At 44.3% G+C, this 63169-nt stretch overlaps 1 protein-coding gene across 1 annotated transcript; it reads left to right on the forward strand.

Moving 5' to 3' along the window:
* Window positions 1–43087: 43087 nt before the first annotated feature.
* LOC309385937 (alpha-1-antitrypsin-like) lies at window positions 43088–60307 on the forward strand (the record flags this gene model as incomplete). Its single annotated transcript, XM_081940768.1, has 5 exons — window positions 43088–43370; window positions 54050–54616; window positions 56796–57066; window positions 58557–58704; window positions 59971–60307. 5 exons carry the CDS (start codon window positions 43088–43090, stop codon window positions 60160–60162), a joined length of 1461 nt encoding a protein of 486 aa, XP_081796894.1. The 3' UTR covers window positions 60163–60307.
* Window positions 60308–63169: the final 2862 nt, after the last annotated feature.

Below are 63169 nucleotides of genomic sequence, written 5' to 3' on the forward strand. Positions count from 1 at the left end.
GTGTATAAACATGATTTTGGATACATGAAATGGATACGAATAAAAAGAAACATTAGGACAGGGACAATAGGCATGTTGGTGTACTTATGCACACCCCTTACAGACCTCTTAGGAATGGGGTGAGGTCTAAGTAGACAGTCTAAGGTTAAAGTTGTGGGGGTTGAGTCAGGGAAAGCATTCCAGGCATTGACCACTCTGTTGCAGAAGTCATATTTTCTGCAGTCGAGTTTGGAGCAGTTTACCTTAGGTTTGTGTCTATTGTGTGCTCGTATATTGGTGTGGTTGAAGTTGAAGTAGTCATTGACAGGTAGAACATTGTAGCGGATAATTTTATTATTGTCTTTGTCGCTGTCCTTGTCACTTACTTCCCCTAATTTATGGAACTCTGCTGGGAAACCACAACTGTACCTCCGATATCTTCCTGCTTTCATTTATATATTTCTTCTCACAGAAAAACAGAGATAAAAAGAAACTGGGACATTTTCTTTACTTTTTCTTTCCTTCATTTATTTTCTATCACACTTTTCTTCCAGTGTATCAAGTTTATTGTCCTACTTTATTCTCACTCAAAAAAATCAGTGAAAGTATGAACAAGTAGCCGTAAGTCATACCGTCACTGTGCGTGAAAGACCCAAAGCTATCTAGTGAACTTTACAGTTTAATGGAGATTTGAATCCAAATCTACCCCTTGGATGTTTTCTACTGTTAAAGCATAGCAGAGTTTATAATACTTTACATGGGGAAAGTTGTTGAAAGTTGGCAACAGAACGTATGTGGAGGGAAACATAATCAATGTGTTCCACTTACAAAGTTTCCTTATAGCAAAGGAAGATTACCATGGGACCTGACCAGCTTTGAATTGGCAAACTTTAGTTTTAAACTGAAACTAGAGGTTGAAATAGCTCCTAATTTATACTTATAACAGTAGAATAGAATAATAGAATTGGAAGAGCCCTTGGAGGTCTTCTAGTCCAACCCCCTGCTCAGGAAGGAAACCCTATACCCTGATGGCGAACCTATGGCACGCGTACCACAGGTGGCACACGGAGCCATATTGGGTGGCACACCAGCCGTCAGCTCCGACGCTCATGCGCGTGCTGGCCAGCTGATTTTTCACATTTCTGGAGGGCCAGGGGAGGCCATTTTTACCCCCGAACTGGTTACCAGGTCACCACTCACTTGCCCTGCCCCACCCAGTCTCTACTCTGCAGCTTGCCTGCCTGAAGCGTTGCGCCCCTGATCTGTCTGCTAGGTAAGACTGTGAGTCATGGCTTAGCTAGCTGCCCCTTCCCCACGGCCCTGCCATGTTTCCCTGCCTTCCACATGGCCTTTCCGATCTCCCCATGGCCAGCTTGTGAAAGCAGGCAAGCAGAAGGCCGCGTAGAGGCAGGGAAGCATGGCAGGGCCACGCGGAAGGGAGCAAGCAGCCTACCCCTTCCCCGTGGCCTTGCCATGCTTCCTTGTCTTCCATGTGTCCTTACCGGCAGATCCCAATGCCTGCTTGAGATCAGCATCCAGCCTGGCCTGGCCAGTGGGCGGCCCTTGGTGGAAACGCAGACGCTGTGCTGGAGCTGAGAGAGGCAGCAGCTGCAATGTTGTGGGAGGGCAAGCAGACATTCTGGGGCTGCTGCACAAGCACCGGTTCCCTTTCTGCAAAGCTGGAGCCCCGGCCCTGCTGCAGGAGGAGGATGCCTTCCACCCAGACCCACATGCCTCTCATGCCAGCTCTGTGGGGCTTCAGGCTCTAAAGCAGCCCACTGGCTTCCCACCCAGCCACCTGCCTGCTCCTCGGCCGGAAGTGGGCTGCAGCCGAGTCTCCTTCCCCCTGGAACTCCAGACTCCACAGGCTGAGTTCCTGGAGTAGCTCCAGCAGTCGGTCCTTCTCTTTGAGAGCCGCCTTGCAAAATGTCAGAAAATTTCCCATTTTGCAAGGCGGCTCTCAAATAGAAGGAAACGGTCGAGGAGGAGCCGAGGCTGGAAGGGGGGTTGAACACGACTTGCCTAGGCCCCCCTCCTCACCGGCCAATGTCTCCCGAAGCTGCCGCCATTGCAGTTGCGAGGGGCACAGGGGCAGCCTGCTAAGCTGGGTGCCCAAAAAGCGCCCGGAGCAGCCCATGTGTGCCTAAGCTGGAGCTGGAGGCAATGGTAGTTTCGAAGCCTCGTGGATTCCAGGCAGCCCATGTGTGCAGGGCGGTTGGCTGGCTCTGGTTGCACCCGAGCTGGAAGAGACGACGGTTGCCTCAGGAATTCCAGGTGGCCGATGTGCGCACGGCGCTGGGATGGCTTCGGTTGTGCCCGAGCTGGAGGAGAAGATGGTTGCCTCGGGGATTCTGGGCGTCCCATGTGCACAGGGCGCTGGGATGGCTTCAGTTGCAAAATGTCAGAAAATTCCCCATTTTGCAAGGCGGCTCTCAAAGAGAAGGAATCGGGTGTGGGTGCTTTTTCCAACAGCCGAGGCCCCGGCTCTTCTTTCTTCCTCTGAAGCAGGTGCTGTGCCTGCTTCATTCTCTTTGAGAGCCACCTTGCTTGCCGTGGCGAGAGGCGAGCGCTGCTGGGGAGGAGCTTGGCTTTCTCCTCCCTCTCCCACTGATTTCTCTCTGGCAGTGCTCACCTTGCGCCGTGGCAAGCAAGGTGGCTCTCAAAGAGAATGAAGCGGGTACAGCGCTCTTCCAACAGCCGAGGGAGGAAGAGAAGCCAGGGCCTCGGCTGTTGGAAGAAGTGCCTGTACCCACTACATTCTCTTTGAGAGCCCCTTGCAAAATGGGGAATTTTCTGACATTTTGCAACCAGAGCCAGCCCAGTGCCCTGTGCATATGGGATGGCTGACAGTCCTGGGGCTCACAACCACTGTTTCCTGAAGCAAAACCGGCCTCCCCCAGCCTCCCGGAGGCCCTCCAGAAGCCAGAAATGGCTTCAGGAAAGCCTCCGGAGGCTGGAGAGGGCAAAAAATGCCCCCAACGGGCCAACCGAAAGTTCGGAAACGATCTGTTTCTGACTTCTAGAGGGCCTCTAGGGGGCAGGGGAGGCCGTTTTTGCCCTCCTCAGGCTTCAGGAAAGCCTCTGGAGCCTGGAGAGGGGCTGCATGCACATGCGCGGAGGGGTAACGTGCACATGTGCAGTTGGGCGGAAAATTAAGGGCACTTGGTTGCACATGGTAATGCGTGTGCGCAATTCTGGCACGCCATAAAAAAAGTTTCACCGTCACTGCCCTATACCATTTCAGACAAATGGTTGTCCAATCTCTTCTTAAAAACTTCCGTGTTGGAGCATGCACAACTTCTGGAGGCAAGTCGTTCCACTGATTAATTGTTCTCACTATCAGAAAAATTCTTCTTAGTTCTAGGTTGCTTCTCTCCTTAATTAGTTTCCATCCACTGCTCTTGTCTTGTCTTCAGGTGCTTTGGAGAATAGCTGGACCCCCCCCCTTCTTTGTCACAACCCTTGAGATACCAGAATACTTCTATCATGTCTCCCCTAGTCCTTCTTTCATTAAACTAGACATACCCAATTCCACCAACTGTTTTTTATAAGTTTTAGCCTCCAGTCCCCTAATCATCTTTGTTCCTCCTCTCATCGTGGCAACCAAAACTGAATGCAATATTCCAAGTGTGGCTTTACCAAGGCATTATAAAGTGGTATTAACACTTCATGTGATCTTGGTTTTATCCCTTTCTTATATTTTGATCCAACTGGGCATTATGTAAATTCACTAGTGCAATATACTGACCCTTTTTAGTGACTAATTAGCAACCCTTCAATTGTGGTTTCTCACTTAATTGCTGCTTTCCACATGTCTGGCAGAAGATCAAAAAGATTTGCCAAGCCAACTAGTCCAGGACTCCATGATGTGCAAGTAGGTTTGTCTGTGCTTTTTTCTTTATTGAAGTCAACCAAATCATTTGAGCCAACTTTGTAAAACCTGGGTCCTTGTCTTACAATAACTTTTCTATCCATGCAAAATAGTGGTGGGTTCCGGTACGGTGCAACAGGGCCCAGCATCCACCACATGAATGCGTGCAGCATGCATGCACACATGCGCAACACATGCATGCATATTTACCACCTGTGACACTCCGCGATACTCCAGCTGCTTGGCGGAGCATCGCGCAGGCGCCATGCGCTTTGTGCACGTGTGTAGAAGCTCCAAAGAGCTCAAATACAGGTACGGATGGCGGGCAGGTGGGCCCTCCGGATCACCGTACCAGAATGGTAGCCAGTGCTCCCGCTAGGCACCGGTACACTCGTACTGGGGAATACTCGTCATAACCCACCACTGATGCAAAAGGAAAAATCCTCTGAATTAAATGTGCCATACAATTTGCACAAGTTACAGAAAATTAGGTCTTTTTCATGTCCAGCTCAGTTTCTAACGACTTCATGGAGACACCCATGCTGTTTTTTAGTGACATGAAATAGTTTACCACTGCCTTCTTCTAAAAGAAGTCAATGAACAAATTCTAAGGCTGATAATGAAAGGGATTTTTTACTACATGTATAGATTTCTGGGCAAGGCAAAGTCAAGAGATCATACACCATGGAGACAACCCAGGAGCAAAATACAGCGCATAGAGTCTTAGACATTTAACAGTGGTTTATATACAACATATACAGAAATATATGTGATAGCAAATACCTAACAAGTAATCAATCTTCTTCTTAACTCTTCACGGAGAACTTAACAATGGATACCGGACACAAGGAGAGAGAAATACGCCCTCTCCTGCCTGCCTTATGAAAACACCTCCTAAAGTGATAAATACTTTTGTGGACCCCTTCATGGTCTTCAACTGGCTATACCAAGACTGATTCATCTTCATGGCATCAGCCTTACGTTTCATCAACTTTACAGTTGCATCAGCTTTACAGCTCTCAAATCTCAATATCTTAACAACCATTTATTGCAATATTGTAATAGTAATCAGCATTATTTAAAACCTATTAGGTGTCTATCTACACAGATACTCATCCCTAATCATTGATGCTGCCAAAATGAATACATGTGCAGTTTGACCTTACAACACAAACAATGGCCTTCTGTACTTGTGTCGTAATTTCAATCACAACTACATAAAGAGACAGACTGCCGTACAATATTGCAATGCATATTTCATCACTGGCCCTCCCAGCAGACATTCATGCATGCCGTACAGGAAGTGCCTAGGTCTTGCCCACAGTTCCTTATTCTGGTAAATTCTTCAGAACAAACCATATGGTAAACTTCCCAGGCAGTCATGTTACTTGTGTTCTTGCCATGGCCAATGTTCCTACAGGGACAATCAGTAGTTGTGCTTCCTTCTGGATAGAAAACATTAATGGTGACAGTGGCAGATGGTATTGGAGAAATACTTTTTGAGGTGACAAAGATTACAATTGAGCATGGTTCATTGACTCTCCTGTAGTATCTCATGAGGGCATCACCCTTACGTCCTATTTCTGGATTCATGACTTGGGCTAATGCTCCAAGACCTTCAGTGGTTATCTGCCATGCTTATGAAGAAACAGTAAGAACATAACTTCAAACGCCTGAGAGTTGATTTGGCGGACCCATGCAGCTGTGAAGAATGTAAATTTCTCTCATGTTAATGTCAGAGTGTGTGTGATAATATTTCCCTTTGCTGTCTATGTGCCCATAATTTTAATCCCCACACAAAACATATCAGTTTATTCTATCTTTTCACATACTGAAACATACTTCAGATATGAGCTATCCTCCACGTATACACCTAATTGCCCCATTTCTACCAAAACAGCTTAATAGTAAATTCATATGCAGTGAGAATAAAAATGAAAAATAGTGTTTTGCTATTAAGCAAAATAAAGACCACTTTTGTTTGAAGGAGCCTTATTTTTGCTTGTTCTTGACCAAGATATACTTGGGTATAAATACACTTAAAGTTTAAAAAAACCCAATAAAATATTTATCAAATTTCCATGGTTGCCAGTCTCACACAAATTGGCTCTAATTGGTGGATTAGTGATAAATACGACATTTGTATACCTGAAAAGCTTCATTGAACCAGTTTTCTAATTGTAGAATTATCTATATTCTATGAAAGAAATTTAGCTACAAAATGAATAGTTATTGTAATGTCCACGAGGGAAGGGGAAGAGAGAAGAGGAGAGGAGAGAAGATAATGTTAACATATAATTAGCAAAGCTTTTGCTAAAACTGCTGCCTTGACATAAATTACACAAGGTCACAACTTTACATCTCTAACAAGAAATTTGATAATGCTGAGTTGTGCACACATTAAAAAAACCAATTCAAAATTATCAGTGAGCTAAATCTGGATTATTAAAGATGGAAAAAATGCCACATAATGGTCACAGATTAAAGATACCAGAGTGGTTGGAGGTGATTTATATGAAAGGATAGAGAACATCAGAAGCAAATCTAATGAACGATTTTACCCAGAATGGTATAATTTGTTTGCCACATATTTCCAAGCAACATGTAATTTTGACCTCAGCAAAGCAAGTGATGTGGCATAAGAAGCCTCAATCCCGAAGACTTAAATATATCTTCTAAAGTATTACACGAAGAATGCTTAGTAAAATGAACAGAAAACCAAAACTGGTTAGGGAAATGAAAAACAGAATTCCAAGATCACTGAGGACACTTTAAAGCCTTTTTTTGCCATAATCTACATTTCTATGCATCTCTGTCATAATCTTCCAGCAGTTTGGCGGTTCTAATCCCTCGTATAGGTCTCCTGCGTGAGCAGGGGGTGGACTAGATGACCTCCAAGGTACCTTTCAACTCTGTTACTGTTACCTTACTGTAGCCATTTCTTGGTGCCATTGCACACATCTTTACATAGAAAGAAGCAGCATGAGAAACAGTAATGTTGAATATGTACACATGCATATAATATATTCTTACAAGATTTTTCCCATTTCCATAGCAATAATTAAGCAAACAATTCATTAAAAAGGTAGCTCTTACATTGGCCATAACTATAAAAATGTTGCCTATGAAAAAGTAGACTCCAGTGAACTCAATGGAGGTGCTGAATTATTTTGCATTGACTGTATGCTAGATTTTGTTACTATTATAATTATTATTAACGTATGGTATTGTTACAGTAGCCAGGAGATCACAAGGGAATTGCAGAGTAATAGTTTTAACTTATTATCTTGTTGTAGCTTCCCAAGTGCACCACAGGAGGGCAAGCTGGCTTTGCACCAGAGAGAAAGATGGCCTTTCCCAGAACTGTTGCACAAATGGGCACTGCAACCAGGAAAGTTCAGAGCTATCAGGAATGTGACTGCCTGCACAGAGCACAAACTTGTCCACCCACCAAAGTAGTATCTATCTATCTACTTGCATAGAACATGCTTTAGAACTGTTGGGTGTGTGGGGGGGGGGGGAGAAGATGAGATGAGTGACAGGAGCTCACCCCACCAAAGAGTGCTGGGACCTGAACTGCCGCAGCAGAGACCATCTCTTCATTAAGCCAACGAGGCACCACATCTCTGGCTAGTTTTAGTGGATACTCAAAACTGGCCTCTTCCCATTCCCATCCTTACATCTGAGAAAACAGAAGGAAGGAAGGAAGGAAGGAAGGAAGGAAGGAAGGAAGGAAGGAAGGAAGGAAGGAAGGAAGGAAGGAAGGAAGGAAGGAAGGAAGGAAGGAAGGAAGGTCCACCCTAGGTTTTTTTTGCATAGAATGTGAGTAGCAAGATCTTGGGATACTGGGAGGAGAATGACTTATCCATTTCTGATTGAACTTTAACTGATGTGAGGTGGCTTTTTTGCAGAAGAATACTGAACATTCTGTAAACTATGTTTCAGAAGTGGCAGCCTTTTATTATTAGAAAGGACCCATTAGACATGAAGTATTCCTGCTGTAATAATTTGAAATCTAAGTGCTCTTTAAATGTCATCAATAACTTATTCCAAGACAGAGGTTAATTTGGATCTCAAAAAGATAGTTCTACAAGCCAAAACATATTTTAGTATTAATATTTAACTAAAATATTTTCATTTTTACTGAAAGTAAGCACTTAGCTATGAATACAAATATTTCTTTTTTGCAATATTGTGTAATATTGAAGCTATTTTATTTCTCTCTCTCTCTCTCTCTCTCTCACACACACACACACACACACACACACACACACACACAGACTTAGAGTTAGGACAGAAGATGGTTATAAGAAAGGTTTCACTGGAGGTGTTTCCGTGTGATGCTGCAGTGTTTTTCAAACTTAGCAATTCTAAGATATGTGGATTTCAACTCCCAGTATTCCCAATATGCACACTGGAGAATTCTGGGGATTGAAATCCACACCTCTTAAAGTTGCCAAATTTGAAAAACAGGGTGATACAACTGGAAGTGGCAATTGAGAAAGTTCAATTAAAAACAAAAACTGAGATTGTAAAGATAGTGCATTCTAAGCCAATCCTTGTCCTGTATGTATACACCAGTGACGTGCGGTGAGGTTTATGGCTGGTGAGGCTGGTGACGTCATCAGGAAGGCGGGGAATGGGACCACGTGTGCTGGAGGCTCAGGCTGCCTCAGCCTCCAGCACACGTGATCCCATTCCCCGCCTTCCTGAGCGTGCTCCGCCGGCTCACACTCCGTAGTCCTCAAAAGCGACTGGGGAACGATGAGAACCTTCCTGCCTCTGCTGGACTTTGCGCGCTCCTCACGACTGCATATTGTAGTCGCGAGGAGCGCGCGAAATCCAGCAGAGGCAGGAAGGTTCTCGTCATTCCCCAGTCACTTTCGTGCCTTCGTCATCCGGGAGTGCCGACAACATTTCTGCCTCCGCCCTCCGGAGCTCCCGGGCGCGCCCGGATGGAGGTAGCCAGAATGGCGCCGAGGCAGTCCGGTGGGCAAGCGACCGAGGATCAGGCTGCCTCGCTCGCTCTTTCGTCCGCCCGGACCGCCTAGGTGTCGCTGTGGCTACATCCGGCCGGCCGGGCCCAGGAGCTGCGGAGGGTGGCGGCAGAAATGTTGTCAGCTGCCGCCGCCCTCCACAGCTCCCGGGGGTGGCCGGACGGATGTGTATAATATTATAATATTATATATATATATAGTATATAATATTATATACGATTATTTCATGAAGAGAGGTGAAGCTCTGCCTCCCCTGCCTCCCCTGACCGCACATCCCTGGCATACACAGAGAGGCCCATGTTAAATAGAATTACTATATGCATATCCCCAAATTTTATAAGCCACCCAGAATCCACCACAATAGTCTGATATATTAAATTTAAACAAATAAACAAGTTGTAGTTATTGCAGCCACAAAAGAAGCAAATGTACTTCTTTCCTTGATTGTGTATGGTGCTGATTTCTTCTGCCTCTTCTTTAAATACTTAAAATAAATTGTTAGACAAAGAGTTCTGGGTTTGAGTCCAAGCCAGGTGACGAATGAGCCCACTGGGTAACTGCTTGAAGTGGAGGATAGTTTGTTTGACAGTGTAACGTATGACACAGCTCTCGAAGATGGCCAAAAGCAAAAAGGCTAAGAGCAGTAATATTTATTCTAAAGTTGTCCTGATGTTTGAAAAGTGTGTGGATGTATTGATTGGGGTGTTCGTTCCAGGAGATGTATGAAGTCTGGCAGGGAGTCAATATCATTTCCACTCCTAGCAGGGTATGATAATACTTATGTCTTTATCTAGTTGTTTGGTTTGTTTGAAATACCAATGTTTTAATCATAAGAAAGCAACACCTGTTGTGATCTGCCAGTGGCCAGAATAGCTAGTGGCAGACTTAGACAGTGAGGAGGTTGGGGAGGAACATGGGCCAGTCCTGGAGTGGGGGGAAAGTTCTGATGAGTGCTCTGTGTTGGAGGCAGAGCTGGGGCCAGGGCCCGTCTCTGTCCAACAGTTATCAGCTGCCTTCAGAGTTGGAGATCAGTGGGGCAGAAGAACAGCTGGAGCCTGTTCCCGATGTGCGCATGTGAAGAGCTGCCAGGAGAAGGGAACAGTTAAGGAACAAGGGCCAACTCGGGAGTAAAGGCACAGGTGGACAGTGAATGGCCCCTCCAATGGGGAATACAGAGGAGCAAAAGGGGAGTGGAGTTTGTAGGAGACAATTTGTTTGTTTAATTTTTATGAAGATTTGTTCGTGACTCTCAGAAACTCCTTGCCACATATTTCCTTGTACCATGTTGCATTTGGAAGCTATCGACCTGGCAACTATCCAAGGACTGATAAGGTCTGTGTTTGCAATTCACCCTTGAAAGACTGTTTGCCGGGACTTTGCTGGATGTGAATGCTACGAATTCACATTAGCCAAATAAGAAGGTTTTTTTTTTTCAGGACAAGGATTCTGTTTCATGATTTGGTGAAGCCTAGGTCAGAGCAATGCCCCTCAAGAAGTTAAAATCTCTTAGAATATACAAAACAGCTTCCTTCTCAACAGCAGAAAACTGTTTACCATAGTAAACCCTTAGACCATCTCTCCTCCACCCAGTCCACCATTTTGTCATCTAAGAACTCTTCCCCCCCTTTTTTTTTCTATGACTGACCATTTACCATCTATAACATTTTGACCCCATCGTGTTTTTAAGATTCTGTAGATTATTTATTCGAGGTTTGACCTGCTCCGCCTGCGGGAGACCCCCCTCTCGCAGGCATGGCCCTTGACGCTTGCAAGGGCCCGCCTTGATGACGGGTTTATAGACCCCGAGAGGTGGAAGAAACGGAAGCTCAGGGGGTTTTTAGTTAAATGTTTTTTAAAAACTTGTAGGGGTTCTGGGGTTGGGAGGTGGGTGGGTCAGGTCAGGAGCGATGACAGAGCCAGGTCACCAGGTGTGGTCGCGAGCAGAAGGAGCGGAAGGGAGGAGGAGGGGGAGGATATCGTTCCAACACAGGGCTCTTTGATTCCAACGGTCGTAGGGAGGGGCAGATACGAAGACAGATTAAGATCTCGCAGTCGGTTGGGAGACCGTGGGTGCTGGTTACACCCGGTCGCTTGTACCAACCCCCGCGTTCTAGGTGGTCAGGAGCTGCAGACCCAGGGCCTGAGGCTGTTGCTATGCAACGCGAGGTCCGTTGTTAATAAGGCCCCCCTCATTTACGATCTAATCTTGGAGGGGGAGCCGGACCTCGCGGGAATTACGGAGACCTGGTTGGGCCACGAGGGAGGCTTACCCCTTGTGGAAATGTGCCCACCAGGTTACCAAGCATTTCACCAGCCCCGGGCCCAGGGAAGGGCGGTGGGGTAGCAGCGATTATTCGGGAGGATTTAGAGCCGAGGGAGTCCACTGTGCCACAGACGTCCAGGTGTGAATCCCTTGTCGTGAAATGGGGCCCTGGGAGACAGTTGGGCCTGCTGATAGTATACCTGGCTCCTCGCTATACATCAGCGGCCCTGCCTGAACTCCTCGAGCTGATCGCATCGGTGGCGGTTGAGACCCCCAAACTCTTAGTGATGGGGGATTTTAACCTGCCATCGGTGGGAGAAGCATCTGAGGGGGTTCGGGAGTTCATGGCTTCCATGACAGCCATGGACCTGACTCAATTGATTCAGGGCCCGACACATGAGGGAGGTCACACCTTGGACCTTGTTTTTGTCTCTGGCCAGTGGTTGAGTGATCTGGGAGGAGGGGATTTAACCATCACTCCCCTGTCGTGGTCGGATCACTCACTCCTCTGACTTGACTTCCCTGGTGCTACCCCCCACTGCGGGGAGGCGGAACCGGAAAACACTAGATGGTTCCACCCCAGGCGCCTAATGGAACCAGAGAGGTTCCAGAAGGAGCTTGGGCCACCTTCTGTAGCCCTGACCCGCCCTCGGGTAGAGGACCTGGTGGTCGCGTGGAACAATGCGACTACCGGGGCCTTGAACCGGGTGGCGCCTTTGCGGCCTCTCCGGCGGCAACGATCCACCCTGGCCCCTTGGTTTACCGAGGAGCTAAGGGTGATGAAGCGCCGCAAGAGATGCCTAGAGAGTCGTTGGAGATCCTCCCGTTCCGAATTTGACCGAACACAGGTACGAGCCCATTTAAGGACGTACCTTGTGGCATTGAGAGCGGCCAAACGTCAATATTGTGCCGCTCTCATTGCATCCGCAGAAAACCGCCCTGCTGCCCTGTTTCGGGTGTCCCGCTCCCTCCTGTTTCAGAGGCCGCGGGAGGCCCCTTTACAGGGTAGGGCAGAGGAATTCGGGAAATACCTGCAGGATAAAATCACTCAAATCCGGAAGGATTGGGTCCCTTTCAGTGGCCCAGTGGAGACGTCTGTGGTGAGTCTTGAGAGATCAATCTGGGAGGAGTTTGACTTGGTTGCCATCGAGGATTTGGACAGAATGTGTGGACGACAGCGACCTACCACATGTTTACTGGACCCGTGCCCCTCCTGGCTTGTACTGGCATCCTGGGAGGTTACACGTGACTGGCTCCTGGGCCTAGTGAACGCTTCGTTGAGTGAGGGGTCTCTTCCGGCCGCCTTGAAAGAGGCGGTGGTGAGGCCCTTGCTCAAGGAGCCTTCCCTGGACCCTACGGAGCTGGCCAATTATCGTCCTGTCTCCAACCTTCCCTTTTTGGCGAAGGTTGTAGAGAGTGTGGTGGCTTATCAGTTTCCACGACATCTGGAGGAAAATGATTATCTAGACCCGCGCCAGTCCGGCTTCCGCCCCGGGCACAGCATGGAGACGGCCTTGGTCGCGTTGGTGGATGATCTCTGGAGGGCCAGAGATAGGGGTTGTTCCTCTATCCTGGTCCTATTAGACCTCTCGGCGGCTTTTGATACCATCGACCATGGTATCCTGTTGCACCGTCTGGAGGGGTTGGGGGTTCGGGGCACCGTTTTGCGGTGGTTCGGCTCCTACCTTTCCGGCCGGACGCAACGTGTGTTGGCAGGGGAGCAGAGGTCGACCCTAACCCCCCTTACTTGTGGGGTGCCACAGGGGTCGGTCCTCTCGCCACTCCTGTTCAACACATACATGAAGCCACTGGGTGAGATCATCCGTGGGTTCGGGGTGGGATACCATCTGTACGCTGATGATACTCAGCTGTACATTTCCACCCCGAACCACCTCAACGAGGCCGTCGAAGTGATGTCCTGGTGTGTGGAAGCCGTACGGGTCTGGATGGATGACAACCGACTCAAGCTCAACTCCTCCAAGACGGAGTGGCTGTGGGTTCCGGCCCCCCGGTTCAACCAGCTAATCCCATCCCTGGCCATCAGGGGCATACAACTTGCCCCCGTGGAGCGGGCGCGCAATTTGGGCGTCCTCCTGGATGCCCGGTTGTCCATGGATGACCATGTGACAGCCGTGGCAAGGGGGGCATTCCACCAGGTTCGTCTGGTGCGCCAATTGCGCCCCCTACTAGACCGGGACACCTTGCGCACAGTCACTCATGCACTGGTGACGTCTCGCCTGGACTACTGTAACGCTCTCTACATGGGGCTTCCCTTGAAATGCACTCGGAGACTGCAGTTGGTCCAGAATGCGGCCACGCGGGTAATTATGGGGAGTACAAGGTACTCCCATGTGACACCTCTCCTGCGCAAGCTGCACTGGCTTCCTGTGGTCTATGGGGTGCGTTTCAAGGTCTTGATAACGATCTTTAAAGCGCTCCATGGCTCAGGACCTAGATACCTGCGGGATCGTATTCTGCCCCATACATCCCTGCGACCAATTCGCTCACACAGAGAGGGACTTCTCCAGGTGCCGTCCACCAGACAGTGCCGGGGGATGGCGCCTAGAGCAGAGCCTTCTCTGTGGTGGGCCCAGCCCTGTGGAATGACCTCCCCCCGGATATTAGGATTACCTCTGACCTCCGTGCCTTCCGTGTAAAGCTCAAGGCCCACCTATTCCAAGTAGCTGGCCTGGCTCAACCATAGTTTGATGATATCGCTTCGGACGGGTTTTTTCATTTTGTGATTTTATTTAGGGGATTTTAAACTGTGATTTTAATTGTTTCCATCCATCTGTCTACCTCCTCCATGTATATGTCCATTTTGTGTATGTATTGTCCATATTTGTATTTTATATGTTTTTTATTGTACGCCGCCCCGAGTCCTTCGGGAGAGGGTGCGGCTAACAAATAAATTTTATTATTATTATTATTATTATTTATTATTATTTACCAATTGGTAAGGAAAAGGCTCTTTGTCAGTTTCAGCCTCCATGCCAAAGGTTTAACCAATGTCCTTTTGCAACATCGTGTTTCCTCTGTAACATTTTTTGGTGGATTCGCTGGACGAGAGCAGGGGAGATTACTTAAGTGTGGAAAGGATGGTGAGGGATGGCCTGGATGGCATTTTCCTCTTTTTTTTCTGCTCTATATTCCTACAAAATATATTGCATTTTTAATGTTTAGCAAATTCATTGGCATGATTCTAATAGGCCTCCCATGGTAAGCCTTTTTCTTGCCTTTGATTATCATATTTTGCTATATAAGAACAAGGAGGTCACTGGTTTGGCTAAGAAAATGGATAAATAAGGATCACTGGAGTAAAAATAACTTCAGAAAAAATCTTGGGTGAAATTAGTTATTTATCAGTACTGGAGATTTCCTAAGTAAAGGGACTTGTCACAGATTGCAATAATATCTCCAGAGAATTTCCATGACAACAATTTTGCTTCCTAAGCAAGCAACCTTGGCAAGATTCCAACATGCAGCATGGATAACAAGGCCTATACAAAATTATACTGATTGTTAGCATGTATTTACAGATACATATAGTTCTGATATAGCTCAGAATATCATCTGTGCTGAGCTAGTTTGGAACAGAGCAGCACAGAAATACCAATAGTAATAAAATGAATACTGTGGTTCAATTATTGCCAGGAACAATGGAATGAAGGAAGAATGAAGCTAAACATATCCAATGTTTGATCTTTATGTTGTACATCTTAAATTTTGCCAGCAGGTGGCAATGTTTTCTAGTCATAGGGCTAACAGTTTTTAATGTCCATGCATCTCCTTCAGAATAGCCTCCCCTAATAAATAGAATTATAAACCTTATTTTATCAAATATTTTACTTGTTAAATTGTTTAACTGTTTTATCTAATTCCACCTTTTTTTATTATACTTGAAACTTTCTATTTGGGTCTTTGGACTCTTCGAAGAAATGTCCATCTGGGTTCAGTTCCAGTTGGGGAGAAAGACCCTGGAAACATGGAGGCTGTTTGGAAAGATGGTTTTTAATGGTGGACAGGTTCTTTTTGGTTCCTGGGCAAATGAGCACATGGAAGAGAGAGGGGGAGGGAGGGAGGGAGGGGGGGAGGGAGGGAGGGAGGGAGGGAGGAGAGAGAGAGAGAGAGAGAGAGAGAGAGAGAGAGAGAGAGAGAGAGAGAGAGAGAGAGAGAGAGATTGATACCCACTCTTAGGCCCCACCTTGGAGCTTCCTGTTCCTGTGTTCTGATTGGTTGTCAGACTCCCATGAGGCCATGCAGGGATAACTTTGTAGGTTGTCTTGAGTCCCAGGCTTGGTTGAATCTTGCTGGGTGATGATGTAATGAAGAGGGTTGTGTTCTGAAAGGGTGTTGGGCAATTCCTATTATGGCTTAATGGCTTTGTCCTAGTTTGGATCTTGAGTGACAGCTAATCCTATCATGTCCTGAGGGTGAAGGTCTTTTGTTTTGTAGATAGACTGGCCCCATCTTTTGTCTTGTACATAAGTTGGCACCAGTCTTTCTGGGGCTATTAACAAAGGTGGTGGCTGCCTTCCAAGAGCACGTTTCTCCTTTTCTCATCCAGGGAGGTATAATATTCCACCTTTTTAATATTTCCTAGAATATTTCATTCTTCTAGGAGAGGAGTGGGTGCTAACTTTCTACAGGACCATAATAGATTGAATTGACCCATAAACCAGAGTGAATACTCTACTTAAAAAATATATTTTAAGCATATTATTCAAAAAGCTTAGTATTCAAAAAGCTTAGTATTCAGAATTGATATTTTATCCCCCCCCCCCCAGCACAATTCAATGTTAGATTTTTATTCCCTGCCTTTTCTTCCAGAATTCGAAGTGATTTACTTGAAGGCCTCCCTTAATTTAATAACAATCTTATGAAGTAGGCTGGGCAGTCAGGCAACCCAATCAGTTTTCATAGGGGTGATTTGTCCCTGATTCTCTCCAATTCTACTCATAAATTATAATTTATGTTGCTGATCTTGATTAGTTTTGTTTTACAATGATTATTGATGTGTTTTATATATGTGTATCAGTGACGTGCGGTCATTGGAGGCAGGGGAGGCGGAGCCTCACCACTCTCATCATGAAAATAAAAAAGAATTACTCCAGGAAGCCGTGAAAGTGGCTGGGAGAGGCGCGCGGCTTGGTTTAGCCTCCCTGGACATCTCAGCAGCAGCCCCAAGTATGCCGATCTCGCCATTTTTTACATCGGGCGAGCCCAGGCAGGATCCTTGCAAGGGGAATGGGACATGTGCAGGAGGCTCCTCGGCTCCAGCCTCAATCAGCGCAGCCGCGGTCCCCTTCATCTTGCCTCAGGAAGGAGGGGAATGGGACCACGTGTGCAGGGGAAGGGGATCGCGGCTCTGCTAATCTGAGGCTGTGCGCTGAGGAGCCGCCTGCACACGTGGTCCCATTCCGCTTGCAAGGATCCCGGGCTCGCCCGATGTAAAAAATGCCTAGGTACTGTGTTTCCCCGAAAATACAACCTGTCCCGCGCTCACTGACCTAGCGTTATCCTGAAAGCGCCAAGTTACAGGAGCCGGGGGTGGGGGGAGCGCTCACGTTGCTTGCCGCCTTTGGTATACCGCTAGGTTGGGAAGTGGCGTTCTGTCCGGCCAGAGGGGAGAGTTGCCGGGCGGCTGCTCTCTTGTGAACTGGCTCCCGAAGAGCCGGACACAGCCTCAGGGGCGAAGCAGCCATGAGGTAACCATGCTCACGAGCAGCCGCCCGGCAAATCCCCTCTCCAGCCAGGAAAAGCGCCATTCACCAAGCCCTTGCGCAGTTCTCCCAGGCCACCGCCGCCCGCCACCGCCCGCTGCCCGCTGCCTGCTGCCAGCTGCCAGCTGCTGGCCGGCCGCCGCCGCCGCCCGCTGCCGGCTGCCGGCCGCCCGCTGCCGGCTGCCGGCCGCCCGCTGCCGGCTGCCAGCCACCCGCCGCCGCCCCCCGCTGCCCGCCGCCGCCCCCCGCTGCCCGCCGCCCGCCGCCACCCGCCACCACCCACCGCCGCCCGCTGCCACCCGCCGCCGCCCCCCCCTGCCCGCTGCCCGCTGCCCGCCACCCACTGCCCGCCGCCCACTGCCCGCCGCCCGCCGCCATCACCTGCTGCCTGCCGCCGCCACCCGCTGCCGCCCCACTCCGCTCCGCGCATAACTTCCAAACTCCAAAACTTACAGCATCGCCCGCTCTAGGAGTGCTCTCTATGGTGGGCCGGCTGCTGGAAGACTCTGTCCGGAAAACTCTCTGTCCGGCAGCCGGCCCACCATAGAGAGCACTCCTAGAGCGGGCGATGCTGGAAGTTTTGGAGTTTGGAAGTTATGCGCGGAGCGGAGCGGGGCGGCGGCGCGTGGTGGCGGCGGGCGGCAGGCAGCGGGCGGCGGGCAGCGGGCAGCGGGCGGTAGGTGGCGGGCGGCGGGCAGCGGGCGGCGGGCAGCGGGCAGCGGGCAGCGGGCAGCGGGCAGCGGGCAGCGGGCGGCGGGCGGCGGCGGTGGCCAGTGGCGGCGGCTGGCGGGCAGCGGGCGGCGGCGGCAGGCAGCGGGTGGCGGCAGGCAGCGGGCGGCGGCGGCAGGCAGCGGGCGGCTACGGCAGGCAGCGGGCGGCGGCGGAAGGCAGCGGGCAGCGGGCGGCGGGCGGCGGCGGCGGCCAGTGGCGGCGGCTGGCGGGCAGCGGGCGGCGGCGGCAGGCAGCGGGCGGCGGCAGGCAGTGGGCGACGGCGGCAGGCAGCGGGTGGCGGCGGCAGGCAGCAGGCGGCGGCGGCAGGCAGCGGGCGGCGGCGGCAGGCAGCGGGCGGCAGCGGGCGGCGGTGGCCTGGGAGAACTGCGCAAGGGCTTGGTGAATGGCGCTTTTCCCGGCTGGAGAGGGGATTTGCCGGGCGGCTGCTCGTGAGCATGGTTACCTCATGGCTGCTTCGCCCCTGAGGCTGTGCCCGGCTCTTCGGGAGCCAGTTCACAAGAGAGCAGCCGCCCAGCAACTCTCCCCTCTGGCCGGACAGAACACCACTCCCCAACCTAGCGGTATACCGAAGGTGGCAAGCAACGTGAGTGCTCTCCCCACCCCCGGCTCCTGTAACTTGGCGCTTTCAGGATAACGCTAGGTCAGTGAGCGCGGGACAGGTTGTATTTTTGGGGAAACACGGTACCTAGGCATTTTTTACATCGGGCGAGCCCGGGATCCTTGCAAGGGGAATGGGACCACGTGTGCAGGCGGCTCCTCAGCGCACAGCCTCAGATTAGCAGAGCCGCGATCCCCTTCCCCTGCACACGTGGTCCCATTCCCCTCCTTCCTGAGGCAAGATGAAGGGGACCGCGGCTGCGCTGATTGAGGCTGGAGCTGAAGAAACTTCTCCGTTTGGGCTGCGCCCCTGCGATCAGAGCAACCACGTGGTTTGATGACGTCACCAGCCTCACCAGTCATAAACGTCACCGCACGTCACTGATGTGTATATTGAGATTTTTAATGTGCTTTTTTATTGGGCTGTTGTTTGCATGTGTTGTGAGTCTTCCAGGGTGACTTAGATGATATGGTAGCCAGAGGTGGTATTCAGCAGGTTCTGCCCAGTTCTGGAGAACCGGTAGCGGAAATTTTGAGTAGTTCAGAGAACCAGTAAATACCACTGTTGTGTACTCGAGTTACGACCAGCCAGTGTCAATCAAGCTAGATGGTGGTTTCTATTGGCTCACGTGTGGAGGTGTTCTGATGGAAGAATGGCAACGTTCTAATTGGTTAATGGTTTGACAGCTACCATATAAATAGCTGTCAAACCAAAGGGTTCCATTCTGTTGTGTTAATGTTCTGAGTTAATAAAGACAGTTGAATGCAGAATCGCCTCAGTCGTTCCTCACTACTACAGAGAATTTAATACTGGCGACAAGGAGCAGAAACGAACCCACACAGTTCTTAAGACAGTGTCTTAAGACTTCTCCAATCGCAACAATGTCTACCATTCCGAATTTCGCTCCTTTCAGCGCAGAGAATCATGGGAAGCGTTCTTAGAACGCTTTTGAATGCCTTCTCATTGCCCATGATCTAGCTGAAGTAAATACTGATTGGAAAAAAGGCTTTTTTTAAAGCGCTTGTGGCCCTGAAATGTTTAGTATGGCCCGGGCACTTATGGCCCCAACTCCTATTACTTCTATTATTTTAGAATCCATCAATCATGCACAGTGGGAGACTCTAATCGTCACCTCTGTGAAGGCCGACGGGTCAATCAGGATTTGCATGGATTACCACTAAATAATTAATAAGACGTTACAAGCTAACCCGTACCCCGTACCAGTAGTACAACATCTGTTGCACTCTTTGGGACACGGCAAATTTTTTGCCAAGTTGGACATGGTACAGGCGTATCAACAGTTGCCTGTTGGTGATGTCTCTGCCAATGCTCAAACTATTGCAATGCACAAAGGGGTTTTTTGTTGCAAAAGACTGCAATTTGGGGTTTGTGTTGCCCCTGGGCTATTCCAAAGTCTTATGGAACAGCTGCTCCAAGGACTTGACAGGGTGGTCCCGTATTTTGATGCCATATTGATCACTGATACTTGCAAATCTGATCATCTCATCAAAGTATGGGCCGTCCTGCTTTGTTTCAGACAAACAGGGCTGAGGTTCAAGAGAAGCAAGTGTCATCTAGGGGTTCCCTCTGTGGAATTCCTAGGATTTCTAATTGATGGACGAGGAATTCACCCCACCCCGGCTAAGGTAGAGGCCATCCATAGAGCACCCACTCCTACTTATAAAGGTGAGTTGGATTTTTATGCAGTTTTTTTACCGCATAAGGCCATAATAGTGGAGCGATTGCACAGGCTTCTGGACAGTGTGGCTGTCTGGCAGTGGGGGACATGGAAGGTGCAAGCCTTCACTGCTGTCAAACGTTTATTGACATCATCAGCTGTCCTCATTCAGTATGACAAGTGGCTGCCATTGACCCTCACCTGTGATGCCTCTCCATACGGTAGGGGCTGTACTGGCTTACTTATTACCCTCAGGTCAAGAAGCCACTATAGCTTATTTTTCGAGAACGTTATCAACCACTGAAAGAAATTGCAGTCAGGTTGATAAGGAGGCACTGGCGGCCATTGCAGGAGTAAAGAGGTTTCATGACTACCTCTATGGCCGCCACTTCCTCCTAATCACAGATCACAAGCCCCTTCTAGGAATTCTTGCAAGAGATCAGCTGACACCCCCCCCATACTGTCACCCCGCATGCTCCGGTGGTCTGAATTCCTAGCGGGTTATTCCTATCAATTGGAATATCGGCCTGGGACAGGTAGGGCATGCGGATGCTGTAAGTTGATGCCCGCTGCCCTTGCAGGTACAGGACCCAGTGCCTACTTCCCTTGTGCTAGTGGTAGAGGACCTGGAACTGCCATTCACTGCCATGGATATAGCAACATCTACTCACAGTGATAAGGTACTTTCCCGAGTTTTAGAATGGACCCTTAGGGGGTGGCCAGTGGACCCTCTAACTGAAGATGTTGTGCCCTATAGCCGGAGGAGAATGGAGTTATCTGCCTTAAGGGTGTGTGTGCTGTGGGGCAGCCGAGTTGTAATCCCTACAGCACTCCCTTCTCAGGTATTACAAAGGTGCACAAGGGCCATTCGGGCATATGCCACATGAAGGCCCTAGGATGCAGCTGCGTATGGTGGCCAGGGTTGGATGATGACATCAAACAGTGGGTGGGACAATGTGTAGCTTGTCAATCTTCTAGACTCCCTCCCCCCATTGCATTACTGAGAGAATGGGAGCAGCCTTCCACCCCTTGTTCATGACTGCATCTCGATTTTGCAGGCCCTATACAAGGGACTTACATTATGATCGTAGTAGACACATTTTCTAAATGGATTGAAATTATACCCATGGCATCAACCACTGTTGAAGCCTCTCTAAGAATCCTACAGAAATTGTTCGCTTGTCATGGGTTGCCTGATGTTGTAATTTTGGACAGCTGACTGGAGCGGCCATTTTCCAAGCATTCCTGGCTTCTCTGGGTATCCGCCAGGCTCTAACGGCCCCTTTCCACCCTGCGAGTAACAGCCAAGCAGAACGGGCCATCTGATCTGCAAAGGAGGCCTTAGGGAGAATGGGGTCAGGGACATTGCAAAATTACCAGGTATTTGCTGTTCCAATGTTCTACCCCCTGCCCAATAACTAACCCGGAGCCCCGCTGAGTTATTGATGAGAAGGAAGCTCCAGACCACATTTGACAGGCTCCACCCGAATTATGGTATTCCAAAAACCCATTAAGACCTTTCCTAGCTAGGATGTTTGAAAAGGGGGGACTGTGTTTTTGCACAAAACTTCGCTGGAGCACCTAAATGGGTTCCAGGTACAATAACTGAAATAACAGGGCCCTGTTCTTACAGGGGCCTTCTGAGTGACGGTCGTCTGTGGTGGTGCCACGTTGACCATCTGCACCACCGCTGTGCATCCGGAGACCAGGGAGAGGAAGAGGACTGGCCTGACAATGAAAGAACCGACACCGCCTGCCAGCCAAGCCATCCGGCAATGTCAAACCCCTCCCAAGCACCGCCTGTCGAACTCTCGTCGGCTGACTTACCTGTGGACCCACGTCTGCAGTCTGGGGCGGAGTCTCTGAGGCCATCCGAGGACTCTCATACTACTGCTGGGGAGGAGGGTACGGTCCTTCTGGCTCTGGAACTGCAATGTTCTGGAAGGGTCAGACGCTGACTCGCCTATCTTTCCGACTATGCTTGCACGAACTTGGGGGAAAGAAGTGTTGTGTACTCGAGTTATGACCAGCCAGTGTCAATCAAGCACGATGGTGGTTTCTATTGGCTCATGCATGGAGGCGTTCCGGCGGAAAATGGTAACGTTCTAATTGGTTAATGTTTGACAGCTACCATATAAATAGCTGTCAAACCATAAAGTTCCATTCTGTTGTGTTAATGTTCTGAGTTGATAAAGACAGTTGAATGCAGAATCACCTCAGTCGTTCCTCACTACTACAGAGAATGTAATAACCACCTCTGACTGGCCTTGCCCCCATCTATTATCTGCCTCCTGAGTCCCAGCTGATCAGGAGGGAATGGGGATTTTGCAGTATCTTTCCCCTGCCACGCCTACCAAGCCACACCCACAGAACCAGTAGTAAAGAATTTTGAATCCCACCACTGATGGTAGCCATACAAATCAAATTAATAATAACAACCACAGTAACTATACCTCAACCACTGTGTTTTACTGTTTTATGGCCTTTTAGAATCATAGAACCAAGTTAAGGTAAATTAGTGAACAACTTGCCTTCAGAAGTCGTGAATGCTCCAACACTGGAAGATTTTAAGAAGATGTTGGATACCCATTTGTCTGAAGTGGTGTAGGGCTTCTTGCCTAAGCAGGGGGCTGGACTAGAAGATCTCCAATGCCCCTTCCAACTCTGTTATTCTATATTCTAACTGCCTTGCACAATTTAGAAAAATACAGGTTTTAGAGTGCAGTTTCATTGCAGTTTTTAGGTGGTTCAGAAAGTCCCTATAAATGAGGTAAATGTGTATTAAAATGAGACTCAATCAATCAAAGCTATCTCTGATTATCTTCAAACAGCTGGTCAAAGAATTTGCTCCTGAAAAGAATCCTGACGCTTGTGTTTTTGCTTTCCACTCCCAAGGATTATGAATTAGGCCACATTATAACCCGGCATAGATTTCAATTACTGATTACCTCCCTTTCATTCTTAATAATTCCAGCACATGTGTTTCTCATTATTTGGTCCTAATGTTTTGGTCAACATCAGGAAAAACAATAAAACCTTTTTTTAAAAAAAAGTACCTCCCTGTGGAGAATATATATTTTAAAAGAGCGCAAGCAACAAAATGGAGGAAATCTCTTCTACAGAAATCAGAATCTTTCCTCAGGGTTACATAGCTGCATTGCATTTGATGTTTTCAAATTGCATAATCCTTTTTGGCATCCCCCCTCTTAAAGGATTAAAATTAGCACCTACCCTCCTCTGGTGGTATTGCCCAAAAGGTTCCCTTGTTATATTAATCTCAAAATGCAGCCAGAAGCTCGGTGATTGATTTACATGGGGAAATTTAAAAATACAAAATAAGCTAATTCAATCAATATCTCAACATATACAATACAATACAATACAATAGCAGAGTTGGAAGGGACCTTGGAGGTCTTCTAGTCCAACCCCCTGCCTAGGCAAGAAACCCTATATACTGTTTCAGACAAATGGCTATCCAACATCTTCTTAAAGACTTCCAGTGGTGGGGCATTCACAACTTCTGGGGGCAAGCTGTTCCACTGATTAATTGTTCTAACTGTCAGGAAATTTCTCCTCAGTTGTAGGTTGCTTCTCTCCTTGATTAGTTTCCATCCATTGCTTCTTATTCTACCCTCAGGTGCCTTGGAAAATAGTTTGACTCCCTCTTCTTTGTGGCAGCCCCTGAGATATTGGAACACTGCTATCATGTCTCCCCTAGTCCTTCTTTCTATTCAACTAGACGTACCCAGTTCCTGCAACCGTTCTTCATATGTTTTAGTCTCCAGTCCCCTAATCATCTTTGTTGCTCTTCTCTGCACTCTTTCTAGAGTCTCCACATCTTTTCTACATCGTGGTGACCAAAACTGAATGCAGTATTCCAAGTGTGGCCTTACCAAGGCATTATAAAATGGTATTAACACTTCACGTGATCTTGATTCTATCCCTCTGTTTATGTAGCCTAGAACTGTGTTGGCTTTTTTGGCAGCTGCTGCACACTGCGGCCCATATTTAAATGCTTGTCCACTAGGACTCAAAGATCCCTTTCACAGTTACTACTGTTGAGCAAGGTACCACCTATACCCATGATGGCGAACCTATGGCACGCGTGCCACAAGTGAGCTGAGTTCCTTTTTAAAAGCTATTTTTCTCCTTCCCCAGGCTCCAGAGGCTTTATAGGAGCCTGGGGAGGGCGAAAAGAGCCTCCCCCGCCCCCCCGGAGGCTTCAGGGACCGTCACTTCCGGTTTGCTTGGAGGGTGGTTTTAAGCGCTCCGAAGGCTTCAGGGACCGTCCGAGGCTTCCCTGATGCCTTCGGAGCGCTTAAAACGACCCTCCGAGCAACCCGGAAGTCACTTCCAGTTTGCTCGGAGAGTGGTTTTAAGGGCTCCAAAGGCTTCAGGGAAGCCTCTGGACAGTCCCTGAAGCCTCCGGAGGGCCTCCGGGGGGTTGGGGGAGGCTCTTTTCGCCCTCCCCAAGCTCCTATAAAGCCTCTGGAGCCTGGGGAGGGCGAAAAAAATGTAAAAATGGGGGGGTCGCGCGTTGTGCGCGCATGCGCACGGGGGTCACTCGTTGCATTATGGGTGCGGCACGCCCGCACTCGACCTCCCTGCGCTCCCCCCACTTGTGGCACGCGAGCCAAAAAAGGTTCGCCATCACTGACCTATACTGTACCTGTACATTCCGTTTTTGTTGCCTAAATGTAGAACCTTACTCTTTTCACCATTGAATTTAATTTTATTAGATAGTGCCCAATGTTCAAGTTTGTCAAGATCCTTCTGTATCTTAAGCCTATCTTCTGGAGTGTTGGCTATTCCTGCCAGCTTGGTGTCATCTGCAAATTTGATGAGTTCCCCATTTATTCCCTCATCCAAATCATTGATGAAGATGTTGAAGAGTACTGGGCCCAAAACAGAGCCTTGGGGTACTCCACTGCATACTTCCCTCCATGTAGATGCAGTTCCATTGAGGACTACACAGTGAGTGCGGTTGGTCAGCCAGTTATGAATCCATCTGGTGGTGATGCTGTCCAACCCTCATTCTCCTACTTTATCTAGTAGTAGGTTATGGTCTACCTTATCAAAAGCCTTACTGAAATCCAAGTAAACTATATTGACGGCATTCTTCTGGTGCACTAATTTTGTCACATATAATTATAACATATAATTATATAACATATAATTTAAATGTAGTTAAATAATCTATGGACCCAATGAAGCAGAACAGTGATGACACTCACCTCACACCAGAGATGGGTTCCTTCTTATTCGGTCCGGTTCGGGTAAATAGGTAACTCTGGCGGACCTGTGACTGTACCGGTTCTATGATCGGCGGCGCCATCTTGATTTTCTGTTCTGCATATGCGCGGAACAATCTTCATTAAAAATGTCTTTTTTATTCATTTTTAAATGTGTGCGTGCACAGATCGTTTTGAATGAAAATGAGGGCACAGTTTTTTTTACTACCGAACCGGTAGTAATGGTGGCTGGATCCTACCCCTGCCTCACACTTGGGAGGTTAAGAGTTCAATCCCAGGCAGCAACAGATGTTTCTCTATTTTAAGGCGCAAAGAGAAAATAACTGCTGCGGAGTCTGTGTAGGCATCAGGAAGAGCATCCAGCCAGTAAATGCTCAGCTCCATTCAGTTGACCCGACTCCACCCCAATGAAAAGGGATTACAGGATCATTACACACAAAAAAACCCTCTGTACCTAATAAACCTAATCTCTTCATAGAATAAATCCTCAGATAGATGATCAAATATATTCTGATAAATTGCCAACATTTATTTTATTTATAAAATTTATACCAGTATACATCCATCACACAGTTTCAGCAACTCTGGGCATGATACAAAAATCAATCATATGAATAATAAATAAATAAATCAGAAGTGATGAGGGTAGGATAGTAATTTAATATTCTCCAAGTATTTTGGATTGCAACTTCTATTAACCCTGACAACTGTTTGTGATATCTGACTCACTGGAACTTTATTTAGAAATCTATAGAAGGTATCAACTGTATACTTGCACTATAATAATTCAGGTTTATTAAAATAACAGCTATAATATTGGGGCTTTGCTATGTTTAGATTGTATTCCCTCAAAAGGTTTTTTTCCAAATGGTATGAGACATGATGGCGAATCCTATGATAAATATGGGTATCTATTTCATATAAGCATAATACATTTACTGAATGCTTTCATTTGTTGCTACAACCAGCATCAAAAGCAGGAATGAGCAATAATCAAATATTAAAACATCTGTCCCACACAGACGAAAATATCACCATGCTTTTGAGATACATACCATATAAAAACCACTCCATTGTGCAGCTTTAAGACAACCAAATCCATGATGTATAGTATGTCATCAAGCAAATTATTTGGAGCTTACTCAACAGACCTTAGGAGTAAACATGTATGCTCATAAATGGAGTAATTGATGGCACACGCTGTAGGTATATGTTGCTAACCAAAGCGGCCCAAACTTTTATTTGGGATTATGGAAAGAATTTCAGAAATAAAATTCCTTCTGCTGTTATTGTGCTTCTTTCTTCCAAAGTTTCTCTTTAGAGATTTGATAGAAGGACTTTTGGACATTCAAAATTCCAACTAATTACGCTGTATATTGAAGCCAATCTACTCCCAAACCAGTTGTAATGCAGGATCACTGTAATAATTAAAAGTAGACAATTTTTCCATTAGAATTCCTGTAATGTAATTTTTGAACATTGGATCATGAACACTGAATCTAAAACTTTTAGAAAATCTCACCCTACTCCTGATTAGTGATCAAATATAAAAAGAAATAATTGTCAGGCATAGATAAGTAAGCACACTTCAGTACCGAAGCTGGTTGAGCAAAGAATGGAGAAACATTTTGTGCTGCTGGAACAGACATTTTTTTTAAAGTGAGAATTTGATGTACCTAAGTAAAATCTGAACTATTACAGGTAGTCGTCCACTTATACCTATTAATTTAGTGTCAAGTTACAGGGCTACTGGAAAAAATGATCAGTTTTCCTGTCAGAAAACTGGAAGCCATCTTTTATATTGGGCCTTCAGGCCTGCCACATTTTCAACTGTGGGAAAATGAGAAGGGGGATTATATGGAGTATGGGAGATATATAGTCAAAATAACATTTCTTTCTCAGAGAGTCAAGGACACTTTGCCCTGCAGCTGGTGTCCTGGGTGTGTCTGGGAGGCACCTCCTGTTTTGGATGATGCCTGATTGGATCATGTGATGGGCATGTGGTTGGTGGGCAGAGACTTGAACTTTCATTTGGGTGGGGAACCTGGAAACTTTCAGATTTGGATTTCCCCAGATGTGCCAATATGACATCTCTAATGAAATGGAACTTTGAGGAAACTCAAGCCTCGGAGTCTTCTTTCATTGGGGGTGTTACTTGGAACTCTGACATTTACACTTACAACTCTTGCAGTATCTCCCTGGTCACATGATCAAAATTTGACCACTTGGCATGTATTGGTGACAGTTGCACTGTCTTGGGGGGGGGGGGTCATGTGATTACCACTTGCCAACTTTCCAGCCAGCTTCTGCGAAACAAAATCGGTAGGGAAAGCCACATTTGCATAATGGCCACATGATTCACTCAACAGCTGAAGTGATTCATTAACAACCAAGGCAAAAAGGTCGTAAAATGGGGCACGACTCATTTAACAACCACCTTGTTTAGCAACAAAAATGTTGAGCTCAATTGTGGCCGTAGGTCGAGGGCTACCTGGTACTACAAATTTTTTGCTAGTTTTCAACATTAGTCGCCATGATAAAGAAGGGGAGCCATGATAAAACAACTACAGTATCATCCTTGGGGAGAAATGGGGGGATATGAAATATTTCTACCTGAGGCTGCCTTTTGGAGGAAGCAATACCAGTTCAGATGATTAAATAATGTGACTAAGTAGGTGGCAGCCTCATAGGGATGCTGCGAAGAAGTTCATCATGTATACAGTGTGTTGAGCTGTGCTGTCAGTACCTTCAAATATCGTGTTAAGGGGAGCAGAAATTATATTCACAAGCAACTTGGTGAACTGTTTCCTATGGAGGCTTCTTCTCCCTCCAATAATGAGCACCAGAAGGGTTTCTGGGGAACGATCTTGCCCTGGGAGAAGGAAAAATAAAGAGAATCAGATTAAGCCAGTTCCACGAAGAAAGAGCAAAAGGAGAAGAGGAAAAGCGGGGGGGAGGGGGCTAAAGGAAAGTGGAATAGGATAGTAAAGAACACGTCAGCTAAAGTGGAAAATGGAAGTAATACAAAGCAGGGTGGAATGTGATCCAGATGTCATCCATCTAGAAACCAAGCTAACCACCATTCTCAGACTTTTCATCCTTTCCATACTCCCTCAGCCCCCCTTTCTGGATGTCTCGTATCTTTGGAAAGTATCATCCTAAGAGCATGAACTTGTAATTCAGGAACCAGCAAACGTAAGTGCCAGGGGCTAATAAATACATCTGTTGTGCAAGTTTTTGGCAATCTCGTTTCCAGGATCTAGCGTGGAATTTCACATAAGCTCATTGAAGAATGCTGGTGTTCTATGAAATGTTGACGTTCTCATCAGAAATATTTTGGGCTTTGGTGTTTTTGTTTGAAATCAGGAGACATATCATGTGACAGCCCTGTAATTTTGTGAGATCTGGGATATTGGCAAAAAAAAACAACAACCCTCCCATCTATTTTAATTTTTGATTAATTTTTATTTCATGTTGAGGTTCTGCAAATGTGATCCAGGGATGTTGATATTGCCTTAGCACCAGTGGGGATTATGTTGCTGTTGATTCCTGGTCTAGCTATTGGTTTTGATAAGCCGTTCTACAGACCTGTTTTGGCTGAAGAGCACGGCAGAAATGCTTTAAAGAAATAAACAAAGATGGCTGCCAAGTGCAGGCAAGGCCCATGCTAAGGCAGAAGTGTGTTTTCAATATTTTGAGTTTGCCTGAATTTCCTGAGAAAACAAGTAATCTTATACAAATAGAATTAGGATTTCCAACCTCACCAGATGAACGCCAGGTGAGAATTATGGGGCCCATCTGGTTCCTGAATTATAATGATGCGTGAGGGAAAGGGACCATTTTTTAAATAACACCTTAATTAAAAATGGAGAGAAATAGTTATGGAGGCAATCAGGGTATGTGGGCTTACTTTTGCATTTATTTCCATTTTGTAAAGCCAATTGTATCGAGTACTAATTAAGGGACCACTCTTGTAGCTGCTTTCATCATTCCCATTTTCTTGTTCGTAGAGTGACTAGCACAGTGTTTCTCAAACTTGGCGACTTTAAGTCCTGTGGACTTCAACTCCCAGAATTCCCCAGCCAGCTATGCTGGCTGGGGGATTCTGGGAGTTGAAGTCCACAGGACTTAAAGTCGCCAAGTTTGAGAAACACTGGACTAGCATAATATGATCATGTTTGTATGGCACAGCTAATTCAATGTGCTCAGCTCTGCAGGTGGCCAAGAGCCAGATATCCTTGTTAAATATCCCCTGATGATTATCAAGCCAGAATAAAGAGTCCTTTTCATTTTCTTTCTTGGTTGCATAATAGCATTTAATGCAACAAATCTTGGGAGAGGCTAAGAATGGGCAAAGTTTGGAATGGGATGAAAACAGCTGTCTTAGGGAGTCCCAGGTGTTGAAGCCTAAAAGGCAAAATATGAGAAAGAGTGGGCAGAAGCAACAAAGAAATCGAGAACCTCACAAGTGAAATTAAATGAGTGAGAAGAAGAGTGGGAAGACTTGTAAGATTCAGGAATGGCAAGGTTACAGTTTCTTCTTGCGATACTTCCCATTCAAATGTAGATCCATGAGTTTATTATGACACCTTAGGGTAGGGGTGTCAAACTCATGTCATCACGGTGGCATCATGTGATGTATCAGGACTTTTTTCCCCTTTGCTTTGCCGGACGTGGGCATAGCCAGCATGTGACGTATCCGGCCTGCAGGCCGGGAGTTTGACAGCCCTGCCTTAGGGCAATATAGCTTTCACGGTTCTAGTTCAGGTATGGTTCTCATTTTAGAGAATTAATTAGATTGTATGCACTCAGGGAATGGTGAAGTTCTGGTTCTTCATTCATACTACCGGTACTGACAAAATCATTTCAGGAAGGATAAAAAGAGATTGGTCCTGATAACTGTGTCTCAATTTAACAATGGTGGAATGGGTGATATCTAAAAATACTGTTTTGAAGATCATAGGATCTTGAAATGTCCATTTACACACACACGTGTGTGTGTTTGTACATAGACACACACTCATTCGCACATACAGTGTGTGTGTGTGTATTTGTGCACAGTCACATGCCTTTTTATGCAAACCGTATACTTTTGTTTGCACATCTATTTGTGTTCTAGCCTTTTAGCTCTTCACCCTTTGTTTTATCTCCACACAATAAAAATGCATTATAATAGTTTGAGATGGAAAGTGCCTAATTTATTTTGAAAAGGATGCTTAAACAAATTCTGTCATTTGTTCTTTCTTAGCCTAATGTGCTTTATCCTTGATCTCCTGACTTACAAAGCAGTTTACAAAACAAAAATAATGAAGTGGTAGACACGTGAATGTCAGCTTTTTTTTTAATCCAACACATTCACTTTTGAATACACCTGACCTAGGATAGGTGGCATTCTGAGAAGAAAAGTGCAGACAGTGCTTGCTTTGAAATCCACAAAAACTGCAACAGAGGTTGACTTTTTAATAGGGCCCTTTTGAAAAAGGGTGTTCAAAAGATATGTAATGCTCTCAGATCTACCAGCAAGTCCCAAGGTCTTAAGAATGTGGATAGTATAAATAAAAGTATTCTCTTTGGATTTGTTTGGATCATAGTTTGCAAAGAGTGCTGAAGCCTTCGTGTGGAAAGAGGTTATATCAAGATTAGTTAATTGAACAATCTGTCTTCATTTAAAACCAAATCATGGAATGAGTGTACACATTCATTGGATTGATAATTTGCGAGAAATTCAAAGCCAAAGATGCAATCAATAAATTTGACCAAATATTTGTAAGTCATTCTGAAATTATAGGAAAAGGTGAAGTACAGATAGTCCCTGACTCCAAAATTTATGTTGCTAAGTGAAACATTTGTTAAATCAGTTTGCCCCATTTTACGATTTTTCTTGCCACCGTTATTAAGCGAAAGATTGCATTTATTAAGTTAGCAACATGGTTGTTCAGTGAATCTATATACCCCATTGTCTTTGCTTGTCAGAAGGTTGCAAAATCAAATCACATGGACTCCAGGACACTGCAGTCATCAAAATATGAACCACTTGCCAAGCATCTGAATTTTGATCATGTGATCAAGGGGATCCTGCAACGGTCGTAAGTGTGAAAAATAGTCATACGTCACTTTTTCAGTGCTGTTGTAACTTTGAACGGTCACTAAATGAACCATTGTAAGTCAAGGACTACCTGTACAAATTCAATGGTCCCTATTCTGCATAAATTACATTTGGTATAGGAATTAAATTCAGACTGATCTCAGTTCCTATGCTGTGCATCAATGCTTAATTTTTACAGTAAATCTCTGCTCACTGAGAGACTGAAATATTTGCAGACAAATAGTTAGGTTCACATCCTATGCATTCCCATAATTCCCTAGTTCTAATTTCTCCCTTTCGTAAACTTTTAAAAAACAGAAAGTATGCCGGATGGTTTCTGGACTTCTTTCGAATATCTTAGTGAATTTAGAATGGAAGTTGACTCCCTGCTCAACAGCCATAGGAATTCACCGAGGATTTTTTTCTGGATCTTTTTCCTCCAAATTGCCTTGTCTGATCTGGCCCGTTTTCAAACTTTTTCTTTTTTCTTTTCTACTTCTCCCACCACACCAAAAGTGATCCAGTTCTATTCTGTTTACTTGGAGAATTTTTTGCTGATAGACAAATTGACAAACAGACGGATCAATAAAATCCCTTCAGGTATATGGATAGTACTTGACTTACAGCCGTGGCGAAAAATGTTGTACGATGGTGCAAAACTCACTTAACAGCTGCATTGTTTAGTCATTTAAATTTTGGGCTCAATTGTGGTTATACAGAGGTGGGTTGCTGCCGGTTTAGCCTGGATTGGCCGAACCAGTAGTAGTGGTGGCGGGAGGCTCCGCCCATCTGCCCCTATGCTTCTGCTCATGCGCAGAACAGTGACGTGCAGTCAGGGGAGGCAGGGGAGGCAGAGCCTCACCGCTCTCATCATGAAAATAAAAAAAAAATACTCCGGGAAGCTGCGAAAGTGGCTGGGAGAGGCGAGCGGCTTGGTTTAGCCTCCCTGGACATCACAGCAGCAGCCCCAAGTGCGCCGATCTTACCATTTTTTGAATTGGGCAAGCCCGGGATCCCTGCAAGGGGAATGGGACCACATGTGCAGGAGGCTCCTCAGTGCCAGCCTCAGATCAGCGCAGCCGCGGTCCCCTTCATGTTGGCTCAGGAAGGAGGGGAAAGAGACCACGTGTGCAGGGGAAGGGGACCGCGGCTCGCGCTGATCTGAGGCTGGCGCTGAGGAGCCTCCTGCACACGTGATCCCATTCCCCTCCTTCCTTCTCTGATCGGGCTGTGCCCATGCGATCGGAGCAACCACACAGTTTGATGACGTCACCAGCCTCACCAGCCATAAACCTCATCGCACGTCACTGGCGCAGAAGCATCGCACACACAGGGGCATGGCCGAACTGGCAATAAAAATATTGGCAACCGACCTCTGTTGTTATAGGTTGAGGCCCAGCTGTATGTATTGACAAACACTTTAATTCTTAACAAAGCAAAAACACCCTTTGTTACTTTTTCTGAGCCGGAGGTAGGAGGAAATGGCAAGCCACTTCTGAAAATGGTTGGTGGTCCCTGAAAAAGTTACTGGTGCAGCTTCTGTGAAAAGGAGACCTACCAACTCCTTTGATGAACTCCTGGCCAAAGTCAAATCATCAAATCAAATTTTATTTGATTAGCCGCAACCCTCTCCCGAAGGACTCGGGGCGGCGTACAATCAAAAGGATAAAATACACATAGGACACACATACATACGAAAAAACAAGGACAATTACATTTGTGCATGGAGGAGAGTAGACTTGTAAGTGAAAGACAATAAACACAGCTAAAAACACAGTTAAAACACAGTTTAAAATCCCCTAAATAAAATTGCTAAATTAAAAACCCCTCAGGAGCGTAACGAAGTTATGGTTGGGCCAGGCCAGATATTTGAAAAAGGTGGGTCTTGAGCTTAACACGGAAGGAGCGGAGGTCTGTAGTGGTCCTAATATCCGGGGGGAGGTCATTCCACAGGGCTGGGCCCGCCACAGAGAAGGCTCTGCTCCTAGGCGCCGCCCCATGGCATTGTCTAGTGGACGGCACCTGGAGAAGTCCCTCTCTGTGCGAGCGAATAGGTCGTAGGGATGTATGGGGCAGAATACGGTCCTGCAGGTAACTAGGTCCTGAGCCATGGAGCGCTTTAAAGATCGTAATCAAAACCTTGAAACGCACTCAATAGACCACAGGAAGCCAGTGCAGCTCGCGCAGGTGTGGTGTCACATGGGAATACCTGGTGCTCCCCATAATCACCCGCGCGGCCGCATTCTGGACCAACTGTAGTCTCCGAGTGCATTTCAAGGGAAGCCCCATGTAGAGAGCGTTACAGTAGTCCAGGCGAGACGTCACCAGCGCATGGGTGACTGTGCGTAGAGCGTCCCGGTCCAATAGGGGGCGCAATTGGCGCACCAGGCGAACCTGATGGAACGCCCCCCTGGCCACGGCTGTCACATGTTCATCCATGGACAGCTTGGCATCCAGGAGGACGCCCAAATTGCGCGCCCGCTCCACGGGGGCGAGTTGAATGCCCCCAATGGCCAGAGATGGAATTATCTGGTTGAACCGGGGAGCCGGAACCCACAGCCACTCCGTCTTGGAAGGGTTGAGCCTGAGTCGGTTGTCATCCATCCAGACCCGTACGGCTTCCACACACCGGGACATCACTTCGACGGCCTCGTTGGGGTGGTTCGGGGTGGAAATGTACAGCTGAGTATCATCAGCGTACAGGTGGTATCCCACCCCAAAACCACGGATGATCTCACCCAGCGGCTTCATGTATGTGTTGAACAGGAGTGGCGAGAGGACCGACCCCTGTGGCACCCCACAGATGAGGGGGCTTAGGGTCGACCTCTGCTCTCCTGCCAACACACGTTGCATCCTGCCGGAGAGGTAGGAGCCGAACCACCGCAAGACGGTGCCCCGGATCCCCAACCCCTCCAGTCGGTGCAACAGGATACCATGGTCGATGGTATCAAAAGCCGCCGAGAGGTCTAATAGGACCAGGCTAGAGGAACAGCCCCTATCTCTGGCCCTCCAGAGATCATCTACCAACGCGACCAAGGCCGTCTCAGTGCTGTGCCCAGGGCGAAAGCCGGACTGGCGCGGGTCTAGATAATCATTCTCCTCCAGATGTCGTGGAAACTGAGAAGCCACCACACTCTCCACAACCTTCGCCAAAAAGGGAAGGTTGGAGACAGGACGATAATTGACCAGCTCCATAGGGTCCAGGGAAGGCTTCTTGAGCAAGGGTCTCACCACCGCCTCTTTCAAGGCGGCCGGGAGAGACCCCTCACCCAACGAAGCGTTCACTAGGTCCAGGAGCCAGTCGCGTGTAACCTCCCAGGATGCCAGTACAAGCCAGGAGGGACACGGGTCCAACAAACATGTGGTAGGTCGCAGTCGCCCACGCAATCTGTCCAAATCCTCGATGACAACCAAGTCAAACTCCTCCCAAAAAGGTTTCTCAAGACTCGCCACTGGCGTCTCGACTGGGCCACTGAAGGGGACCCAATCCTTCCGGATTTGAGCGACTTTATCCTGCAGGTATTTCCCAAACTCCTCTGCCCTGCCCTGTAAAGGGGCCTCCCGTGGCCTCTGAAACAGAAGAGAGCGGGACACCCGAAACAGGGCGGCAGGGCGGTTCTCTGCGGATGCAATGAGTGCGGCACAATATTGACGTTTGGCCGTTCTCAATGCCACTAGGTACGTCCTTAAATGGGCTCGTACCTGTGCTCGGTCAAGTTCGGATCGGGAGGATCTCCAACGACTCTCTAGGCATCTCTTGCGGTGCTTCATCACCCTTAGCTCCTCGGTAAACCAAGGGGCCAGGGTGGATCGTTGCTGCCGGAGAGGCCGCAAAGGCGCCACCCGGTTCAAGGCCCTGGTAGTCGCATTATTCCACGCGGCCACCAGGTCCTCTACCCGAGGGCGGGTCAGGGCTGCAGGAGGTGGCCCAAGCTCCGTCTGGAACCTGTCTGGTTCCATCAAGCGCCTGGGGCGGAACCATCTAGTGTTCTCCGGTTCCGCCTCCCTGCAGCGAGGAGTAGCACCAGGGAAGTCAAGACGGAGGAGTGAGTGATCTGACCATGACAGAGGAGTGATGGTTAAATTCACTCCTCCCAGATCACTCAACCACTGGCAAGAGACAAAAACAAGGTCCAAGGTGTGACCTCCCTCGTGTGTCCCATAACAGATGCTCTGGATCAGCATTGCACCACATGTGGGATGGATCCACCCTTACAAATCAACAGCAGAAGTTAGTAGCTTTTTTGTAATCAGTGAGAAGTATGGGAGAAGTGCCAAAATCATATGGGTTGAAGTACCAAGAATACAGTGAAGGAATTTTGTAGCAGAGAAAGCCAACTGTGGTTATTCTAACAAGAGGCTAATTTACATTTTTCCATTTCCAAATTCTTCCCTTTGCACTTGTCAAACATCTGTTAATTCCTAAGGAACCAGTCCAAAGTAAAGAATGCAACTTCCTATTTTGGAGTAATTGATTTTCTTGCATTTTGTCAAAGATTTGGACATGCTAATAGCTATGCATTGTTCTCTGTCAATGTCACTGATATTTCCACATACACAAGGGAGGGCATCACCACCCTTGTAGCACTTCAACTCTAATGCATTCATTGTGGCCAAAGCTGCTATGGTCAAATAATCACTTATGTCAAGAACAGGCAGCATTTTTGCCTGAGCAAAATATGGGTAAGTATTTCCTAAATATTTCAGCTACAACCTAAATCATGATAATAAGTGATATGACACCATTATTAAGGCCAAATATTTTAGATCTGGAAGTGTGCATGACAATTTTAGGACAAAGTCTTTACATAAGCATTTAATTTTCTCCCCCAAATTAGAAACCACTCCACTTACTGCTGAAAACTTTTCTTTAAGAAGTAAGCAGTAAGTAAGGAGATGGGAGGGGAACAAGAAGGAATCCAGAACAAGGGATGGACTCACTGCAAACCTGAACTTGAGTTTTACAGACTGCAGTGTCTCATTCTGTTTCCAAAGCCTGGTTTCATTATTTGCTCAAAAGAGTTTACAAACAAAAATGCTACCAGGGAAACAACTGAAAAAAAGGGAGATGCAAAGCTAAATAGGGAAAGAACACTGAGTTACCTGTGTTTCAATTTAATTGCTGCACAACATTGACAAAATCTAATCTCTATGTAAAAGTAAGAGAAAGATAGCAGTGTGAGATTGTCAAGGTGTTGACATTATTAACTGGGAAAATTTAGATTAAGATCCACCTTCAGCTGCAGGAGGTCATAAAGTGATACTGAACTACTCTCTATTTCTCAACCTGGCCTACATCATAGAAAAGGCAAAATGAAAGGAGGAAGTACTGTGTATGGTATCTTGACATACTGGAAGAAAAGCAGGATGTAAATGTAATGAACAAGTTTAATGTACATGTGTGTGTGTGAGAGAGAGAGAGTGAGTGAATGAATGAATGAATGAACAAACGAATGAACACATGAATGTGTTTGATAGATTGCATTGTGTGGAGAAGGAAGCCTTATAATAATCCAGACGTAAGTTATTGTTGCCTACAGTATGGGAACAAAATGCTTAAATTAAAACAATGTGTAACATATATTGTTTAGCCCAGGAGCCCAGAATCATAAATTTAGAGCTATATCAGCTCAGGTCAATAATGATAGTACAGTTGGCTTCATATATTGCAATAAGCTACCGTATATTTTTGTTTAATTACAACTGACTGACTAAGCCAGATGACCTGACCCAGAATGCAGCAAATGTTCTTTCAGCTTGCCTGTGAATGAGCAATTACAACAAGCCACATATTTTCTTCTATGCTGTAGCCATTAATTAAGAAATATAGAGATCAAATTGACTGGCTCACATCCCAGAAAGAAAAAGTTGCAAGAGACAGGTATGTACGTGGGCAGGTAGTTGGTTTCGGTCCTATTAAGACTTAGAGAAAGAATGGCGATGGATTATATATATATTTTTCTGCCTGCATGGTCTTCTGTGATGAGCCGAAGGACAGAAAGAGGGAGTAGTGACCTTCCTCCCATATTTAGGCATACCAGGGGTTGTAGCACAAGTACATACCTATTTCCCTGGCTCAACTAATATAATAATATATATAAAATCACGCTTTGCTCGCACAGGCACAAGGCCGAAGACACCAGCCTGAAGATGATGAGAGGGTTCTCGTCAAAATGTCAAAATGTCGCCAAGATACTCTCAATCTTACACGGGAAAAGACCCGAATACACCAAAACATACATATATATATATGTATGTATGTTTGTTTGTTTGTATGCATGCCTGCATGCATGTATGCATGTATGTTTGTAGATTTTCACGGGTGTAGGTATGCTGTTCTTGTTGTATTTGGGTCTTTTCCAGTGTAAGATTAAGATTGTCTTGGCAATGTTTCAGCGAAGTCTCACCCAGGTATGGGTGAGCTCACAATATGATATAATATACCAACGGGTTTTACCAACCTCAGTAAAAACAATGAGCTTACTTGCTTTCAATAACATAAGTAGGAAGTAAATAACATCATGTTTGCCCCATAAGATATAGTCTTATTTCTTTCATGTGTCTCATGACCCTACCATTACCTAATTTCACGAATTCCAGCACTTATCCAGAGATCAACTTCTATAGAAGGAAGTCATAGGAGCCTTAATATATATGTGGTACAAGGTTTACTCATCCTGAACATAGAAAAACGATTAGTATGCCACCAGATTTCTGGCACCAGCTTCAGGTGTATCTGCCTAAAATGGCAGACTAGGAGCAGGGCTTATATTAACATCTTTTGTCAGAAGTCTTGAAGACACTCTCTTTATAGGTCATACAGCTAACATGAAATCTCTAACTATCGATAGATATTGACAACCTTGTTGGGGGTGGGTGTGAGGGAAGTTTGGGTTTTCATCTAGTACCTGATATTATTTGGAAACCATCCACCATTTGGAAAGAATTCTGGAGGAAAAAAAATCATAAACATGGACAAAATGCATAATTCCTTTATAAGTTTCATTTCATGAGAGGAATGCTGAGAATAGCTGAGGATAAAAAAATTTAAACCATGAGATAGATGGAAGATATGTTTTACATAAATGCATAATTTGGTGAAATATATTAAAATTAAACATAGAACTGGAAAGAAAGCCTCTAGCAAATCTAGCCTTAAGCAGTCAGAAATGGGTAGTTCACAGCAGTAAGCTATTGCTAGTCTTCCCTGCTGTGTATGATAAATTGTAATGTAGTTTACAATCAATCGGAGTTTTCAAGAAAAGTATATTGACCCACATGCTGACCCTGAAATATTTAAATTAACAAAACCATTTCTTTGGAGCTATTGTGGGAGAAATATTCAACATTTGTCTGCATGTCATTCACATACCTCCAACAGCTTTTGAAGGATAGGAAAAACACAACACAGCAAGGGTTTTACCTGTAATTCATAGACATATGCAAGACTTTAGGAGAATTTAATGATTTCAGCAATAAGAAAATTCCTTCATGGTGCACAGCCATCAACTTTAGTAACACACCTCATTGGAAACTGTCTCTGTTTTTTCTTAGTCAATCTGTATGGAAAATAGGGGAGGTGTATTTCATTACTGCAGCGTTTATGAAATCAGATGGAAGCTATGGAAGGAAAGAAGCTGATGAAGAAGACAGGGAGAAGAGAGTTGCTTTATTTTACATTATTCACTAGTTTATAGAGTAGCATATTCATAGTCAAAGATTAAAGATAGCCGAATCTCTCATATTAATCATGATTACTGAATCTCAGTGAAGTTACTTTGGGGAAATAAAGAAGTTCCACTTCAGAGGCATTCAGCCATTTTCTCATCATAGATTGCCTACTGATTTCTTACAAGAATAGGACGTGGGACGCAGTCACCAGTAGGCATATTAAGATATAAGAGTAACAACATGGGCCTTCTGAGTAGCCCCCAAGAGCCTGAACTATAGCAGAAGAAACTATCATTTGCTTTTGCACCTTTTCTTGTGCTGAGCTACTTTCCTCCAGTTTATTCAATAACTATAACTTTTTCTCATTCCAACTTTCTTCACAAAATGTCTGCTTACTTGGGAGACATCAAGGCTTACTCACATATGACAAATCCTTTTAGGGGGTCAGGAATAGTGTTTCAGAAATTGCTCCTTCTAATCTAATCAAGATCGTGGGAGGTATACCAGTCTATAAAGCCTTAGTAAGACCACACCTAGAATACTGCATCCAATTTTGGTTACCACACTATTTAAAAAGATGTTACGGCTCTAGAAAAAGTGAGAGAACAGCAACCAGGATGATTAGGGTACTAGAGACTAAAACATATGAAGAATGGTTGCAGGAAGGGGGCATGGCTAGTCTAGTGAAGAGAAGGACCAGGGGAGACATAATAGCAGTGTTCTAATACTTGAGGGGCGGTCACAGAGATGAGGGGTTCAATTTATTTTCCAAAGCACCAGAAGGCCAGACAAGGAATAATGGATGGAAACTGAACAAGGAGAGATTCAACCTAGAAATAAGGATAAATTTTCTGACAATCAACCAATGGAACAGCTTGTCTTCAGAAATTGTGAAAGCTTCATCACTGGAGGTTTTCAAGAAGAGACTGGACTGCCATCTGCCAGAAGTGGTGTAGGGTCTTCTGTTTGGTGAGGGCGGTGGACTAGATTACATACCAGGTCCCTTCCAACTCTACTATTCTATTCTATTCTATTCTATTCTATTCTATTCTATTCTATTCTATTCTATTCTATTCTATTCCTGAATAGAAATAGAAATAACCTGAAGCTGTTAACAAGAATGCAAGTTCTCAAATATTTCTATTTGTAAAAGGCAACATTCTCAATGCATCTTTGAAGCCTTTAAATTTGAATGCACCATAAAATCATGTCCAAATCTTTCTAAGATGTCAGGTGATGAGAGGAACATACAACAACTTTTCAATATCCATAAAATGTATGTATGTGTGTGTGTGCGTGCATGCATGTGCACATTTATCTGAACTGATCAACTAACAATTTAGATACTGTGAAACAAGGAGATCAGAAAGTAATCCCTCCTTTTGTTTGAAATAAATAAAAAGATTGAAGTGTGTATTGTTTAGTTACATATTTATTTATTACATATATATGTCACCCATTTGGCTAACAAGACTCCCTGCATTCACAAGGGTTTCAACTGATGAAACTGTTCCCAAATATGAGAGAGAGAGGGGGGGGGGAGAGACTCTGCATGCATATAAATATACATATACTTATATCCATGGGTGGAGAGAGAGAGAATAAAAATAAAGTCACATGTACATACAGCATAAGCTGAACTAGTTACCCTTCCACTTACCAGTCAGAGGACCTAGCTGGCCAATAATTGGAGATTCTACACTTTACTCCAGGGTCCAAAGAAATCAAAGAAGGAACAGATACAGACAGAATGAAGCCATACAGTAAGTACAGTTCTCTTGGCAAATACCATTAGGCTGATGAAATCGGGGCGGCTCCAAAACGGAAGGATACGGAAAGAAAAAGTGTTTCCAGGTGTTGAGGAATTTTTACCGTTTTAAAAGTGACTGCCTATAAAAAAATTTAAAATTAATTTAAATTGGAGAACAGAAGAAATAAGCGGTGGAATTAAATTTGGAATAGTTTTGGATAGTGGCTTATCTTACTTTTTAAATGCTATCTTCACGGATGGAATTTATACAAGCCTTTTAAAACGAATGGATTAAATTTTCTTCTATTTTTTTTTCTTTTACTATTCTTTGTAACCTATGGACTAAAATTCTCCCCTTTCATTACTGTGGGTGTTCTTCTAACTCATTCAAGAATCAGACTTTTTTAAAACTTGAAATATAAAAAGATACAAAAAGAAACAAAGAAAATTGCAACATTGCAACAATAACACTGCTATTGAAAGGCTGGAGGTCTGTGTATTGGGAATGAAACACTTTTATTTTTCTTACTGATTATCCTGGCTTGGCACTTCAAGGTCTCACTGCTTGTTTATAGAGAGTGATAAGAAGAAAAGCATACAGATGTCCCTTTGAAGTATATCATTAACCAGAGAAAGGTGAAAATGAAATGTTATTGTGAATCTATGCTTAATCTTGTTAAAACCTTCTAAGCTAGAGCAGCAGTGTTTGTTAGCTGGAGATAATGGCACAATTTCAACAGCAGAAAGAAGTTTTAAGTCTGCAAAAGATATTCTCAGAAATACAGAAATTATGAAACACACATGAGACTATAGAGAAGAAGTTGGAAGACTTAGTGCATCTAACAGCAAACTATGATGAAGAAGTTGAAGATGTTTATCAAGTGGAAAAAGTGGCGGTTAAAATCCTAAAAACTGAAGAGGAAAATGAATATAAAGAAATTAAAATTGCTGATATTTATGGTGATTGGTTCGTCTCTGAAAAGGGAAAGAGTGGAATACTGAAAGAGGAATTAAATGGAGGGGAAATCTACCCCAGATGGCAAGATACAGAAGAAGAAAAAACAAAAGAATTTATGGATTTAAAGAGAGAAATTTTATTAGCAATATCATTGATAACACTACCGACAATCAAAGATAAGATGATTAAGGAAACAGAAGAAGGGCATCAAAATTACATGAGAGATTTTATAAGCAAAGAGTTGCTAAGAGGAGTCCATACAAAGTTGATTAAGGAGATGATTAGAGGACTGACACCACAAATGGCAGAAGATATGAGACTGTTTTGTTACTGGAAAGATACAGGTTGATAGATGGAAGAGTATAATTTAAAACTAGTTAAACTTAGTGAAATTTAGTGACAATAGATATAGTTAAATAAATAATTGATAATGATAATAATGTATACAATGTGTAGTGTTATGATAAGAAATAATTGGATATGAATATTGAATGGTACCCATGAAAGGAAGACTAGAAATTCTTTTGGATTATATATAAAGGTTAATAAAAAAGAACTAAGTTGGATATCTTAAGTCTTGAATATAAGGGGGAAAATGTTATGATACAGGATATAGTTAAATAAAGGAGGGATAATGATAACAACATATATATAGATATGGGTACAACATAAAGAAATTGTATGTAAATTGTAAACAGTGATTTGGAAAGAAGGATTAGAAAACTTTGTTATTAAATATTATGGATGTTTAGCTAGAATAGGACATAAGGATTCAGTGTTATTGGAGGATTTTAGAAATAGCAAATGAAATGCCAGTATGTGGTTATGTATTAAAACTTGGTATATTTTATGATGAAGGACGTTTAAACAATTATAGTCAAATGAAAATGGAGGTATGATGATGGTAACATGTATAAATATCTGAGTTAAAATACTTGAATTAATATGAATTATGTTTGTTGACTGTGGAGGAGATGAACATAAGCCTTTTTGTAACCAACTGATACACTTTCTACAGTATGTAAAGAAGGATGTGTTGTGTTTCTTTTGAAAAATAAAAATAAAAATTTTTTATTAAAAAAAAGAACAGTCTTACCCTTTATTCATCCATTCTTTCTACATCTTTCCAAAGGGGTAAAATTATAGATGGTCCTAGACTTATGACCACAGTGGAACCCAACATTTCTGTTGTTATGTGAAACATTTGTTAAATGAGTTTTGCCCCATTGCACAACCTTTCTTGCCATGGTTGTTAAGTAATTCGCTGCAGTTGATAAATTAGTTATGTCAAGATTGAACCAATTTGCTTCTTTCAAACCTTAATGGTTTTCAACTTGCCAATGAACTGAGGGGAGGGAAGGAGGTAATAGAATGCTGAGAATTGTGCGTGGAGAGTGAGAGCCTGGAGAATGCGTGCGTGGAGAGTGAGAGCCTGGATAATATGTGTGTGGACAGTGAGAGCTTGGAGAATGTGTGCGTGGACAGTGAAGCCTGGAGAATGTGTCCGTGGAGAGTGAGAGCCTGGATAATATGTTTGTGGACAGTGAGAGCTTGGAGAATGTGTGCGTGGACAGTGAGAGCCTGGATAATATGTTTGTGGACAGTGAGAGCTTGGAGAATGTGTCCGTGGACAGTGAGAGCCTGGATAATATGTGCGTGGACAGTGAGAGCCTGGAGAATGTGTGCGTGGACAGTGAGAGCCTGGAGAATGTGTGCGTGGAGAGTGAGAGCCTGGAGAATGTGTGCATGGACAGTGAGAGCCTGGAGAATGTCTGTGTGGACAGTGAGAGCCTGGAGAATGTGTGCATGGACAGTGAGAGCCAAGATCATCACTGCAGGTACTTGAGAAAGAAATGGAATCTTCCCATAACAAAAGGACATCTCATAATTGGACAATATGATAACCAGGGACAGGGAGAAGATAAAGCTATTATTTAGCTAAGCAAGCATTTGCACAAGAATACCAGAGATGGTTTTGTTTTATTCATTTGTTCGTTTTGTCAAGCGTGTATAAGATAATAGATATAAGTATATACAAGATTATGAATACATGAAATGGATATGAATAAATGGGGTTGTTAGGACAGGAGCGGTAGGCACGCTGGTGCACTTATGCATGCCCCCTACAGACCTCTTAGAAATGGGGTGAGGTCAACAGTGAACTGTCTAAGGTTAAAGTTGTGGAGGTTTAGGGAAGAAATCACTGAGTCAGGTAAAGCATTCCAGGCATTGACCACTTGCTGTAGTCATATTTTCTGCAATCGTGTTTGGCATGGTTTACCTTAAGTTTGTATCTACAGTATTGTGTGCTCGTGTACTGTTGTGGTTGAAGCTGAAGTAGTCATTGACAGGTAGAACATTGTAGTAGATAATTTTATGTACTACGCTTGGGTCAGACTGAAGGCAGCATAGTTCTAAGTTGTCTAAGCCCAAAACATCAAGTCTGGTGGCATAAGGTATTCTGTTGTGAACAGTGGAGTGGAGGACTCTTCTCGTGAAATATCTCTGAACTCACTCAATTGTGTTAATGTCTGATATGCAGTGCGGGATCCAGACAGATGAGCTGTATTTGATAATTGGTCTAGCAAATGTTTTGTATGCTCTGGTTAGTAGTACAGTGTTACCAGAGAAGAAACTACACAGGATTAAGTTAACAACTCTGAATGCCTTTTGGGCAATGTTGTTACAGTGGACTCTGGCACTTAGATCATTAGAGACAAGTACTTCAAGGCATGGGTGGGTTCTGGATTCTTTTATTGACAGTTTGCTCAGGGACGCGCTTTGCATCTCTGCTTGATATGCACTATGTGCACATGGACAGAAGCAAAAAACAAGATGGTGCTGCCTATGGCACTGCCGATAGAACCGGTTCAGGGGTGTGGGTAGCCGAGTTACTACCTACTCGGCCAAACTGGTCCAAACTGGTAGGAACCCACCTCTGCTCCAAGGTCCTTGACAGGGTGGGGGTCGTCTACGAGTTCATATCTGCCCAGCTTATATTTTGTGTTCTGATTTTTTTTGCCAGTGTGTCAGACAGAGGATTTGTTGGTTGAGATTTGAAGTTGCCAATTGTTTGACCATTCTGACACACAGTCAAGGTCTTTCTGAAGAGTAGCAGAATTGTTGGTGGTATTGAATAGTTTTACATCATCAGTGTAGAGAACACAGTTGCTTATAATATGATCACAACGATTATTTATGTAAAGTATTAAGAGTGTTGGTCCTAAAATGCTGCCTTGGGGAACACCACTGTTAGCAGGTGTAGGATTTGATAGGACATTCCTTATTTTAACCACTTGTTGCCTGTTTGACAGGAATGCAGTTATACAAGTATGCAGAGGTCCAGAAATGCCATAAGATTTTAGTTTTAGAAGTAGTTTGTTATGTACTACTGAATCAAAGGCTTTACAGAAGTCTTTGTAAATTGCATTTCTTGCTTTGCCTTGGTCAAGTTGTAAATTGCATCTATTGCTCCATATGTTTTTGCAGTGTAGGAGTTGCAGATTAGAGGACATTTTTTTTCTGAAACCAAATTGTTTGTTACAGAGCAGGTTGTTTGTCTCTAAGTGGAGGGCAATGGATTGGTTTATGATTGATTCCATGACTTTGCAGGTGAATGCAACATAAAGAGATTGGCCTGTAATTTTCAATTAGGCTGGGGTCTCCCTTTTTGAAGATAGGAATGACCATGGCTAGTGACCAAAGGGTTGGGCAAGGAGCTGGTCCTAAAAGATTTTTCAAAGGTTATGCTTACAGATTCTCCTACGGCAGTGGAAAGCTTTTTTAAGAAGTAGGCACATAGTCCATCAGGTCCAATAGATAGAGATGGTTTTAGGCTGCATAGTACCTTTTGAATGTTATCTTCTGCATAATCAACATAGATTAGATTGTTGTGATTAAAGTTAGCTACGGTTTTGTTTTTTCGCCAAATAGATTTTTTTTTGATTGGAGCTTCCTTATTGTTATGGGAGTTTTTTCTGGTTTTGGGGGGTTATTAGTGGTATGTATAGTCTAATTACTCTTTTGACTTCTAGCAAGTAACCTGGTTGTTAAGTGAATCTGGCTTCTCCATTGACTTTGCTTGTCGGAAGCAAAGCACTTGACCTTGGGATACAGCAATGGTCATAAATATGAACCGGTTGCCAAGCATCTGAATTTTGATTACATGATCATGGGGATGGTACAAAGGTTATAACTGGGAAAACAGTCATAGGTCACTTTTTCAGTGCTGTAGTAATTTTGAACAGTCATTAAATGAATGGAATTAATAGCCAGGGTACTAAAGAGGAAACATGTCTTGAGTTCTAGGAGCGAGGTATTTTGATTGTTTGGGTGATTATTATCAACATCTCACCTAATTTTAAGTTGCTATCACCACCTTGCCTGGCTCATTTTATAGCTCACATTATCAGGTATGCAAAAGCACTACTTTTTTTTAGACCTTTCAGGATTATGTGGCATTCTTGGTTTTTAAAAAAAATCATGCCATTTTTATTTATTATCCTTTAAGCTATTCTTCAAACCAGCAGTTGTATCTTGAAAATATCACAGAGCCGGACAGTGGTTGGATTAATTTTTTTGTTACTACCTGTTCTGTGGGCGTGGCTTTGTGAGTGTGGCTATGTGAGTATGGCAGGGGAAGGATACTGCAAAATCCCCATTCCCTCCCCACCCCACTAACCTGCTTTCCAGCTCTGTTCTCCTGTTCAGGGCAACAAAAGAAGATCAGCTGGGAGGCTGGGAGGCAGCAGGGGCGGGGCCAGCCCATTTGCCAGTTCTCTGAACTACTCAACATTTCCACTACCGGTTCTCCAGAACCTGTCAGAACTGGCTGAATACGGGATTTACAGGAAGAGCTCCAGCTGGACAGACGTGGGAGATGTGGGTTCCTAAGAGTCTCACATGAACCCTGTCTGACAAACCATCTCTGAAGATTCTTTTTAATCAGAACCCACACTGGAGGTCGGGACAAAGAATGGCAGCATCTCATCAGAGCCTGAGAAAAGCAACAGATCTCTCGTGGGTTAGAGATTTGCCTTTGAATCTGAGTTGGGGCGGCAGCCTTCATGGCTGACAAGATGCTGGTCTTTTTGTCAAAATAAGTTTGGAACAGGCGGAGTGGAAAGGGGAGAGAGGAAGGGGAAGTAGAGAAGGGAAGAAGGACAGAGAGAAGAAAAGAGGTAGGGAGGAGGATGATAGAGGGAGATGAAAGTGAACGCACAGCAGTGGTGAGTTTCAATTTTTTTTTAGAACCTATTCTGTAGGTGTGGACTGTTTTGTGGGACTGGCTCCATGGTCATGTAACCAGGTGGGCATGGCCAACTTGGAAAATGTGGTGAAACTCACTTAACAATGCTCTTGCTTAGCAACAAAAAAAATGGGGCTCAATTGTGGTCATAAGTTCTCTTTTTCTTTCTTTCTTTCTTTCTTTCTTTCTTTCTTTCTTTCTTTCTTTCTCTCTCTCTCTCTCTCTCTCTCTCTCTCTCTCTTTCCTTCCTTCCTTCTGTCTCTCTCTCCTTTTTTCTTTCTTTCTTTTTTCTTTCATCTCTCTCTCCCACTTTCTTTTTCTTTCTTTTTTCTTCCTTCCTTCCTTCCTTCCTTTCTCTTTCTCTCTGTCTCTCTCTGTCTCACTCTCTGTGTCTGTTTGTCTGTCTCTCTGTGTGTGTGGCTCTTTGTCTCTCTCTCTCCCTCCCTCTGTGTCTCTCTCTCTCATTCTGTGTGTGTGTGTGTGTGTGTGTGTGTGTGTGTGTCTGTCTATCTCTCTCTCCTCCCTCCTTCTGTGTGTGTCTGTCTGTCTCTCATTCCCTCTGTGTGTGTGTGTCTGTCTGTCTCTCTCACTCTCACACACAGACAGACACAGAAACAGACACACACACATACTGTGGTCACCTTGTTGAGTGTTTCAATCACATTTGAAACACTCAACAACTGGCCTGTATTTATGTTTTTTTGCAGCATTCTGCAGTCATAGGACCAAAATATATGGTACATGGCAGCAGCATTTTTCCCTGGGAAAACATCCCAAGACCGATGCCACCACATCTGCCGTCTTTGGGGACATGTCCTCTTCAGAAGGATGAGGCCCCGCTGGCCCCCCTCACGTTTCTCATCTTCTGGCCGCAGCCCCACACTGTGGAAAAAATAGGCACATGCACACATGCACAATTACAGGCCCGGAGAGGGTAGCCTCTGCACAAGCCCAGGCAAGTGAGAACAAGTTACAAAGGCTCTGGAATGAGGGACGGAATCTTTGCCATGGGACAGTAAAGCTCCATTCGCCAGAGGCAGCAGGACCAAAGCCCCTCTCCCAACTGGCCCCTCCTCCCTCTGAGGGCAAGGGACCCGGCTGCCCCCGCTGCCTCTGGCTTCCCTCCAAGAGGCTCCGCTCTCTGAGGCTATAATTGTGCAGGCTGTGCGCACGTGCCTATCTTTTTCACGGAGGGTCACGGATGGGCTCCGGAGTTGCTCCATGCATCTCTTTCAGCATGGACTCTCTGGAGAGGGAGGGAAGGCCTACATGCTTCCAGTGGGAATGGGAAGTGTGAGGATCTTAATGTAGTAGGGTGGGGGAGGCTGGAGCGGAAGGTTAAATAAACAAATTTGGCTTCGCTTCCTTGCACGGCAAGAGAAAAAGTTGCCTGAGATGCCGCTGGGAGAATGTCCCCTTCGGGTTGCCAGAACAGCAAGTTTCAAGGTAAAATGCAGCTGCATTTCAGGCAACCTTCTCTCGGGAGGTGAAATGGGAGGCGCCCTGTCGGCAGAGCCTCTGGGTGGAAGGTGAGTGAAAGGTGCAGTGATGGGAGAGGCTGGCAGTCCCCAAGCCAGCTCTTGAGGAAGGAGGCAAAGATGAGGCCCGGGGCTCGCTTCCCTGCCGGGCAATGGGGGGGGGGGCTTTCGCGCACGCCTTTGGAAAAAGAAAGAAGGCATGCGAGAAAGCCCCCCTGCCTCTCAGAGGTGGGGCGATTGATGGGCCAGCCAATCAGTGAGTGGCAGGCAGGGAAAGCATGGTGCGGATTGGCGGGGGGGAGCAAGCGAGCGAGTGGCGACTGGACGGGCAGGGGGAACGAACATTTTGGTACTGTCCCACCAGACGAAAGGATTCTAAAACATACGGTAAATTTGACAAACCCCTTCTAGCGTACCGGTGCAAACTGGGAGCAACCCACTCCTGACGCACAAATATAGTGTATGGAGAGCAGAAGAGCCAATAACTGGATTTTTTTTCTTTTTCTTTTAGGGAGTTGATGGTAAGATGAATTGATACAAATGTTTAATAATACAATACGATGTTGGCTATGTAACAGTATGCATGCGATTATATGTTATGAAAATGAAAAATAAAAAACTTTATGAAAAAAAGAGAAATGGCTGAATGCCACCTCTGGACCCCGTGGAATGGCTTGCATGCATTACACTCAAAGCACAGAGTTCTTCCCTATGCTAGGGATTAGCCTTCCTTTAGAGAAAACACACCTCTTCCAAACGATAACGTATCACCACTGGGCTTGTCAGAAGCTGTTGCCTCCGTGTTTAATTACCATAGAGCTCTGGGACGAAATTACAGCTTCTGTGGGAAGGCATAATAATGAGACTCCCTTGGGTTTGGCATGCTTAAAGGGAAGGCATTCTATTTCATGGAATGAAATATTCGCTCCAAAGTTCCCAGAGCTACAAATTATTACCCAGTGCCGCCTGTCATAACATTTTGGTTCCTTTCTTTCACAACTCCGTTTCTTTAGTCAGTTTTCAAATTTTTGAAATGGGTAACCTGAAGCTGTTAACAAGAATGCAAGTTCTTAAATATTTCTATTTGTAAAAAAAAGTAACATTCTCAATGCATTTTTGCAGGCTTTAATTTTGGATGCACCATAAAACCTTGTCTAAATCTTTCCAAGATGTCAGGTGATGAGAGGATCATACAACAACTTTCCAACAGCCATAAATGTATGTATAGTGTGTGTGTGTGTGTGTGTGTGTGTGTATTTATCTGATCTGATCAACTAACAATTTAGATACTGTGAAACAAGGAGATCAGAAAGTAATCCCTCCTTTTGTTTGAAATAAATAAAAAGATTGAGGCGTGTATTGTTTAGTTACATATTGATTGATTTATTACATATATATGTCACCCATTTGACCAACAAGACTCCCTGCATTCACAAGGGTTTCAACTGATGAAACTGTGTTCCCAAATATGAGAGAGAGAGAGAGAGAGAGAGAGAGAGAGAGAGAGAGAGAGAGAGAGAGAGAGAGAGAGAGAGAGAGAGAGAGAGAAGAGAGAAAGAGAAAGAGAGAAAGAGAGAGACTCTGCATGCATGTAAATATACATATACTTATATCCATGGGTGGAGAGAGAGAAAATAAAAATAAAGTCACATGTACATACAGCATAAGCTCAACTAGTTACCCTTCCACTTATGAGTCAGAGGACCTAGCTGGCCTATAATTGGAGATTCTACACTTCCAAAGAAATCAAAGAAGGAACAGATACAGAGAGAACAAAGCCATACAGTAAGTACAGTTCTCTTGGCAAATACCATTTTTGTTACATTTGCTATTAATTAGCTGTTGCTAACTAAATATTCATGAAAATGTTTTTTTTAAATGTCAGCTTATCTATACATTTCATGGTATCCTTAAGTATTTTGAAATTTAGTGGTAGTGTCAAGATTGAGGGATTCTGGGCAGTATATACAATAAGAATGGAAGCATATAATGCTGTCCCGTCCCCTAAAGTACTGTTACTGTTGCTTCATCTATTTACAAGAAAATAAAAATAAATGTTCTTTTTTTAAAAAAAAATCTTTCCTTCCTCTTGCCACTCCCTTCTAAGTGAGCATTTATTGCGCTGATGCTATTGCTAAAATCTTTTTTCTTTCATTATGTATTTTGTTAGAGTGGATAAAATGTTGAACTGAGCTTGGAAAAACTAAGACAGATGACTTCGGAAAGTATTACAATCTACCCTATTTCTATATTACTACTAGTTATAATTTTATGGTAGGGATAAAATGAAGGGAGACAATTTTATATTCAGCCTTGAACTTCCAAGGAAAAAGTTGTTAAATGCAATAAGTACATATATTATTACTATTAGAAAGGCAGCTTGATGTACTGTGTGGTTACAGGTACTAAGCTAAACACTATAAGACAAAGCCATAGGAAGAAGTTGTCAAGAAAAGCCATAGGAAGAAGTTGTCAAGAAAAGCCATAGGAAGAAGTTGTCAAGAAAAGCCATAGGAAGAAGTTGTCAAGTTGTCAAGAAAACTGCAGGGACTTAGCCATGGTTACCTCAAGTCAAGATTGAATCAAAGGCACAACATACATACTGTATATATACACATATATACATCTAATAATAATAAATCAATAAAATGATGGAAGACCTCGCTCAAACTACCATTTAATATGTAGTAAAAATGTAAAAAATAAATGAAAATATATATATATTTCCTGCTTAGCTGATTGTAGCTTTGTTTGATAACTACAGCTATCAAACAAAGCTACAGTGAGGTTTTCTTGGAGAGGTTTCAAATTAAAACATCACAGTTCTTTGGGGAATCTAGTCCTAAGTGTCGTCCTAGAAAAAAAAACCTTTTCATCTAAACGATACCAATATTTTATTGGAATTGTACCATTCGTAAACAATTCTAATGTGTTTCTTCAAAAGATATAAATAATACAATTTAGATATAAATAATACGGAATATAAGCAGTGATAGCAATTCAAACAACTAAAATATCTGAAGGTGAAGTTAGAGAGCAAGAGAAATATTATTTGAGAATAAGAAATTGGCAAAAAAAGATTTCTGTATTACCAGGAAAAGGACTGTACAGGTTGACTGACAAACAAAAAGCAAAAAATCCAGATGAAAACTATTCTACAACTATGAATAAGGAAGGACTCCCGCAGAATTACATAAAATGACAACTGCCGATAGCAGTTATGTCGAAATAGGGTACACTGTAAGTTACTATCCCGAGTCATCCTTAGTTTTTCTATAAGCATAAAATATATGAAATCATTTCATGCGCATATGAAAATTAAGAATATCTCAAATTGATAAAAGAACTTCAAAGATAGATATGGTGTATATAAGAAGTAGCATGCTAGAGCAGACCAGATCAGTCCTAACTAGTTTATAATCTGCTTCAGGGGTGGGTTCTGGTGTGCAACAAAAATTGCACGCGCAGAAGGCAAAAACAAGATGGCAGTGCCTACAGCACTGTCGAAAGAACCAGTTCGGGGACATGGTAGACCTGGGTTGCTGCTGGTTCCAGTGACCCAGGCCACCAAGTTATTACCGGTTTGGCCGAACCAGCAGGAACCCACCTCTGATCTGCTTCCTTGGTGAAACTCAAATACAATACGTGACCTCAATAACACCAACCCTTGGCAACACATGAGCTCAACAACACCCTGTACTCACCCAGAAATGTTGATAATAGCATAATGACCAATAGCATTTAGTCTTATATACTGCTTTATCAGAGTAAGGTTCTACATTTAGGCAACAAAAACGGAATGCACAGGTACAGTATAGGTGGTACCTTGCTCAACAGTAGTAACTGTGAAAGGGATCTTGGAGTCCTAGTGGACAACCATTTAAATATGAGTCAGCAGTGTGCAGCAGCTGCCAAAAAAGCCAACACAGTTCTAGGCTGCATCAACAGAGGGATAGAATCAAGATCACGCAAAGTGTTAATACCACTATATAATGCCTTAGTAAGGTCACACTTGGAATACTGCATTCAGTTCTGGTCGCCACGATGTAGAAAAGATGTGGAGACTCTGGAGAGAGTGCAGAGAAGAGCAACAAAGATGATTAGGGGACTGGAGACTAAAACATATGAAGAACGGTTGCAGGAACTGGGTATGTTTAGTTTAAGAGAAAGAAGGACTAGGGGAGACATGATAGCAGTGTTCCAATATCTCAGGGGTTGCCACAAAGAAGAGGGAGTCAAACTATTCTCCAAGGCACCTGAGGGTAGAACAAGAAGCAATGAGTGGAAACTAATCAAGGAGAGAAGCAACTTAGAACTGAGGAGAAATTTTCTGACAGTTAGAACAATTAAACAGTGGAACAACTTGCCTCCAGAAGTTGTGAATGCCCCAACACTGGAAGTCTTTAAGAAGATGTTGGATAGCCATCTGTCTGAAACGGTATAGGGTTTCCTGCCTAGGCAGGGGTTTGGACTAGAAGACCTCCAAGGTCCCTTCCAACTCTACTATTGTATTGTATTGTATTGTATTGTATTGTATTGTATTGTATTGTATTGTATTGCATTGCATTGCATTGCATTGCATTGCATTGCATTGCATTGCATTGCATTGCATTGCATTGCATTGCATTGCATTGCATTGCATTGCATTGCATTGCATTGCATTGCATTGTATTGTATTGTATTGTATTGTATTGCTTCACAGTGTTTTACTCTAAGTGGTTTACAGAGTCAGCCTATTGCCTCCAACAATCTGGGTCCTCATTTTACTGACCTCGAAAGGCTTGAAGGCTTGAACCTGTCAGGATCAAACTGCTGACAGTCGGCAGAATTAGCCTGCAATACTGCATTCTAACCTCTGCACCACCATGGCTCTGATAAAAGACATGACCTCTAATACTGGGAAAATATATAGCTGCTATGGATAGTTGCTTTCAAACATTAAAAAAAAGAAAAAAGGGTTATTTTGCCCATGGGTGATAAAAATATATAATAAATATACAAAATATAAAGCCACAACAACAACAACATTGCAAGCCACTGTATGTAAAAAGGAAGCAAACTGCACACTCACTAGTACTAATGATGCAATCTAATTTGGGTAATGAAATGTCTGCAAGCAAATAACAATCTCCAAAACACTAATGACTCCACACAAATATAAGAAACAGATGGGCAAATATGTGGGGCAATATAAGAAACATTTGCAAGGAGAGAACCAACTTAGAACTAAGGAATTAGTACAATGCCTAAGGGATGGTTGTGCTATAAATACTCATTCTTAAGACAAGAATCTAGAGAAAGATGCTGACAGTAGTAAAAAAGTAGAAATAAATAAAATTGGATATAATATAGTAATAGTTATTTCCCTGTGATCAGTGTGGAACTTTAACGAATGAGACTAGGGTAAATATTGCCAGTTTAACTATATCATTAAATTCAACTGATATTTTTATTTGAGAAATAGTGATTTATGTTGAGAAATAGTGGCATCTGCTGGTGGGAACTAGTATGGCATTGTAGCTAAGAACTGGAGATATTGTATGCAATATTTATTTATGCCTATATCACACCAGAGTTTAATTGAATTGTCTTTTAAATGAATCAAATCAAAAATAATCTGCTAAATGAACAAATGCATTTTCTTTTTCACAAATTCTTAGAGGAGGAAAATGAAAACCATCTTTCTCTTGTTGTTTATTGCTGGAATCCTTGCTGACAATTCTTACCCTCAAATTTCTATCCATCCCAATGAGAATAATTGTGAAGGTTACCAGTATGAACCTAACCTAAGAGGTGCCCGGACACCAATGCAAGTATTAATTGACAGTAATTCTGACTTTGCCTTCAAGCTCTTCAGGGAGGTCTCCTCCAGTGAGAGCCATCAAGGTGGCAGAAGCAAGAGCAATGCTGTCTTTTTTCCCTTATGCATCTCCTCCGCCTTTGCAATGCTGGCTTTGGGTGCAAAGGATAACACTTTAGATCAGATTTTGAAAGGACTTGATTTTAGGCCATCAGAGATCCCGGAGAGGATGATACACGAAGGCTTCCGTGAACTCACACACATGCTAAATAATGGAGGAGTTGGACACCAGATGGAAATCGGGAAATGTCTCTTTGTGCAAAACCAGCTATATCCTGAAGAACAGTTCTTAAGTGGCCTCAAAAGCTTCTATGGAGGAGACATCTTTTGGGAAAACTTTAAAAACACTGCAGCAACTGAGCAGCACATCAACAGCTACATCAAAAAGAAAACCCGTGGGAAGATTTCTAAGCTTGTCGATGAAGTCAATCCCATCACTGAAGTTCTGCTAGTTAGCTATATTTATATGAAAGGTAAAACAAATTAACAGGCTTTTGGACTTTTTTTTCAGACCTCAAAATCCTGTCACATATTATATTATGGCTTAGGCAGGCATTCATTGGAATTATGAAACTAGAGGCTTGCAGGCTACACAAGCAATCTCTGCCTCCAATATTCCTAGCACCACACTGGCAGTTCTTGACTTTGCTAGATAACATCAAAGAAGAAAGGATAATAATTGTATTCAAGCTGAAGTTCATTCTGTATGCAGTTCTGCTTTTTCTTAATCTTCCGCCTTTTTTTCCTTTTTGTTTACCAATCCTTCCTCCTACCCACACAAACCTTTATTCTGCCAACTGATTCTGCTCAGCAGAGATCTTACTCTGATATTACCATGGCTTGTGTGAAACAGGAGTTAGTACCACTGGTATCTATCTTCAGAAACTATACAATCAAGCTATTTAGTTACTAAAGTTATATTCCTCTGGCAGTCAGGTTCCAAAGCAAAATCTGGCTTCAGAATCAGAATTGAGTTGGAAGGGATCTTGGAGGTCTTCCAGTCCAACCCCTGCTCAAAGCAGGAGACCCTACACCATTTCAGACAAGTGGCTGTGCAGTCTTTTCTTAAAAACCTCCACTGATAAAGCACCCACAACTTCTGAAGGCAAGCTGTTCCACTGGTTAATTGTCCTCACTGTTAGGAACTTTCTCCTTAATTCCAGGGTGCTTCTCTTCTTGATTAGTTTCTTGTCTTGCCTTCTGATGTTTTGGAAAATAAGTTGGCCCCCTCAAGAATTGGAATACTGCTATCATATCAGCCCCAGTCCTTCTTTTCTTCACTTCTTTCTCTTCTCTTCTGCTGGCTCTGTGTATTGCCTCATCTACTATCCAGACTTTTTTGCATTTCTTATGGACATTTGCTAAGTCTGGGGTGCTGTATGGCAGGTGTTTGTCTGTCAGAATTCTAAAGTGACCCAGTTCTTGCTTGTAGGCAAGTGATGCTTCTTGCAGATGTTCCAAAGTCTTTACTACTTTGTCATGCTATTGTTTGTAGCCAGTCTGTGTGATTCTCTCGCAGTAGATAAGCAGGTGGGTATTACTTATTCAGGTTTTTTTGCAGAGGCGACAATTGCAGTCTGTTGCTTCCTTCTTAATTCTGACTGCATATGTATTTATTTTTATGGGCTTAGTCTTGTGTAGCCAGATTTAGCCCCTCTGTCTGTTTCTTCAACTTTTTGGCTCTTAGCCATTGTCAGATCTTGCTGTTATCTGCTTACCTGCCAGCTTTTTGTGTACTTGCCATGGATTATTTTGTCTTGCTATATTATTTCTTTCTTTCTTTCTTTCTTTCTTTCTTTCTTTCTTTCTTTCTTTCTTTCTTTCTTTCTTTCTTATTTATTTATTTATTTATTTATTTATTTATTTATTTATTTATTTATTTATTTATTTATTTATTTATTTATTTATTTATTTATTTATTTATTTATTTATTTATTTATTTATTTATTTATTTATTTATTTATTTATTTATTTATTTATTTATTTATTTATTTATTTATTTATTTATTTATTTATTATATTCTGTCCTTATTATTTGTACAAATAATCCAAAGTGGGGAATGTATCCAATACACCAGAGGTGGATTGCTAACTTTTTTACTACTGATTCGGGCGCGCTCCCAGGGTGGGGAGCCTTGGTTGGGCGGAGCCTGCTGCCGCCGCTACTACCAATTCACCCGATCCCGGCCGAACCAACAGCAACCCACCTCTGTAATACACCTTTCTCTTACTATTTTTCCCACAAAAAGAACTCTGTGAGGTTAATTGGGTTGAGAGAGAGTGATTGGCCCAAGCTCACCCAGCTGCCTTTCACGGCTAAGATGGAACTAGAACTCACAGTCTCTGACTTTCTAGCCTGATGCTTTAGTCATTACACTAAATTGGCTTTTTTGTATTCTTCATTTGATGTTTCTTGCAAGCCAGTTTGGCCTCCCCAGTATTCACTAAGCCTTCATGGTGTACTAGTTTCCCCCTGCAGCTCTACAAGGGTTGAATAAGCATCCAAGGCACACAGAACCTCCCCAGTCAGTAAACACCAAATTAAGATTTCCTCCCTCTCTTCCATAATTTCTCACATCAATTTCTCTTAACTCCACAATTGTATGGCCCACAGTTCAAAATTACTTACTAATATATCTCTTCTTTTTTAAGCTAAATGGAAGAAGCCTTTTAATCCAAAGTACACAGAGGAGCACAACTTCTATGTGAATACTCACACAGTTGTGAAAGTGCCAATGATGTTCCAAATGGGCATGTTTGAAATTGGACGTGATGATGAGAAATTTTGTACAATTTTGAAAATGCCCTATGAAGGTCACACTGCTGCATATTTTATCCTGCCTGACAAAGGGCAGCTTGAGAGGGTGGCCAGCAGCTTATCAGGTGGAGTTTTACAGAAATGGAAAAGTATACTTTCAAAAAGGTAAGTAAAATAGATTAAGCACAACAATGGTGGGATGGGCTTCTAAAAGCAAGAATATCTTTAGATATACAATCTGTGTCCAGGGGTGGGTTGCTACCGGTTCGGCCTGGATCGGCCGAACCGGTAGTAGCAGCGGCGGGAGGCTCCGCCCACACACCCAGACGCTTCTGCACTTGCGGAAGCGTCATGCGCAAGCAAGCTCACCCAAACTGGTAGTAAAAGAATTAGCAACCCACCTCTGTTTGTGTCCCTCCAGACTACTTGCTCACTAATGACAGATCCTAAAAGTCATTCAGCAATATCTGAAGGGACACAAATTTCCTGCCTACACAGTGAAAGAAAGATCTCCCACTGTCTCTGGGATGAGTTGGGGAGGGAAGTCAAAGTAAACACAAAGTCAGACCACATGAAACGAAACCAAAACAGTGATTGACATAACCCAACTGAAGACTAATTACCAGCCAGTTGCTTCTTGTGAACAAGTCTTCAAACTAAAACTCATATTACTGAGTTCAGCACTTATAATTCATGCAACTGCTGAAGCTATAATAATTGGGGTACCTATTCTTTTGGGCTGGTGATTACAGTTGAAGTTCTGAAAATGTTTTGCGCATGTTGTCAAAATGGCTGCCATTGAAAGTTTTTCCCATTCTTAAGACGTTTGTAAATTGCCCATAGCTTGACTTAAAACATATATGTTTTCTACAAATAAACTTGTCCAAAAATCTGACAGAACTAAAGGTATCCAAAGTGTGTTGATATGTCGGAATGACTTTGGCAGATGGCAGGAAGACCCACAGGCTAGGCAAGACTTTCCATTCAATAAGCTTGTGGCAAAGCTATTTATAAATGTACTAGGAAGCCCGAAAACCTTTCTGTTCACCATATTATCAAATATGAATTTCACAGAAGGTCCCATGAAGGTAGCATTTTAGTAAGCCTGTGAAGATAACATCTCAGCAAAATTGCAGCCAGCAGCTCTTCTTCAGTAACGATGATGATGATGATGATGATGATGATGATGATGATGATGATGATGATGATGATAGCATAATATGATAAATAGCTACACTGAATACTAATTTGAGCTGGGAGATGGTCACAATAGGCATTAACTCCAACAGGAAAGCAGCTACCTATAAATAAAGGATGAACTTGTCAACTTGCAGGATTCTTAAGTAAGGCAGAAAGAAATCAAATAGGTTTTCTGAAATGTCACAGAAATCGAACTTTTAGCTACTTGGGCCAATATTGTTCACTGATATTGTTCAGTTGATATGGTCATAGGGAGAGAAAATAGGGAGAGAAAAATCATCATATGAAAATATTCGCAAATAGGCCAGGACAAAGATTTTAGCTTAGTAGTTAAAAAGTTTGATAATCATCTAACTGTAGCCTAATCTTGTGAAAGTCCATTCCACCTCTTCTTCATCAGATAAGCTGGGTTTGCACAGCATTCTTAATGTAATTCAGAAATCTTTCTTTGACAGCTCTATAAATGTCTATATACCAAAATGCCTCGTAAGTGGAGAGATTAAGCTGAAGAATATAATGAACTCTCTGGGTGTGGCTGATGTATTCACTGACAAAGCAGATCTGTCCGGAGTCACAGGACAGCCCCATCACAGGCTCTCAGAGGTAAGATACAAGTTCTCCCCTTTCCTGTAAGGGGCATTAGATAGATATACCTCAGTGGTGGAATTCAAATTTTTTTACTACGGTTCTGTGGGTGTGGCTTGGAGGGCATGGCATGGCTTGGTGGGTGTGGCTTGGTGGGCATGGCTTGGTGGGTGTGGCAGGGAAAGGATACTGTAAAATCTCCATTCCCTCCCCACTCCAGGGGAAGGTTACTGCAAAATCCCCATTTCCTCCTAATCAGCTGGGACTCAGGAGGCAGAGAATAGATGGGGGTGGGGCCAGCCAGAGGTGGTATTTACTGGTTCTCCAAACTACTCAAAATTTCTGGTACCAGTTATCCAGAACTCTGGTATACCTGCTTCAAAACTTAGCATACAGTATGTGTAGACCTGCACTGCTATTTTATATCAATTGAAACATGATAACTGCTCAAAATCATCTTAGGAATTATACTTTAGTAAAGGTGACAGTATTTTCTGTTAAGAACAACCACCTGTGTTTGTTTATTTGACTACTGTAAGTCTGGAAAGAAATCTTTGTGGTATGCAGATATTTTATTATAATGCATTTAAAAATGCATAAGTGTAGCATTTTGGTATTTTATGTTTAATGCATTTTTAAAAGCATGCATCACTTTTGTGGTAGTTTTTAAGGGTATTTTTAATTTTTTATTCGAATCTTAATCTATTATTGTACAGTGCATATCCTACCTCCTCCGTCTATTTATCTATGTATATCTATATTTTTGTATTCACATTGTTTTTAATATGACTGTACACCGCCCCGAGTCCTGTTTAGGAAAGGGTGCGGTCTATAAATTAAAGTATTATTATAAAGTATTACTTTTGAGTATAGAAAAATGATGCATAAATATATTCAGGAAATGCATACTTACCAAGGGATGATTATAGTTTGGACTCTATGTTCCATAGAAACTAACTCTACTCATGATATGTACCTACTCTCTGCTTTACTTTTCCTATGAAGTCCTGTTTCTCCTAAATATCTTCTCTGAAAGACTGAAGAAAATTCGATGTAAGTGGGATCATCTCTTTTGGTTATGAAACAAAACAAGAACTTGGGTGAATGGGGAGATGGTGTTTCTGCAATTCAAAAAGGGGTGTGTTTTTTTTTAGACCTTCCCCATTCATTCATTCGTCTTCTTTAAAATCGCTTTAGAATTCTGGAAATAACAATCTAAAATAGATTTATATTCATCTAAAAACAAAATGATATGATCTTTCTCTTCCTATATGTTTTCTCTAGGCCATTCATAAAGCTGTGATCATGATTGATGAGAAAGGAACAGAAGCTTCAGCTGCCACTTCCATGGACATAGTGCCCCTGTCTGCACCTATTGTAATAAAATATAACAGGCCCTTTATATTAATAATTCAAGAACAAAAGACTCAAAGTATAATATTCATAGCAACAATTTTTAATGCTGCTAAGAAATAGGTCAGAAGGCACCTAACTATTAATGGCACATATTAAAAACAATAGCAATAGCACTTCGATTTATATACCACTTCACAGTGCTTTCTCCTCATTGCTTCTTCTAAAATCACATTTGTTTTCTTCAGAAATCAAACAGGATTTAAAAGCTTCTTCCATATGTAATTCCAGTTCAGGTTTGCATTAAAAAATGGCTGAAACAATGTCCCATGTTTTATCAAGACTATTTAACACCAACAACACTTTCTGAGATTCAGGAATCTGCATTCCATGCTGTTCTAATTGAATAAACGGAGTCTGCATGTGCAGCAAATGCTTCTCCACACTGTCTGGTGGTAGCAGCCAGGCCCTGTACAATTATCTTGATAATTATACAACATTGCATGCTGACACACTCACATGCACACTTCTCAATTTTATTATTTATTTATTTATTTATTAATCCAATTTATAGGCCGCTCCCTCTCCACCAAGGGACTCGGGGCGGCGTACAATTCATTACACAACAAATAAATAACGAGGAGGAGATATACAAAAAACATTGTACAATACATAATAAATAAATAATCAATTAGTTAAGAACAACATAATGCAATTAAAAACAATTAAAATACCCAAAGTCAAACTTAATTTAAAATTTAAAAATTATCCAGGGGGATTAGAAAATATAGTTATAATTCAGGCCAGGCCGGCTAGTTGGAACAGGTGGGTCTTGAGTTTTGTGCGGAAGGAGCGGAGATCAGTAGCTGTCCTAATGTCGGGGGGGGAGGTCATTCCAGAGGGCTGGGCCCATCACACAGAAGGCCCTGCCCCTCGGCGCCGCCCTCTGGCATTGCTTAGTGGATGGCACCCGGAGAAGTCCCTCTCTGTGAGAGCGAATTGGTCGCAGGGATGTATGGGGCAGGATACAATCCCGCAAATAGCTAGGTCCTGTGCCATGGAGCGCTTTAAAGATAGTGATCAGCACCTTGAAATGCACCCGAAAGACTACAGGGAGCCAGTGCAGCTCGCGCAGGAGAGGTGTCACATGGGAGTACCTCGTACTCCCCATCACTGCCCGCGTGGCCGTGTTCTGGACCAACTGCAGTCCTTGGGTGCATCTCAAGGGAAGCCCCATGTAAAGAGCATTACAGTAATCCAGACGAGACGTCACCAGTGCATGAGTGACTGTGCAAAGGGCATCCTGGTCCAATAGGGGGCGCAATTGGTGCACCAGGCGAACCTGGTGGAATGCCCCCCTTGCCACGGCTGCCACATGGTCATCCATAGACAGCCAGGCATCTAGGAGGACACCCAAATTGCGCGCCCGCTCCACGGGGGCCAGTTGGTCATCCCCAATGGCCAGCGATGGAGTCACCTAGTTGAACCGAGAGGCCGGTAGCCACAGCCACTCCGTCTTGGAGGGGTTGAGTTTAAGTCTGTTGTCTCCCATCCAGACCCGTACGGCTTCCAAACACCGGGACATCACGTCAACGGCCTCATTGGGGTGGTTCGGGGTGGCAATGTACAGCTGAGTATCGTCAGCATACAGATGGTATCCCACCCCAAAGCCACAGATGATCTCACCCAGCGGTTTCATATATGTGTTGAACAGGAGAGGTGAGAGGACCGACCCCTGTGGCACCCCACAAGTGAGTGGCCTCAGGGTCGACCTCTGCTCCCCTGCCAACACACATTACATCCGGTCGGAGAGGTAGGAGCAGAACCACTGTAAAACGGTGCCCCTTACCCCCAGCCCCTCCAGCCGGCGCAATAGGATACCACGGTCGATGGTATCGAAAGCAGCTGAGAGGTCTAACAGAACCAGGATAGAGGAACAGCCCCTATCCTTGGCTCTCCAGAGATCATCAACCAACGCAACCAAGGCCGTCTCCGTGCTGTGCCCGGGTCGGAAGCCGGACTGGCGCGGGTCTAGATAGTCAGTTTCCTCCAGGTGGCGTGGGAACTGCGTGGCCACCACACTCTCTACAACCTTCGCTAAAAAGGGAAGGTTGGAGACCGGACGATAATTAGCTAGCTCAGTTGGGTCCAGCGAAGGCCTCTTGAGTAAGGGCCTCACAACCGCCTCTTTTAAGGCGGCTGGTAGGAACCCCTCACTCAACGAAGCGTTCACCATTCCCAAGAGCCAGCCTCATGTGACCTCCCAGGATGCCAGGACAAGCCAGGAGGGACATGGGTCCAATAAACATGTGGTGGCTCGCAGTCGCCCACGCAACCTGTCCAAATCATCGGAGGCAACAGAGTCAAACTCCTCCCAAAATGGTCTCTCAAGACTGGCCTCGGACGTCTCCCCTGGATCACTGAAGGAGACCCATTCCCTCCGGATCTGAGCGATTTTATCCTGCAGATATTCCCCAAATTCCTCTGCCCTGCCCTGCAAAGGGGCTTCCCGCGGCCTCTGTGATAGAAGAGAGCGGGTCACCCGAAACAGGGCGGCAGGGCGGTTGTCTGCGGATGCAATGAGAGCGGCACAATATCGACGTTTGGCCACCCTCAATGCCACAAGGTATGTCCTTAAGTAGGCTCTTACCTGTGTTCGGTCAGATTCGGAACGAGAGGATCTCCATCTGCTCTCTAGGCGTCTCTTATGGCGTTTCATCACCCTCAGCTCCTCGGTAAACCATGGGGCCAGGGTGGTTCTTTGCCATAGGAGAGGCCGCAGAGGCGCAACCCGGTCTAGGGCCCCGGCGGCCGCACTATTCCATGCGGCCACCAGGTCCTCCGTCCGGGAGCGGGTCAGGTCAACAGGAAGTGGCCCAAGCTCCATCTGGAACCTTTCCGGTTCCATCAGGCGCCTGGGGCGGAACCATCTAGGACATTCTGGTTCCGCCTCCCCGCGGTGGGGGGTAGTACCAGGGAAGTCAAGCTGGAGAAGTGAGTGATCTGACCATGACAGGGGTGTGATGGCTAAGTCCCCTATTCCCAGATCACTCGCCCACTGGCCAGAGACAAAAACAAGATCCAGTGTGTGACCTCCCTCGTGCGTGGGGCCCTGAATTAATTGGGTCAG

The sequence above is a fragment of the Natrix helvetica genome (assembly GCF_964273705.1).
Source record: "Natrix helvetica genome assembly, chromosome: 1".
Classification (NCBI taxonomy): Eukaryota; Metazoa; Chordata; class Lepidosauria; order Squamata; family Natricidae; genus Natrix; species Natrix helvetica.